Source organism: Homo sapiens, chromosome 14 (genome assembly GCF_000001405.40).
Source record: "Homo sapiens chromosome 14, GRCh38.p14 Primary Assembly".
Lineage (NCBI taxonomy): Eukaryota > Metazoa > Chordata > Mammalia > Primates > Hominidae > Homo > Homo sapiens.
Genome location: NC_000014.9, coordinates 65973854 through 66045942, shown reverse-complemented (window position 1 = coordinate 66045942; position 72089 = coordinate 65973854). Strand labels below are relative to the sequence as shown.

Genomic DNA, 72089 nt, shown 5'->3' with positions numbered 1-72089 from the left:
GCTGCACCCTTGGCTCCTCACACATGTCTGCAAACACACATCAGACTTCCTAAACAGGGCGGATGGGTCTGAATAACTTCAAGTACCCTGAACACCAGCCATCTGAATGTAGTCAAGTAATATTGGAGCTTGCATTCAGCACATGCCACTCATCCCTTCTTATCTGCCACAGTCAGCAGCATGTCAGCAGCTGGGAACGCTTAATCCACCTTCTTCAGGCTCTCCCATTTCCTCTTGGTGCCGGGAAGGATTAGACAAACTCCCAAATAGGTCCAGACAACTTGCGTGGGGCCAGGGCACCTGGCAGAGCACTGCTGGTGGCTGATTACATCCTCTGTTCTCTCAAGAGCAAGTTTCAGGACGAAGTCTGGGGAATAGACAAATCCCTTCCTGGGCCATTTGATCAGAAGGTTCATGAGCTCAGCTTTGGGGCAGTCCCAGGCCAGTCCACTCACAGCAATTATCATGGTTCCCCTGAGGTCTCCTCTTGCTCCCCTCCACCAGGGAGATGATGGCTCTGAATATTTGTCCTGGCTCCTAAATAGCCACAGCCTTTTGAATCCCCAGATGTTCACTTGGGCCTTTCAGGTCATGGTCTTTTCTATCAAGTAATTTAGCAGATAATTTACCCTAAATAATCTGCCTAAAAAGGCCACAGCATGTGCTGACTGTCTTTTACCTGAGGGTGAGTCCGCTGTCTGCTGCCTCATTTCTTTTTAGGGCTGCTTCTTTGTTCTGCATCCCCACCCCCCCAACCACCCCACCTCACCCCACCCCACTCCTCCCCACCCCACCCCACCCACACACAGCCACTTCTGAGATTGGAGCAGCCCTTTGTTTGAAAGGCTCAAGACACCATTCCAGCCCTGAGCTCTCCCTCATCATGTTTTTCATCAGCTCTTGATGCATTCATGCAAAGAGGCTCCTAAAAGCCCCTGCGAGTCTAATGAACTAAAACCATGCCTTCCCTAGGCTTCTCCTTCCATCACATTCAACAAAGATGCGATTGAAGCATTCACTGTAATATTGGCTTTCCCTACACTTGCACACTCTGCTATTCTCCTAGATGACTCTCAGACTACCAATGCCTCCTTCACTATTCTTGCTCTAGACAGATAATCTTGTTTCTAATTCTCTAGAAAAATGGAAACAGAGACTTTCCACAGATTCTCACAACCACATCTATCCCCCACCAGCATCTGCACCACAGATTCTGCCTCTGTGTACATTAGCTTAGATAAACATCCATTTTCTTTTGTCTTTTCAAGGACATTCTTCCAGCAATTTATCTTTCTCTCTGCTACATCATCAATTTTCTCTCTATACTGAATCATTCCTTACTTGGGAGATACAGGCATTCAGTTATTTTCCCCATCTAAACAAAAGTGAAAAAAAAAAAAAAGCCTTGTTCTTAACTCCACTTTCCCCCACCTACTACGTCCCATTTCTTTGCTCCTCTTTGCAACAAAACTCCTTGGAAGAGACGAAGGCACTAGTTTCCATCAGTTCCCCTCCTCCCATCTGTCCTAAACTCTTCTAACATCAAAGTCTTCTTGTCAAAATCACCAATAACTTCCATTTGGTTAAATCAAAAGGTAATCCACATTCCTCACTTTCCGTGCCCTATCTGCATCATTTGACACAATTCAGCCTTTTCTCCTCCTGGATACACTCTCTTTTCTAGGCTTCCAGGACCCCATACCCTCCTGGCCTTCCTCCTTTCTCAGTGAATGCTTCTTAGTCTCTTCTGAGTCATTCTCTTTTTCCCAACCTTTCAGTGTTGGACTACCCTGGGGCTCAGTCATTGAATCTCTTCTCTGTCTGATTTCATTTCCTTAATGATCTCATCATGTCCCTTGGCTTTAAATACCATCTATATTTCTCCAACACAGACCTTAGTCTGGAACTCTGGACTAGTATATGCCACTGCCTACTTGACATCTCCACTTGGATGTCTGCCTTAGTTCATTCCTGCTGTTATGACAAAATGCCTTAGACTGGGTAACTTATAAATAAAAGAAATTTACTTCTCATCATTCTAGAGGCTGGGAAGTCTAAGATTAAGGCACCAACTGATTCAGTATCTGGTGAAAGCTAACTCTCTGCTTCATAGAGGTGCCTCTTGCTGCCTTCTCCCATGGCAGAAGGGGAAAACAATCTCCCTTGGGCCTCTTTTATAGGGGCAATAATCCCATTCATAAGGGCAGAGCCCCCAAGATTTTTATTTTTTATATGGTGCCTCACTCTGTCACCCAGGCTGGAGTGCAGTGGCATGATCTCAGCTCATTGCAGCCTCCCAGGTTCAAGTGAGTCTCCTGCCTCAGCCTCCAAAGTAGCTAGGACTACAGGCGCGTGCCACCACACCCAGCTAATTTGTTGTTGTTGTTGTTGTTGTTGTATTTTTAGTAGAAATGGGGTTTCACCATGTTGGCCAGACTGATCTGGAACTCCTGACCTCAAGTGATCTGACTGCCTCAGCCTCCCAAAGTGCTGGGATTACAGGCGTGAGCCACCGTGCCTGGCCCAGAGCCCTCATGATTGAATCATGTTCTAAAAGGCCCCACTTCTTATACAACCTGCCTTCAAATCCTCTCCTCCCATCTCTCCTAACTCTTCTAACATCAAATTCTCCCTGTCAAAATCACCAGTAACCCCCATGCGGTTAAATCCAAAGATAGTCCACAATCCTCACTTTCCTTGACCTATCAGCATTCATTTGACACCAATATCACATTGGATACTTGTTTCCAATGTAATTTTGGGGAGATACCAACATTCAGACCATGACAATGTCAAACCAGCAGACTAGCACCTCAAATTTGTCCCAAACTATCTTCTCCTTTGAATCTGCTCCACCAGAAACGCTGTTTTTCTCTGTTGATGGCAACTCTATTTTTTTTTATTCAAATCCAAAACTTTGGAGTCAACCTTAACTCCTGTCTTTCTCTCATACTCCATATCTAATCTTTTAGTAGATGCTGTTTGTTCTATCTTCAAATATACTCAGAATCTGACATTTCTTACCATCTCCACTGCTATCACCCTGATCTGAGCTACTATCATGTCTCACCTGGATTATTATGAAAGCCTTCCTGCTATCATGTTCTTCCTGCTTCTATATTTTTCTCCACTACCTGAGGGTTCTTTGCATGCTTTTAAAAGGTATATTTGATCATGTTTGCTCAAAACCCTGTGGTGGTGTCTGTGGTGGATGGGAAAACAGTCCCTATAACATATCCATGTCCTCATCCTTGGAACCTGTGAGCGTTGCCTTATGTGGCAAAAAAAAAAAAAAAAAAAAAAAAAGGGAGGGGGGAGCTCTTTGTTAATTGCAATTAAATTAAGGATCTTGAGGTTGGGAGATGACCCTGGATTACCTAGATAGGCCCTAAATGCAATCACATGTCTCCTTATAAGGGAGAGGCTTATAAGGGAGAGGCAGGGGGAGAGTTAACAGATAGAAGAGGAGAAGCCAGCGTGATCATGGAGGCAGAGATTGAAGTGAAGCAGCTTCAGGTGCTGGGAGAGGCAGGGAACAAATTCTTCCTCAGAGCTCCTGAGGAGCACAGCCCTGCTGACACCTTGTTTTCAGTCCAGTGAACCTGACTATGGACTTCTGAGCCCTAGTCCTGTGAGAGAATACATTTTATTATTTTAAGCCACCAAGTTTTTGGTAATTCGTTATAGCAGCCACAGGAAACTAGTATATCCCTGATTTCATTCAGAGTAAAAGCCTATAAAACCCTGCATGATCCAGCTCCTATTAACTCCCTGACTCCACTCCTGCTGCTCTCCTCTCCCTCACTGGTTCTGGGCACATTGGCCTTTTTCCCTTTGTTCTTTTTTTTTTTTTTTTAAAACTGTAAGTTCTAGGGTACATGTACACAATGTGCAGGTTTGTTACATATGTATACATGTGCCATGTTGGTGTGCTGCACCCATTAACTCGTCATTTATATTAGGTATATCTCCTAATGCTATCCATCCCCCTCCCCCCTACCCCACGACAGGCCCTGGTGTGTGATGTTCCCCATCCTGTGTCCAAGTGTTCTCATTGTTCAGTTCCCACCTATGAGTGAGAACATGCGGTGTTTGGATGTTAACAGACACTTCTCCCTTTGTTCTTAAATAAACCAGGCCCCGCCTTACCCCATGAGGCTTTTGTTCGAGTTGTTTCCTCACCTGATGCTCAAGTAGTTCCGCCACTTCCTTCAATCATAGCTCGAATGAGGTCTCTCCTGAACACAGTAATACCCAAAGCTGCTCTGCCCTTTACCACCCATTCCTAGTCCTCTTTATCCTGATCTGCTTTTTTCTTTTTCTAAGCACTCCTCTCCTTTTAACCTGCAATGTAATTTTCTTGTTTATTGTCAACTTATTATGTATTGTTCTCTTCCCCTGCAAGATTGTAAGATTCTCAGGGCAGAATCAATCACCTCATTTGTTCTGTGCTGTATCCCAAGCACCTAGAATAGTGCCTGACACGTGTAAACATTTGATTAATATGTGTTGAGAGCATGAAAGGATGTTCTTAGAGTTCCTGTGGTAAAGATAAAAATTAGAGACACCCCCTTGTTTCTCCATCTCCCACCCCCTTCCTTCCAAGGCCCTCACTGTATTGTCAATGCGAACAAACATAGTAAGACAGAAAATTAAGTTCAAGATGATGGGGAATATCTGGGTAGGTTAACACAAGCAAAGGTTTCAACCTTCTCCTCCTCCCCTTACACTAGCCTTTTGTACACATTAATATGCAAGACCCATAATCTACCAAAATTTTGATGGTTAGTCTACAGAATTGTTTATGTAGCAGGCAAAATAATTGCAGGCCACAAAACTTAGGTGTTCAAACACAGAAGTTTAAATTTTTTCTTTGAGTCATTTCACATGGTTGCAGAAAACACAATCTCACCAATTGAGGGCAAACTCAGTCATTTCAGGCTTATTTCCTTCCCCCACTTTCCTTGGTGTAGGCTCTATGCCCAGGGGACTAGCATGGTGTTGTGGCATCAGGACCCTGGCTACAGAGATGCCTGCCAAGCTGTCATTTCCTAAAATGTTCACATTCCTTTTTGGTCCTCAGCAATTACAATTCATACGAGATCCATTAAGCTTCTTACCCCAGTTAGGAGACCAGATCCAACTATCACACCTGTGCTACTCTTAGCCTTAAGAGAGACAAGCAGGCTGCCTTGGCTTAGCTGCCTCAGCAACCAGGTGATCTGAAAATACCGAGCACCACTGATTCCTGGGCGCTGCAGACGGCAATGCACAAGTCTGCCATCAGAATATTATGTTCTAGAGAAGAGAGCCAGGTCATAGACACGAAAATGAATCAATGAAAAGAGGAGACAAGGAGTATTGTGAAGGGGACCAGAGGTGGTGAAGCTATTCTCAGTCATGACATTTAGGCTGAAACAGAATGATGAGAAGGAAGCAGCCATGCAAAAATCTGGAGGAATGGATTTCCAAGGGGGAAGAAAGAGAAGTGCAAAGGCTCTAAAACAGGAAGGAATTCGGCCTCTTTCATGGACTGAAAGATGATTGCATAGCTGGAGTGGAGAGAAGAAAGGGAGAGTGAAGAAAGAAAACCACAGAGGTGGGCACAGCCAGATCAGGAAGGGTCTTGCATGCTATAGTAAGGGGCTGGTATTTTATTCTACATGTAAAAAGATCCCCTGAAGCCATCTCTACAGCATTCTGACATCTGTCCTGCTATGGTCTATTGGAAAATATATGTGAGGATTTTCCCCTTCCATGGAAACTGAAGGGAAGCCTGGCACTTGAGCTGTCTACCTGCTCCTCCTCCCCCAGCCCCGTCGCCAAATCCTTGGGTGTCTATATAGCCATACCCTTGGCTTAGCTGGGAATAGGGCAGGACACAGAGTCCTCTCTTAGAGACACCCCTCATACCTAACCACCTTGTCAGCAAAAATTGTGAAAGACTTTGGAAATAGGCAAAATTGATTAGTGGGTGTCCTATCTAGAGCACCCTTTTGGGTCATCTTTTATTACCAACTATTGTACAACTCTGTCAAGATGTGGAATTCTGGTACTAATGCAAGTGATTCCAGTCCATGGGAATGCAAACTGTGTCCAGGGGGTGGAATTTGATTATTTCTCTGTAGAAACTGATCAATTTTATATCTATCTGTATTTATTTCAGCATTTCTGATGTTCTATGTGATGTTTTAAAAATTCTCCTTTGAACTAGTTATAACATCTTACCAGTTTCCTCATTAATAATGACATGTTTATTTTGTATTTGTGAGTCAAGATTTTGCCTTTTATAAAAAAGTACTATTTGGGAACCTTAACCTCCTCTCTATTCTTTCTCCCCTGCCTTCTTTTTTCTTATTCTTTTGTTCTGAACAATCACAAGACCCAAAGGTAAGTGAAAGGTAGATGGCATTCTTGTTTGTATACAGAGGAAACAACTGGAGCTTGGGGGAGTGAAGACGCCTTTGGTTTGCTGACTCCTGTTCTGGGGCTCCATGGTAAGTGGGAGAAAAGCACAGCCTCATAGGTTCTTTGGGAAATGCTCTGAAGTATTCTTGGGAATAAGGAGGGGTCTATTCCCGGGATGTAAATGTCCTGCAATGTACAATGCAACCCCACCCCGCCATCAAATGAAGATTATCCTGCTATAAATGCCAGGAGCACCCTCAGGGAGAAACACTGTACTTGGACAACATAGATCTACAGAACGTTGCTCTTGCATATGGGGGCTTTAATGGCTGCCCCCAAGAATCCAGCTGGGACCCAGACAAACATTTTATTCATTTCCCAAATCACTAACCCAGAGCCAGTTTTATGGTCATATCCCCCCCGCCTGACATGCAAAAAAAGGTTTATGGCCTTCAATAAAGACTTTTCTCTATTGAATATTGAGTTGAGTATATATTGTTTTAAACTCCAGCATCCTCCAGTAAGATTTATATTCTTGTTTTGCTTAAGAGTCACATTTTAATGTGGCAATAAAAACAAGTAAGATTTGTCTCACTGGAAGGCATCCTGTTTAGTTAATTGTCAGACCCCATGCTGCAAATCACTGCATTGGATTTCTTGTACCCAGAGAAAGCCGCTGTTTCTTCCTCTCCTCACATGAGTCACATGAGCCTGAGAGCCATGTTGAAGGAGAAGATCTGGAGCTAGAGGCAGTGGGGAGGGGAAAGTAAGAAGGAGGAAACTGCCCTATATTGTGCAACACCTTCCACAAAGCCTGCAGTGTATGCATCAGTTCCCTTGGAGGCAGTGTGGTGAATGGACAGTGTTCCCATTCTGAAGTCAGATCTGGAATCCCAGCCCTGCATTTACCAGCTCTGTGACCTTGGGTTGTTTAATGTCTCTGAATTTCCAGTCCCCTCCCTTCCCCCACATAGATTATAATGATGCTATATCAATCCTCCCGGCTTTGTTTTGAACATTATATTAGGTAATGGATTTAAAGAAGCTGGCACCAAAAAAAGCAAGCAGTACATGTTGGATCTTTCCCCAGTAGAGGCTGGCAACCTTGAGAGGCATCCAGCACAATGTGCCTGACACTTGCCAGGGGTCACCAGAACTATAGGCACGTAGCCAGATAAGTGGAAGCAGACAAGCAGGCATTGGGGGCTTAGGGATTCAGGCAAGAGTCTGAGCAGCAAGGAGCGAGGACCCAGGCAGGATTAGGGACAGAGGAGGTCAGGAGCAACACAGAGAAGGGGTGACAGGCACACAAGTGAAGAACAAGAGTGGGCTTGTTATTAGCCCAGTTAGCTTCTGGGGTATTTCTGGATCAAGACCAGGAAGGTCAGAGACAGCAGGTCGAAGACAATGGGCTGCTTCACTTGACAAGGAGAGTGGTGTGTGTTGGGCAGGGTGAAGCATCCAGGGCTGCTAGGCAGAGGCAAACCAAATAAGTCCCTCTGCAGCGCCCTTCCGTATACAGCACAATCTGCCCCTTAAGTAGACCTTGGTTTCCCAGCCTTCTCCACCCACAGTGCACATGAGCAGTGCTAAGGGCATCCCGACAATACAGGATGGCAGCTGTGATGCATCAATGATTCCAGCATCCATTTAGGAGGAGCCTCTATGCCCTAACAATAATTTGTATACCCTTGGGGCTTTCAAATAGGTTTTATCTCTAGTGTCAACTCTGAACAATTGGTAGTGGCTGCCTGAAATATATTTCTGTAGGGAAATATTTTGAAGGCCACATTTGAGAAGAATGCTGTGATTGATTATTTATGTCTGCCAAGGGCTTAGAAATGATGAGTGGAGGTATACTTGCTATCTTTTAGCTTGAAGTAATGCAGCCAATTCCTCCTAGCTGGTGTGCAGCTGGAGCATGCCTATAAGGTGCTGGTGGAGGAAGTTACTCATTCATGTATTCATTTATTCAGCATTCTCAGAATAGCCTCCATCAGCAGCACTGCCGCACTGGAGGAAGAGAGGAGGTCCTGTAGGAGGAAGTTCTGGGGACTCTCAGAGCTGTTTTCCAGACTCGAGTATGCTTTGGCACTTCATTTAGATTCAACATCAGTAAATAACCCTGGGAAGTAGAAATCATTATCAACCCAGTTTTTCAGGATAGAAAACTGAGGTTAATTTTGGTTTGGAAACAGCCAGTGGAATAATTCCTACCATAATAATTATCATGTCCTAAAATGCAGTCATTTGCATCTTTCACTGAGGGCCCTGAAGAGAACAAGATCATGCTTGTTAGAAGCCATTTGCCCCCTGTGTTATTTAAGGGCAGCCTTTCTGACATATCAGCCAGCCCTCAGCCAAGCTCTGAGCAATACCTAAACTCAGGGAATGCGTATTCAGTGAATTGGCCCATATTTTATCTCCCTACAAAATAGCTATTTAAATATCCCTCAAGTATGCACTTTCTGAATCATTAAGGCTTCAGGGTGCATCAATTACACTAATTTGGGAAAGTGATCAAATTCATGCAGGGCTGTTATTTTTAAAGAAAAGACATTTTAGTGTATTGATGGGATATTGGTGTCCAGAGTATATAGATTTCCAGTTATCTCCTGTCATGGCAAGAGTCCATCGGTTTCCTTTAAGAGACAGAGAACACATTATGCCTGGTATTAACAAAGATCAATTTCAGTAAAGGAAGACATTCAACACAAGGGAATTGAACTGAGCTGGGAATAAATGATGATGTAATGTTTGAAGCAATAAGGGATAAGTCATGCTGGGACTCCAAGTTCTTGTATAAATGATGATTAAATGGAATTTTTGTCCCTGCTTTTTGCTAGGGGTGATTTTTCTTTACTGTAAAGTATAATGTATCTATTTCAGCCTTGTCAGCAAAGTATGCAGCTCATAATTGGACTTCTTAAAGATTTCAGATTTCTTTGGTCCTAACGTGAAGGGAGGGTCTTATCTTTATTGCCAACTCATTTCTACTCTTCAAACCAAAGTGACAGTCTTTTATAAGAATTTGGCTTTGGGTGTTATCTTTCAAGAAAACTGTATTATTCCAAACTTCAATACAGTGAATAGAGTTACAAAGACACCATGAGGATAATATGGAAGATTTTGGAAATAGAGTACAGATAAGCTCTCTGTGAGATGTGAGATGCAGTGAAAAAAAATGTCAAGATGAATAGGAACAATAGTGGTGCAGGATTTCTATCAATGTCTCTATGGGAAAAAGTCAAACCAAACCAGACTTTTTCATTTTTCCTGTGAATACATTTTGTGGGGAGGGGGGAGGCAGTCCACAAAAGCTATTTAGCTATTTAAGCATACTCGTAACAATATGTAGAGCTGGGAATGACCTCAGATAGTTCAACAGATAAGAATACTAATACCCAGGGAGGGAACGTGACTTACCCAAGATCACAGTTTCTCTTCCTTCTGGCTTGAGGTATTTCTTCGTAGCTAATTTAGGAAATTTCATTTTTTAAAAGGAACATCATTCCAATTTTTTTCAATTTTGTTTTTGATGGTGATATTGATTTTTGAATATGCACCAAAAAACTAGCACTGTGATTGGATGCCAGAAGTTCTAACTTGGAACTAAATTGAATGCTGAGTTTCTGATTCCATGTTTCTTGGGGAAGATGTGGCAAGCATATAAAAAGCACATTTTCACAGAGCAACATTTGGAGGGCAGGCAAAAAAAGAGAAAAATTATATTTAAAAAATTAGTTTTGGTTTATCAAGTAATAGCTCTTTTCTTACCAGCACCCTCCCAAGACGGAGGACTGGGAAGCAAAAAGAGAGAAGGGTTGAACTACCTGAGGGTTGGCATTTGTGATGTCTCCAGCTCAGAGACACAGTCATGGAGGAGCCAAGGTCTAAACCAGAAGAAAAGAACCAAGCACCTCACCCTTATTTTTATTTTTGTCCATGCCAACATTTTCCCCCATCTAACCTTTAGATGGGTCCTTTTAAAGACTTAGTCCATAATGGAGAGGTTTGCTGGGAGCCACAGTTCTCAACCTCAGAGAAAGACACATCCAGGGTTTTCTTGAACAGAGACAGAGCTGCCGTCCTGACACCTAGAATAAGAACTCTGAGGTGGGGCTTCAGAAGTTTTATTCTTTGGGAGCTACTTATAGCAGAAAAGGTGTGCAGTGCTTATTAATGGAGAACACACACAAGATGGCAGCCCAGAGGTCTGGGCTCCAGTCAGAGCACTTCTGTCTACCAGCTCCATGTTCTCTGGAAAAATCTACTTCCTGCCATTAGACTAACTGACCTCTAGGTCCATGGGGACAGATCATCCAACAGCCCAGTCCATATTCTCACCCCTGTTATCCCCTCTGCCTTATCCACCAACTGCCACCATCACATCAGGAACCATGCCATCCTCCTCCCTCTCTTTGCACTGCCTTAGATTTGGAATCTCCACTCCTGGTGTATTAGTCAGAGTTCTCTAGAGGGACAGGACTAATAGGACAGATGAATATTTGAATGGGAGTTTATTAAGGAGTATTGACTCACACCATCACAGGGTGAAGTGTCACAATAGACCATCTGCAAGTTGAGGAGCAAGGAAGCCTGTCCGAGTCCCAAAACCTCAAAAGTAGGGAAGCCAACAGTGCAGCCTTCAGTCTGTGGCCAAAGGCTCAAGAGCCCCTGGCAAACCACTGGTATAGGTCCAAGAATCCAGAAGCTGAAGAACTTGGAGTCTGATGTTCAAGGGTAGGAAGCATCCAGCACGGGAGAAAGATGAAGGCCTAAAGACTCAGCCAGTCTAGTCCTACCACATTCCTCTGCCTGCTTATATTCTAGCCTTGCTGCAGCTGACTAGATAGTGCCCACCCAGATTAAGGGTGGGTCTTCCTTTCCCAGTTCACTGACTTGAAAGTTAACCTCCTTTGGCAACACCCTCATAGACACACCCAGGAACAACACCTTGCATCCTTCAATCCAATCAAGTTATCACTCAACCATCACACCTGGCCATCTCCCTATTCCTCCCACATATCTCTAGTCCCACCAGAGCTGCCATCTAGTCCCTCCATCCTTCAAGATCTCCAGTTCCCTGACTCTGCAGAGCCTCCCAGCATTTTCTGGCTTTCCTTCCTTTTCTACCTATGTTCTTCATGGGTAGTCACTTCAATAACACTCTTCCTAATACCCTTATCTGCCTCTGGAGCTGTCCTTCCTCTGATTGTCAGCACAACAATTCCAACTCTGGACAAATCCAACCATCTGCTTCCTCAGATCCTGCTGCTTAGTGGTGCCTGTGAAAACTTATCATGGTGCCTGCCTTACAAATTAAAGATGCCAACCCCTTGGCACCTGAAGTTTCCAATCTGGTCCCAAATGACTGTTTTAAACCTTTCGCACTCTCCTCAAGCCCTCCACTCCATTCCTAGTCCTAGTTTCCTTCCTGTCATTTGCAGCACATGACTTGGCTTTCTATTTCCTGAGAAAGAGGTCAGCAGGAGTGGGGCTAATACAGTTTCATGAAGTCTGAATGTCCTGTATTGGGAGACAAGAGGGCAGTTCAGACCAGGGTAGCATGAGCCAGAAGGAAGAACATTCTTTAGCCATCAGAGAGGATGAGAAACCAGATGGCTCTTCAAGGTGGGTCCCAGTGCAGGAGGTCCTGAGGCCGAGGCAGCAGGGTTCATTAGATACCTTTCAAGAGGACTAGTTCCATGCCTCATGGAATTTCTAGTTGGATTCAAATCTCAAGATTTTTTAGTTTCTCCTCTACCTGAAACTCTTAAATTGTCCAAATCACAAATAAATTTGCTTTGAAAGGCATTTCTGGATATAGAGTGAAAGAAAAGATGTCACATAATAAAGTTGTCTTCTTTATATTGAGTTGAGCTACAGGAGTCCTTCTCTGAAATTCTGTAACTCAAATAGAGTTCTGAGCCAATTATTTCCCCTTTTGTTTTCATCCTCTGGCTTCCCCACAGGTGTAGAATTTTAGCCTGAAGATTTTTGGCGAGGGATTCTGCTCAAGCCATGGAGTTGTGGAGGAGATTCTGACAGATCAGTAGAAGTACACTACGTGGAGGGGCCCTATTATGGTTGGCTTCTCTGCCTCACTTTGTTTTTACTCCACTTGTTTTTTGATGATTCACAGAATTCCTAAGCAGGATGGAAGAAAGTAATGACCAAGAGCAAAGAGCATGGCTTATTTTACTTCTTTTGGTCATAAGGTCTGGGTGTCTTTTGGCTCTTCCCCAACGCAGGAAGATAATCCATAGCAAGTTATTTTTTAGGTGCAGTTTTTGGGAATCAATTTCTCGTTATGGAAGTCAGTAGTTCTGTGCACATATAGGCCCTAGGGACAGCATGGCCAATGAGAAAGACTTTATCCTACGTAAAAGTTCCTAGACAAAGTACAGCTGTTGAGCCTTTCCCCAGGGAGTAGCAAGGGCAAGTGTCGTGACAGCGAGAGAAAGATTACAAAGCGGACAACATAAGGATTATGAAGTGGACAAAAGAAAGCACCTGCCCAACCTCTTAGCTGAGTCAGCAACCTTGCAACTCCAATGGAGTCAGTGGGCCTCCTTTCTTAAAAGCTGAATGAGAGCCAAGGTGGGGAATAGACACTGGGTAATGGTTAGCGGGAGATAGTCCCACCACTAAAAGCAGGAGCTATTGGTCAGTGGAATAGCTGTGGGCCAGGGCTTCTCTTCAGATATATTCATTAAACCAGGGACATGTTTAAGTTTCAAACAAAATTTATTTAAATGAGTTTATATCCTTTAATAAGCCATGATGTTTGTTATTTAAAGAAGCCTAGACAAATTATTCTGAAATAAAAGTTATTAAATTTTGTTATGTCAGTAAATATGGTTATCCATGAGGCTGTTTATGGTAGATACTCTCACCTATTTCTAAAAGAGGGTTTGGGGTGGAGCCAAGATGGCTCCGGAGCCAAACAGGAACAGCTCCGGTCTACAGCTCCCAGCATGAGCAACACAGAAGACGGGTGATTTCTGCATTTCCAACTGAGGTACCGGGTTCATCTCACTAGGGAGTGCCAGCAGTGGGTGCAGGACAGTGGGTGCAGCGCACCGTGCATGAGCCGAAGCAGGGTGAGGCATTGCCTCACTCGGGAAGCACAAGGGGTCAGGGCATTCCCTTTCCTAGTCAAAGGAAGGGGTGACAGATGGCACCTGGGAAATCGGGTCACTCCAACCCTAATACTGTGCTTTTCCAACGGGCTTAAAAAACAGCACACCAGGAGATTATATCCCGCACATGGCTCGGAGGATCCTACGCCCACGGAGTCTCGCTGATTGCTAGCACAGCAGTCTGAGATGAAACAGCAAGGTGGCAGCGAGGCTGGGGGAGGGGCGCCGGCCATTGCCCAGGCTTGATTAGGTAAACAAAGCAGCTGGGAAGCTCGAACTGGGTGGAGCCCACAACAGCGCAAGGAGGCCTGCCTGCCTCTGTAGGCTCCACCTCTGGGGGCAGGGCACAGACAAACAAAAAGACAGCAGTAACCTCTACAGACTTAAATGTCCCTGTCTGACAGCTTTGAAGAGAGTAGTGGTTCTCCCAGCACAAAGCTGGAGATCTGAGAACAGGCAGACTGCCTCCTCAAGTGGGTCCTTGACCCCCGAGCAGACTAACTGGGAGGCATCCCCCAGTAGGGGCAGACTGACACCTCACACGGTCGGGTACTCCTCTGAGACAAAACTTCCAGAAGAATGATCAGGCAGCAGCATTTGCGGTTCACCAAGATCCACTGTCCTACAGCCACCGCTGTTCTGCATCCACCACTGCTGATACCCAGGCAAACAGGGTCTGGAGTGGACCTCTAGCAAACTCCTGCAGCTAAGGGTCCTGTCTGTTAGAAGGAAAACTAACAAACAGAAAGGACATCCACACCAAAACCCCATCTGTACATCACCATCATCAAAGACCAAAGGTAGTTAAACCACAAAGATGGGGAAAAAACAGAGCAGAAAAACTGGAAACTCTAAAAAGCAGAGCACCTCTCCTCCTCCAAAGGAGAGCAGCTCCTCACCAGCAATGGAACAAAGCTGGATGGAGAATGACTTTGATGAGCTGAGAGAAGAAGGCTTCAGACAATCAAACTACTCCAAGCTACAGGAGGAAATTCAAACCAATGGCAAAGAAGTTAAAAACTGTGAAAAAAATTAGACAAATGGATAACTAGAAAAACCAACGCAGAGAAGTCCTTAAAGGAGCTGATGGAGCAGAAAGCCAAGGCTCGAGAACTACGTGAAGAATGCAGAAGCCTCAGGAGCCGATGCAATCAACTGAAAGAAAGGGTATCAGTGATGGAAGACGAAATGAATGAAATGAAGCGAGAAGGGAAGTTTAGAGAAAAAAGAATAAAAAGAAACGAACAAAGCCTCCAAGAAATGTGGGACTATGTGAAAAGACCAAATCTACGTCTGATTGGTGTACCTTAAAGTGACGGGGAGAATGGAACCAAGTTGGAAAACACTCTGCAGGATATTATCCAGGAGAACTTCCCCAATCTAGCAAGGCAGGCCAACATTCAGATTCAGGAAATACAGAGAACGCCACAAAGATACTCCTTGAGAAGAGCAACTCCAAGACACATAATTGCCAGATTCACCAAAGTTGAAATGGAGGAAAAAATGTTAAGGGCAGCCAGAGAGAAAGGTCGGGTTACCCACAAAGGGAAGCCCATCAGACTAACAGCAGATCTCTGGGCAGAAACTCTACAAGCCAGAAGACAGTGGGGGCCAATATTCAACATTCTTAAAGAAAAGAATTTTCAACCCAGAATTTCATACCCAGCCAAACTAAGCTTCATAAGTGAAGGAGAAATAAAATACTTTACAGACAAGCAAATGCTGAGAGATTTTGTCACCACCAGGCCTGCCCTAAAAGAGCTCCTGAAGGAAGCACTAAACATGGAAAGGAACAACCGGTACCAGCCACTGCAAAAACATGCCAAATTGTAAAGACCATCAAGGCTAGGAAGAAACTGCATGAACTAATGAGCAAAATAGCCAGCTAACATCATAATGACAGGATCAAATACACACATAACAATATTAACTTTAAATGTAAATGGGCTAAATGCTCCAATTAAAAGACACAGACTGGCAAATTGCATAAAGAGTCAAGACCCATCAGTGTGCTGTATTCAGGAGACCTGTCTCACATGCAGAGACACCCATAGGCTCAAATAAAGGGATGGAGGAGGATCTACCAAGCAAATGGAAAACAAAAAAAGGCAGGGGTTGCAATCCTAGTCTCTGATAAAACAGACTTTAAACCAACAAAGATCAAAAGAGACAAAGAAGGCCATTACATAATGGTAAAGGGATCAATTCAACAAGAAGAGCTAACTATCCTAAATATACATGCACCCAATACAGGAGCACCCAGATTCATAATGCAAGTCCTGAGTGACCTACAAAAAGACTTAGACTCCCACACAATAATAATGGGAGACTTTAACACCCATAATTATTAATGTTTAACTGTCAACATTAGACAGATCAACGAGACAGAAAGTTAAAAAGGATACACACGAATTGAACTCAGCTCTGCACCAAGCAGACCTAATAGACATCTACAGAACTCTCCACCCCACATCAACAGAATATACATTTTTTTTAGCACCACACCACACCTATTCCAAAATTGACCACATAGTTGGAAGTAAAGCACTTCTCAGTAAATGTGAAAGAACAGAAATTATAACAAACTGTCTCTCAGACCACAGTGCAATCAAACTAGAGCTCAGGACTAAGAAACTCACTCAAAACCACTCAACTACGTGGAAACTGAACAACCTGCTCCTGAATGACTACTGGATAAATAAAGAAATGAAGGCAGAAATAAAGATGTTCTTTGAAACCAACGAGAACAAAGACACAACATACCAGAATCTCTGGGACACATTCGAAGCAGTGTGTAGAGGGAAATTTATAGCACTAAATGCCCACAAGAGAAAGCAGGAAAGATCCAAAATTGACACCCTAACGTCACAATTAAAAGCACTAGAAAAGCAAGAGCAAACACATTCAAAAGCTAGCAGAAGGCAAGAAATAACTAAAATCAGAGCAGAACTGAAGGAAACAGAGACACAAAAAACCCTTCAAAAAATTAATGAATCCAGGAGCTGGTTTTTTGAAAAGATCAACAAAATTGATAGACCACTAGCAAGACTAATAAAGAAGAAAAGAGAGAAGAATCAAATAGACGCAATAAAAAATGACAAAGAGGATATCACCACTGTTCCCACAGAAATACAAACTACAATCAGAGAATACTACAAACACCTCTACACAAATAAACTAGAAAATCTAGAAGAAATGGATAAATTCCTGGACACATACACCCTCCCAAGACTAAACCAGGAAGAAGTTGAATCTCTGAATAGACCAATAACAGGCTCTGAAATTGTGGCAATAATCAATAGCTTACCAACCAAAAAAAGTCCAGGACCAGATGGATTCACAGCCGAATTCTACCAGAGGTACAAGGAGGAGCTGGTACCATTCCTTCTGAAACTATTCCAATCAATAGAAAAAGAGGGAATCCTCCCTAACTCAATTTATGAGGCCAGCATCATCCTGATACCAAAGCCTGGCAGAGACACAACCAAAAAAGAGAATTTTAGACCAATATCCTTGATGAATATTGATGCAAAAGTCCTCAATAAAATACTAGCAAACCAAATCCAGCAGCACATCAAAAAGCTTATCCACCATGATCAAGTGGGCTTCATCCCTGGGATGCAAGGCGGGTTCAACATACGCAAATCAATAAACGTAATCCAGCATATAAACAGAACCAGAGACAAAAACCACACGATTATCTCAATAGATGCAGAAAAGGCCCTTGACAAAATTCAACAACCCTTCATGCTAAAAACTCTCAATAAATTAGGTATTGATGGGACATATCTCAAAATAATAAGAACTGTCTATGACAAACCCACAGCCAATATCATACTGAATGGGCAAAAACTGGAAGCATTCCCTTTGAAAACTGGCACAAGACAGGGATGCCCTCTCTCACCACTCCTATTCAACATAGTGTTGGAAGTTCTGGCCAGGGCAATTAGGCAGGAGAAGGAAATAAAGGGTATTCACTTAGGAAAAGAGGAAGTCAAATTGTCCCTGTTTGCAGATGACATGATTGTATATCTAGAAAACCCCATTGTCTCAGCCCAAAATCTCCTTAAGCTGATAAGCAACTTTAGCAAAGTCTCAGGATACAAAATCAATGTACAAAAATCACAAGCATTCTTATACACCAATAACAGACAAACAGAGAGCCAAATCATGAGTGAACTCCCATTCACAATTGCTTCAAAGAGAATAAAATACCTAGGAATCCAACTTACAAGGGACATGAAGAACCTCTTCAAGGAGAACTACAAACCACTGCTCAATGAAATAAAAGAGGATACAAACAAATGGAAGAACATTCCATGCTCATGGGTAGGAAGAATCAATATCGTGAAAATGGCCATACTGCCCAAGGTAATTTATAGATTCAATGCCATCCTCATCAAGCTACCAATGACTTTCTTCTCAGAATTGGAAAAAACTACTTTAAAGTTCATAAGGAACCAAAAAAGAGCCTGCATCGCCAAGTCAATCGTAAGCCAAAAGAACAAAGCTGGAGGCATCACACTACCTGACTTCAAACTATACTACAAGGCTACAGTAACCAAAACAGCATGGTACTGGTACCAAAACGGAGATATAGATCAATGGAACAGAACAGAGCCCTCAGAAATAACACCACATATCTACAACTATCTGATCTTTGACAAACCTGAGAAAAAACAAGCAATGGGAAAAGGATTCCCTATTTAATAAATGGTGCTGGGAAAACTGGCTAGCCATATGTAGAAAGCTGAAACTGGATCCCTTCCTTACACCTTACACAAAAATTAATTCAAGATGGATTAAAGACTTACATGTTAGACCTAAAACCATAAAAACCCTAGAAGAAAACCTAGGCAATACCATTCAGGACATAGGCATGGGCAAGAACTTCGTGTCTAAAACACCAAAAGCAATGGCAACAAAAGCCAAAATTGACAAATGGGATCTAATTAAACTGAAGAGCTTCTGCACAGCAAAAGAAACTACCATCAGAGTGAACAGGCAACCTACAAAATGGGAGAAAATTTTCACAACCTACTCATCTGACAAAGGGCTAATATCCAGAATCTACAATGAATTCAAACAAATTTACAAGAAAAGAACAAACAACCCCATCAAAAAGTGGGCAAAGGATATGAACAGACACTTCTGAAAAGAAGACATTTATGCAGCCAAAAAACACATGAAAAAATGCTCATCATCACTGGCCATCAGAGAAATGCAAATCAAAACCACAATGAGATACCATCTCACACCAGTTAGAATGGCAATCATTAAAAAGTCAGGAAACAACAGGTGCTGGAGAGGATGTGGAGAAATAGGAACACTTTTACACTGTTGGTGGAACCATTGTGGTTCACCATTGTGGAAGTCAGTGTGGCGATTCCTCAGGGATCTAGAACTAGAAATACCATTTGACCCAGCCTTCCCATTACTGGGTATATACCCAAAGGATTATAAATCATGCTGCTATAAAGACACATGCACACGTATGTTTGTTGCGACACTATTCACAATAGCAAAGACTTGGAACCAACCCAAATGTCCAAGAACGATAGACTGGATTAAGAAAATGTGGCACATATACACCATGGAATACTATGCAGCCATAAAAAACGATGAGTTCATGTCCTTTGTAGGGACATGGATGAAACTGGAAACCATCATTCTCAGCAAACTATCGCAAGGAAAAAAAACCAAACACCGCATGTTCTCACTCATAGGTGGGAATTGAACAATGAGAACACATGGACACAGGAAGGGGAACACCACACACCGGGGACTGTTGTGGGTTGTGGGGAGGGGGGAGGAGATATACCTAATGCTAAATGAGGAGTTAATGGGTGCAGCACACCACATGGCACATGTATACATATGTAACTAACCTGCACATTGTGCACATGTACCCTAAAACTTCAAGTATAATAATAATTTTAAAAAACATAAATAAATAAAAATAAAAATAACTAAAAAAAAAAGCGGGGGGTGTTGGCTAGGCGTGGTGGCTCACGCCTGTAATCTCAGCACTTTGGGAGGCCGAGGCAGGCAGATCGCTTGAGGCCAGCAGTTTGAGACCAGCCTGGCCAACATGGTGAAACGCCACCTCTACTAAAAATACAAAAAAGTAGCCAGGCATAGTGGTGCAGGCCTGTAGTCCCAGTTACTGAGGAGGCTGAGGCAGGAGAATCACTTGAACCCTGGAGGTGGAGGTTGCAGTGAGCCGAGATCACTCCATTGCTCTCCAGCCTGGGTGACAAGAGCAAAACTCTGTCTCAAAGATAAATAGATAAATAAATAAATAAAACGAGTTTAAAGAAAAACAACAAAAGAGGATTTGTAGTTGCATTTTCCATCTCTCATCCCTTTGGGTTTTGTTGACATAGGCTAAGTTCCTTGTTCAGAGTGACCCCGAGTGACCCTTCCTCCGTGACCACAGCTCTCACAGGATCCTGGTAACAAGCACAGGGCTGGTAATGGCTTCCGCCCTTAGCAGGTTCTTGGTGCCTTAATATGTCTTATTGTTTCTCTTAACCCTGCCCACACCTTTGTAAGAAGGCTCTTATTAGAGTCTCCTCATTGAATTATGTTTCTTGATGGAACTCTCATTGCTGTAATCTCCAACATGTTGGAAAATCTATAAATTGTAACAGTTAAAAGAACCTCTGTTCTTGGACAAGATACCACACTTATAAAAAGATAGCCCTGGTGTAGTGCTTTGTAGTTGTTTCATGTGCTGTTTGTTAAATCTCAATTCCGTCTTACAGGAAAGGCAATTGGAGTCACTGGGAGTTTAGGAATTTCTACAGGGTCTGTGACTAATTAAGGTTAGGGTGGTCAAGAACTCAGCTGTCCAGCACTCTGCTCCAGCCCACATTGTTCTGACCCAGCAGCAGCCAAAGGAAGGTGAACCTTTGCTTTATTATTTATCCTTCATTAGTTTCTAAAGACTTGAGAGAGATGCTCCTGCATAAGTGCCAGCCTTAGCGTAACTTCCAAACTGAAAATAACAGGTCTCCCTTGAAGGCCATGTGGTCATCTCCTCTTAATTTCCACGCAAGATCCCTGCTGCTTTTTAAAACCATCAGCCTTGCATAGGAGGTTCTGTCTCAAAGATCTTTCAGAAATGTGACTAGAATGGGCAGCTAGGAGAGGTCTCATATCATGCCATCAGGTATGTTTCTCTCCTGCTCTGTCTTGCTCTCTGTTTCCCAGTTTCTCTCTGTACGTCCCTTTGTCTTTCCTATTTTCTTCATGTCTTCCTCTCCTGAGAAGTCTTGTGGGACAGGCTGACAGTCCTTTGCATGTTGAGATACCCAATAACTACTAACAGTGGAAAGCCATCGCCACCCCAGGCCATTACCAGAGCCCAATGAGAGCTGTAGCCGCTGAGGCAGGCTCACTCGGCCCCTGCTAGAGGGGTGACACTGATGCAAGGAGGGGACAACCAAGAAATGCCCTGGTCTCCTCCTCCCCTTCTATCTTCTGATCTCCTGCTGGTGCTTCCATTGTCCCAAACCAACTGTAGGCCAGAGTGCAAGGGGATCTGGGTGATGGGGTCTATAGGAGCAGCTTTTAGGGGAACAGTAGTATAGAAAAGGGCAGAGCACGGATGGAAGCAATGGCATGGGTGGAGGTGGGGAACAAATAGAGAATAACCAACACAGGGATGACCCCACCTATTGACAACAGTGAGTCTGGATAGTGGGATGAATGAAAGCTATTTTAGTTCATTACTTTATTACCTCCCCCTGCCCAAATGGCAGCTTTGATTCCTTTCTTGATGAATTCCAGAGTCACACTAAACATCTCTGTTTTCCTCATTCTCTCCTCTCCTCTGTCTTGTGCTCTGTTGGCCCAGGCAATCTACCAGTGCCTGGACCTGATTCTCTACAACAAAGTTGAATTGGGAGTTGCATCTCCTTTCTCCTGCATTCTTCTTTGCTGAATGCTAAAAAGGAAGGCAGTTTCCATGTAGTTAATATATGATAGACCTATCGACTGAGACTCCTCAGACATGTGGTCCAGTCCATGGGCCCAAACAAAGGAGCAATTGCAAGATGCCATCGCATCCTAATAAAGCTGTGGAAGTGAAACACAGTTGGTGACACAGGTGACAAAGGCAGGCTGTTGAGGTCTGGCTAGTCACAAAGCATTGGTGCTCTGCAGTTTAATAAAACCCACATGTGACACCATGGGGACAGTCACCTTGGCTGCCAGCTGGCCAACTTGTGCACCTGCTTTTCTGGGAGGTGTGGTGAGGAAAGATTTGGGCAGGCCCTTTCAGAACTAAAACTGGTCCAGGCCATGGGGATGCCAGCAGGAGCTCCGCACCTGGGTATATTTGGAAATGCCCACCCTAGAATAGAGTACCCTGGGTTGGGTCACAGAAATGGGGCTGTGGCTCATTAGTTCCAGCCCCAGCTGATACTGCCAAGCACCAGGTTATGTCCCAACCATCAGATATCTTTTTATCCATAGTCACAAAATACCTGCAAAGCTTCATGCTATTGGCTTTAGGGAGCGACAGGTTTAGGATACAGATGCCTCAGTGCTGATCCTTCTCTCTACAGAAAAACAAGTAAAAGACCCAATCTAGATTGACAGCCTACTATATGGCAGCACTGCACATTAAAAGAAACAATTTACATTTTTATATGTATTTAGAATTTCAGAACTTAGCAGGTCCTTATTTAGAGACAGAGGAGAAGGAAGATGGAGGAGAGAAGAAGGAAGGGAGAAAGAATACTATGCTTACCAAAGGGATTAAGAGCAAAGACTCTGGAGAGTTTGATCCCAGCCACTTTACCAGCTCTAGGTTTCGGGCAAGAAACATCACCTTTCAGGGCCTTAGCTTCCCAATTTATAGGATAGGAATAAAAATAGTACCTACTCCCTGGGGTTGCAGTGTGGATTAAATGAGTTAGCACGTAAAACCCTTAGAGCCATTCCTGGCACAGGGGTTGAGCTCAGTAAATAGTAACTGATGCTATTTTTTATATTGTTGGACAATATTGCAGGCCAGAAGCACCATGTTTGTTGGATGAAACTCTGTCTTTGCATAGAAAGGACTAAGGCTTTGAGCTTACTAGCCACAGGAACTTGGTCCCTTGACTTCCTCCCTCGGTGTCTCCCATCTATAAAGCAAGGATGCCAATAATCTCTGCCTCATCAGGTGTGTTCTAAGAAGAAAATGAGGCAGCCTTCATGCCTGACCTTCTATGCTCTGTGAAGGAAATTGGAATGGCTCTATTATTTGAAAGTCATAAAATTACTAAGTCACCTTGGGTTTGCCTTCCTTGTTTGCTGAAGCTAGAACCTCTGTCAGCTCCCCTCCTCCATCCTGAGGTTAAGTGTTTGCCTTCACAGATGCTCAAGACTCCTGAGAAAAGCCAGTCCAACCTCCACAGCCTCCAGAATGCTGCAGGGTTTCATCCTGGGCAGATTCACTTCAGAACCCCCACACCTGCTCAGGATGGGACACTGAGGACCAGCCGAGAGCTCAGGCTCCACAAAACGCTCAACAAACTGGGCACGCTGGGCCTGGGAGCTACCCAGGCAGCTGGGCCGTGAGGAGGGCAGGAGCTCCGGCTCCTCTCCAGCTGGCAGGTCTGCTTAATGAGCTGCACTCAGAGCACAGTGACAGGGGCCTTTTGATGGGCAGAGTCATTAGCACTCCATTTTAATTATGCCTCCTGGCGTTCCCCATCGCTTTTCTTTCACTTTACCTGACAGCGCTACTAGTGGCTCCCAAATGCCAAATGGTAACAAGTAAATTGAATTACTGTAAATGTGGATGACTATCAAACTGGTTGGAAAACAAAGGACATTAGTCTTCTCTTTCAGTGTCAGCTGAGCAAGTCTTGCCTTGCCTCCTTGGGGGCCCAGGAAGGGGGCTTATATCTGAGATTCACTTATGTCTCCGTGGGGTCTAATTTCTAACAACCGGTGCAGACAGCCCATTCAGGAAATGCAAAGAACAACCTGTCAGTAGCTCCTTAATGCCATTCCAGCAAGGAGATAAGAGAATGGAGAGAGAAGAAATACAGCTATCCCCTCCAGGTAGCTCTGAGAAGATGGGGACTAACATAGAAAGGAAGCATGAGGGGAGGAGCAGGGGAGGGACATGCTCCTCATTAGGAATTATTTCTAACGTTTCTATGACTATCATTGTGATTAAGAACTGTTCTTTGAGAAGAAAGAGGGATCTCTCAAGATAAAAAGGTTATTCAAGAAGGTTCTGTTGGTGGCAAACTCCACTGACGTTTCCCTGAACAATATTTTTTTCCTGTATTTCCAAAAGACATTTTTGCAGGGTATACGATTCTTGATGGGTGGTTATTTTCTCTCAGCCTTTGGAGATAGAATCCCTCCACCTGCTGGCTTCCATTACTGCTGTTGAGGAGGCTAAAGTCAGTCAATTGCTGTTGCTGGGATCTGAATTTCCTCTCTGGCTGTTTTTAAGATCGTCTCTTTGCCTTTGGTATTAAAGAGGTTTCACTACAATGTGGCAAAATGTTGTTGATGGAAAAAGCTAAACTCTGTAAAATACTTGAAGAGGTTTATTCTGAGCCACATATGTGAACCATGGTCCATGACACAGCCTCCGGAGGTTCTGAGAACATGCGCCCAAAGCAATTGGGTTATAGCTTGGTTTTATACAGTTTAGGGAGACAGAAGTTACTGGCAAAAACATAAATCGATACATGTAAAATAGACATTGGTTCGGCCCAGAAAGGTGGAACATCTTGAAGAGTGAGGGCTTCCTGATTGGCAATTGGTTGAGAGAGTTAAGCTTTGCCTGAAGAGTTGAAGTCAGTATCAATAAATGCTTGAGTTAAGATGGGGCAGGGGGTTATGGAAGCCAAGGTTCTTGTTATATAGATGACACCTCTAAGCAACAGACTTCAGAGAGAATAGATGGTAAATGTCTCTTACTGGACCTTAAAGTGTCAGACTCTTTGGAAAAGACCAAGAAAGTATAGGAGATTCTCTACAGTATGCAAATTTCCTCCACAAGAGATAACTTTGCAGGGCCATTTCAAAATATGTCAAAGAAATGTATTTTGGGGTAAAATATTTTGATTTCCTTCAGGGCCTGCTATGTGTCATATGATGCTACGCCAGAGTTAGGTTGGAGCTGGGTATCTTATTGCCACAAAGAATCTGTTTTTTCAGTCTTATGATCCCCCTTTTAATGTTAGTGCTGGTCAGTTGTGCCTAAACTCCTAAGGGAAGAGGGTATAATGAGGTATGTCTAGGCCCCCCTTCCCATCATGGCCTCTCTTGGCCAAGGAGATTCCATTCAGTCAGTGGGGAGACTTAGAATTTTATTTTTGGTTAACAGTATAAATTTATTTTTATTATCGTGCTTGGAATTTGTTGCAGTTCCAAATCTGGAAAATTCTTGGCCTTTATTCTTCAAACATTGCTTCTCCCCATTTTCTATATTCTCTCTCTGGAACTCCCCTTAGACGCATGTTTGACTTCTCTGCCCTTCATATCTTCTTGTTTCTCAGGTTTTTATCTGTGGGAATCCCAAGAGTCTGGTTGAAGGATTTTCCTCCAGAGAGGATTTGCATTTGCTTCTGCCACATGCTAGGGGTGCTTCCAACACTGGGTTGCTTTGAATTAATTTCTCATTAACTAATATCTCTGGGTTTTTCTGGTATACATAGGTAGTGTTTAAGCTCCAAACCTGTATGGGCACAGGCTTGTGGTTACAAATATTTAAAAGAGATTTTTCATCTTCCAAAGGCCAAAGCAAAAATAGCCACATTTTTTTGTTTGTGCCCTTGTGAAGCAGAATTTTTTCCTAGTGTTTTTTTTTTCCCAGTGGGTGTAGCATGTAGGGAATTCCTGCCCTTCCAATTCCCTACCTGGTGGTGAGCCATTGTCTGGACACCTGCCCCACCATGGCCATAAAAACCCACGGCTCTAGAAAAGATGATGGGGCCAAGGAACCCCTGGAGGGCAGCTGTTGGCTTCCACAGCCACTTTATTTTCATATTCTGAGCCTTTCTCTACTGTCTCAAAAGTTCTGAATTCTTAAAACATTTTGTTCCGCATTTTAAGTTGTTATTGTTTGCCTGTTTATTTTAGAATGGGAAAGTTTTCAGGATTTCTAGTCCACTGTATTTTTCACCTTCTGTATTTATAATCACCTCTTGGAAGAATTTATCAGCTTCTCACTCTCTTGATATTCCCTTTGTTCCCAGCACTCTCCTATCGTATGGGAAGAAAATACCTCCTTTTGTATGTTGTATCTCATACATTGCTTAGCCTCTATTTTTATATATATGCTTTATCATGTGCACCTTATGTTAGTATATTAGTATATTCTTATAATGTATTAATAAATAAAAATACAATTTTTAACTGATAGGGATATGGAATCATGAGAGTTTGGAGACTCCACTGCCTTTTTTTTGAGACAGAGTCTTGCTCTGTCACCCAAGCTGGAGTACAGTGGTGCGATCTCAGCTCACTGCAACCTCTGCTTCCCAGGTTCAAGCAATTCTTCTTCATCAGCTTCCCTAGTAGCTGGGGTTACAGGTGCCCGCCACCACACCCAGCTAATTTTTCTATTTTTAGTAGAGACAGGGTTTCACCATGTTGGCCAGGCTGGTCTGGAACTCCTGACCTCAAGTGATTCACCTGCCTCAGCCTCCCAAAGTGCTGGGATTACAGGCATGTGCCACCATACCCAGCCTCCACTGCCTTTTAAAGCCCATTGTCTATGTTTTTATGAGTTTTAGGGTTGGAAAGAAAATATTCAGAGCTTTGTGCACACTGAACTCTGCTTCTTCAGACTAAAAACAAAAGGTCTGGCAGGGTTACGCAGACAGATCCTGTACCTCAGGGCGGAGGTGGGTAGGCAGGTAATGTACTTGCTGGGCTGCAGGTTAGGAGACTTTGGTTGAGTCTAACTGACCCATGCTCTAAGACTCATTTTCGCTTCTCTTCTGTAGCCCATGATTTTTCATTTCGGCATTTCTCTCTGCTACCTAACAAGCTTTTCTACAGCTTTGATTCACCCTATTGATACCATAATAGTTTAGTTTCTCTGTTTAAAGAAAAAAAATAGAGAACTGGCACAAAAAAAAAAAAAAAACCTATCAAAACTTTCAAAAACAGTTGACAGCTTCTGGCCCCAAATCGCCAGTTGAAGCTCACCTGGGTTGTCCTCCAGATACCTTGCCTAGGGCTGTATTTGCTGTGAGCCCCCCACCACCCTTTCAGCAATCTGTGATGCCATGTTCCTCTGCCTATCTGTCTGCATTCCCTGTCTGGGTTATGTTTTCAGGCCTCAGAGAGTGCATTTCATCCTGACAGTGGACACAGTGAACGAGGTTCAAGGAAGCCGCCTGGCTGAATGACCACAGTTCAAGAAGTCTATTAACAAAAGCTAGAGAATCAGAGCTGTCTTCCCCATTTTGAAACTGAACTGCAGCCTTGGATTCTTTTTTGATTATGATCCCAGGTCTCTCATTTCCTAAAATGACCCCAAATGGGGGTGTAGAAAAATGCTCAGTCTAAGGCTATTTACTGTTTATAGCCTTAGAAGATAGTACACAGAAGACTCACATGATAAATATTATATAAGTATGTGTGTATCTGTCTGTGTCTGTGTAAATTGATACAATCCTTGTGATAGCAACAGCTTTTATGCAGTCATAAATAAGTCTTTAGATGTAGAATTGTGATACTCTGGTTTATTAGTATTAAGGAAACATGGCACAAATGAACAAAACATTTCATGCTACAGTGCTTGTGTGCACTGTTACCTCCATCACATAGACATATGAATGTGCCATGTCATAGGTGAGTCACTCACTCCCAAAGACATTCAAAGCTGAAGCTGGAACCATTTTTTTTTATCAGAATCTTCGAGAACTCTGAATCCATTAATGTGGACAAAAAAAGGTCCAGACTGCACTGTGCCAATGGGCACTATTACCTCCTGTTCAGTCAAGTGAAATAAACTGGGTCTCCAAATAGGCTTACATTTTCTGAGCTAACAGTCCTCCCCTGTTTATGTTTTCTACTTAAGGAGGATATTTTTTAAAAGCCTATTTCACATAATCAATTTTAGTGGGCCCTTTAAAATGGAAGGTGAGCTGGAGGTAGTTCAGTTTGTTTAACAAGAACTTCAGCTTATTGAAGTGAGCATTAGCGTATCATGTCCCCATATGGCAGTCATTAGAGACAGGGGAAACTTGAGAAGCTTATTACTCTGAGATAGCTAGTAAAAAGAATTGAAGACAGTTTTATAGGACCTAAAGATAGTGCCAATAAAGTAAGGACAAAATCCATTTGTAAGTGATAAGCAAGAGGAGGAAATCTTTGAGAAACTAAAAGGTCTTAGCTCTACAGTATACAAAGTAGAGAAGCTTTCAGGTGACAAGTCTATGGTTCATGTGCATATTCATTAATGTATTTACCTTTCTCAGTCACTCAGTTAACCAGTGTTTATTGAGCACCTACTATGTTCCCAAATGTGGTGACTCCTGAAAATGCAGTGATAACCAAGGCACAATCCCTGCCTGGAGGACCTCACACATAGATGATAGACTAGGAAAGAGGCCACTGAGTACAAAGGGATGGAATAAGTGGAAAGGGAGGCAGGGGGTATTGTGCCAGTGCACCAGGAACGCTTCCTACCTGACCTGCTAGGGCAAGGCTGGGGTGTGGGTTGTTCCAGGCAGATAGAGCTAGAGGTACAAAAATCTGCAAGGAGAGAGAAAATGGGGTGTCCTTCAGCAACTTCCTAGCAGCTATTTATGGCTTCCATTAGTTCAAGGAAGGGAATGTCAAGAGGTAAAAGCTGGAGAAGTAAGCAGGGATCCAGATCAGAAAGAACCTTGTATGATTCTTGAAAATGGAAAACCCTTAAAAGGTTCTAAGCAGGGGGATGATGTGATCAGATATCCATTTTAGAAAGATGGTGTATTTGTCTGTTCTCACACTGCAAATAAAAACATACCCGAGACTGGATAATTTATAAAAGAAAGCGGTTTAATTGGCTCACAGTTTAGCATGGCTGGGGAGGCCTCAGGAAACTTACAATCATGGTGGAAGGGAAAGCAAACAAGTCCTTCTTTACATGGCGGCAGCGAGGAGAAGTCCCAAGCCAAAGGGGGGAAAGGCCTTATAAAACCATCAGATCTTGTGAGAACTCACTATCATGAGAACAGCATGGAGGTAACTATCCCTATGATTCAATTACCTCCCACCAGGTCCCTCCCATGACACATGGGGGTGATGGGAACTACAACTCAGGATGAGATATGGGTGGAGACACAGTCAAACCATATCAGATGGTATAGGCTGCAGTGTGCAAAATGGATTGGAACAGGGAAAGGTGGACACGGGAGGCAAGTTGGGAGTCTGATAAAGCAATAAATAATCAAGCCAAAGGATATGAGTGGCCTGAACTAAGGTACCTGACATGGGATAGAAAGAAGTGAACAGACTGAAGATATGCTAGGAAGGTAAAATTAGGACACAGACATGGGTTGAATGTGGAAGAGGAGGAAAGAAAGAAGCTAAAGGGATTTGGGGTTATACCACTGGGTGGGAAATGGTACCACTTACTGAGATAGTGAACAAAAGGGGAAGAGGGAGTTTAAGGGAAACAATGGTGAACTAAATTTTAGATATTTCATGTTTGCCTTTGGGATATCCAATAAACTCTTAGATATATGTATCTGGAGCCCAGGACAGGGAACTGGCAGGACTTAGAGATTTGGGAGTTATCATCTTATTCTTGGTAATGTAGGCAATGAAGTATGGATGAAATTACCCTTGGTACGGGGAGAAGAGATCCTAGAACAGAGCCCTAGGGAACTAACCAATATCAAAGAGATAGGATGAGGGTGAGGAGCCCATGAGGCAGCCTGAGGATCAGTGGAGTAGAAGACCTAGGAGAGTGTGTTGTCAGAGGTGCCATGGGAAGAGAGGCTTTGGGAACAAATGGTTTGTCAACAGAGTCAAATGTTACAAAGAGGTCATACAAAATGAAAGAGGAATTTTAAAAGAATTACTGGAGGTGTCCACTATCATCAATGGCAAACAAATCATTGGTGGCCTGGGTAAAAGCAGTTTCAGTGGCACAATGGAAGAGGAAATACAGCTGCAGTGAGTTGCAGAGTGAATGGAAGGTGAAAACGTGAAATTTAGAGTACGAACAACTTTTTCAAGATTCCATATGTGAAGGACATGGGGAGAGGAGGCAATAAGTGCCAGAGGAGAATGACAGGATATAAGGCAATTATTTTGAAACTAAATTATTAGAAACTAAATGATAGAAGAGACTTGAAGTGATTCAAATGCTCATGAGAATTAGCCAATAGAGAGGCAAAGTTTCATGAGATGGGAGGAAGAAGGGGTGATGATTAGAGGGGCATATGTGAGAAGGTGAGATGGGGGGCTTGCCTGGGTCCTGGGTGCAGAGAGAGGTACTGACCCTGTCAGGAGGACAGACCTGGTGCCAGTTAAAAAACAACCGCAAAACCCCAGGAAGGTACACCAATACGTGTTGATGCTCTCACATCTGGAATCAACTGACAATCAGCTAACTGGCTCCACTGATCTTGGCTGTACTAAACTCTATAGGACTCCACAGCTGTCATCTGATCTGGATGAGCCTCATCTCCACAAGACCCTCAGCTTCATCCTGGGATGGGTAGACTTGCCTGGACTTGTTTTTTCTCATGGCAATGGCAGAGATGCAATAGAGCAAGCTACAATTTCCAAGCCCATCTGCCGCCTCTTCTTGTGTCATGCCTGCTAATCTCCCACTGGCCAAAGCAAATCATGTGGCTGAGCCCAGTGTCAGGTCAGTCCACCCACACATTGCAAAGTTAAATGGCAGAGAGCATGAGGTCACAGATATCTTAACACAGATAAAGAGAAATACAGCTTTGACATTTTGTCAAACACAAGAAGAAAAAGCAGTTTGTAAGAATCCAAGGGAAAAAGACAAAGGCCTAGCCATTCACTCCTCTTTCGTGCAGATCAAGGTGCTGCCGTATTATTTATGTCCAGAAAGGTTAACACTCAACTGTGGTTAATGAGCAAAGTCAGCCTAGATGAGAACACTTCATGATAGGGTCAGCATTACCTTATAAAACTTAACGACAGCAAAGTCAGCTTTATTGCTTTTGTTGAAAGGGGGAAAGCCCTTCACCACCTCCATGAAGTTGGTGGAATCTGCTCCTGGGCAAAAGAAAAAAAATGTTCTCTCCAAAGCTTGTTTATGAGAGAAGATTATTGGACTGTGAAAGAGTTTAATTTAAAGAGCAGGGTGGGGAGACAGGAGTGTCTGCAAAAGTGAGGAAAAGACAGCTCTGGCTTACATCCATATTACACTTGGAAGGGCAAGAAATGAGCTTGTGGAACAATGAAGCCAGGTTTCCAAGGGCTAAACCACAAAGGTAAGGAGCAGAATGGTGATTCTGTGATGGGGAGTGCTTTCCCCATACGCTTCAGACATTCCCCAAAGTTATCATCACCTGCCCTTCTCCCTCCTCTCTATTTTCAGGCAGAACCATTCTATAAACACCTCTCTCTGCTTCTGAAACACCAAAGCACGGCACTGCGAATTATAAACCTTCAGTGTACAAAGGTGTCCATGGTTATCACCTGTGGATCTTGAGCTTACATAAATCAGGGGTCTAGATGAGTTGCTCCCCCTTCTTTCAATTCAGTGTAGTGTGATGTATTCCCCCTCAGGGGCATTGATGGAATATAGTGTCTAATTTTAACTAAACTGTCAGAAAATTAACACATGGCTTTAAAAGTTTCCTGTAAAGAAACAGCAGTTGGGAGATTTGCTGGCCTAGGACAGGAGAACAGACCTAGTGCCAGTTAACAACCACAAAGACCCAGGCAAGTACACCGATACATGTTGTTGCTCCCACCACTGGAATCAACTGAGGGTTGGCTAAGGGGCTCCACTGATCTTGGCTGGACTCACCTGTCTGGGACTCCACAGCGGTCAGCTTACCTGGGACTCCAGCAGCTGTCAGCTCATCTGCTACACAGGACCCTCAGCCTCATCCTGGGATTGGTAGACTTGCCCAGGCTTGTTTTCCTCATGGTGATGGCATAGGTGCAAGAGGACAAGCTCCAATGCCCAAGCCCATCTGCAGCATCTTCTTGTGTCATGTCTGCTAATCTCCCACTGACCAAAAACAACAGGGAAATGGCTGGGCTGATGAGCAGCCCACCACAAGAACAAGCTCTTGGTCAGCCACACTGCAAAGTGACACAGTGGTGAGGTGATGTGATCCCTCCAGAGAAGTCAGCTAAAAGGGGAAAAAATTGAAATGATGAAGACGATTACTATTTAAAATACGTATTTATATCCACTATCATTAACTATCTTTAAACTGTCCCAAGTGCACGTTGTACCTGAAGTTGTCATAACCGGTAGGACATAAAAACTTTAAGCATTCAGTTCGATCGGTAGCGGGAGCGGAGAGCGGACCCCAGAGAGCCCTGAGCAGCCCCACCGCCGCCGCCGGCCTAGTTACCGTCACACCCCGGGAGGAGCCGCAGCTGCCGCAGCCGGCCGCAGTCACCATCACCGCAACCATGAGCAGCGAGGCCGAGACCCAGCAGCCGCCCGCCGCCCCCGCCCTCAGCGCCGCCGACACCAAGCCCGGCACTACCGGCAGCGGCGCAGGGAGCGGTGGCCCGGGCGGCCTCACATCGGCGGCGCCTGCCGGCGGGCACAAAAAGGTCATCGCAACGAAGGTTTTGGGAACGGTAAAATGGTTCAATGTAAGGAACGGATATGGTTTCATCCACAGGAACGACACCAAGGAAGATGTATTTGTACACCACACTGCCATGAAGAAGAATAACCCCAGGAAGTACCTTCGCAGTGTAGGAGATGGAGAGACTGTGGAGTTTGATGTTGTTGAAGGAGAAAAGGGTGCGAAGGCAGCAAATGTTACAGGTCCTGGTGGTGTTCCAGTTCAAGGCAGTAAATATGCAGCAGACCGTAACCATTATAGACGCTATCCACGTCCTAGGGGTCCTCCACGCAATTACCAGCAAAATTACCAGAATAGTGAGAGTGGGGAAAAGAACGAGGGATCGGAGAGTGCTCCCGAAGGCCAGGCCCAACAACGCCGGCCCTACCGCAGGCGAAGGTTCCCACCTTACTACATGCGGAGACCCTATGGGCGTCGACCACAGTATTCCAACCCTCCTGTGCAGGGAGAAGTGATGGAGGGTGCTGACAACCAGGGTGCAGGAGAACAAGGTAGACCAGTGAGGCAGAATATGTATCGGGGATATAGACCACGATTCCGCAGAGGCCCTCCTCTCCAAAGACAGCCTAGAGAGGACGGCAATGAAGAAGATAAAGAAAATCAAGGAGATGAGACCCAAGGTCAGCAGCCACCTCAACGTCGGTACCGCCGCAACTTCAATTACCGACGCCGACGCCCAGAAAACCCTAAACCACAAGATGGCAAAGAGACAAAAGCAGCCAATCCACCAGCTGAGAATTCGTCCGCTCCCGAGGCTGAGCAGGGCGGGGCTTGAGTAAATGCCGGCTTACCATCTCTACCATCATCCGGTTTAGTCATCCAACAAGAAGAAATAATGAAATTCCAGCAATAAGAAATGAACAAAAGATTGGAGCTGAAGACCTTAAATGCTTGCATTTTGCCCGTTGACCAGATAAATAGATCTGCATTATCTATGCAGCATGGGGTTTTTATTATTTTTACCTAAAGACGTCTCTTTTTGGTAATAACAAACGTGTTTTTTAAAAAAGCCTGGTTTTTCTGAATACGCCTTTAAAGGTTTTTAAATTGTTTCATATCTGGTCAAGTTGAGATTTTTAAGAACTTCCTTTTTAATTTGTAATAAAAGTTTACAACTTGATTTTTTCAAAAAAGTCAACAAACTGCAAGCACCTGTTAATAAAGGTCTTAAAAACAAAACAAAACAAAACAAAAAAAAAACTTTAAGCATTCAGAACCCAGATACAAACTTCTGCAATTGCCTCAGCAATAGTCTAGGTCATGTGGTACCCAATCCAGTGTTTTTAAAAATGCTACTAAACTACAATAAAGAAGCATCTTTAAAGCCTTCTTACTTGGAAGAAGCAAAAGGCCACACATCTTTTTTCTAGTTCTTCCTTCTATTGTGAAAATAACTGAAATCAGATGTGGAAAAGAATATGGCTGCACACAGAAATGAATTACTTTGTCAGCCAACGATATTAAAAGATGCATAGAAAACATTGTTGAAGGTTAGAAGAAATGCGTCTAGAACAAGAGTGGGAGGTTTGTAAGACTTGGGGATGAAAAGATGTTATCTAAATGAATGGTATTGCTAGGTTCTGTTTCCATAATGACTGTAGAAGAACTGACTTCGTGAGTCAATAAAAAAAAAAAAGAGGCATGAAAGAAGACATATTTTCCACAGAAAATGACATCTTGAAAACTGAATATTACCTCCAGTGGAGCAGGTGGTTTGATTGGAGAAAAAAAAGGATTCCAAAGTCAGGCTGCAGAGTTATCCCATGTGTGAAATTCATTTAGTTCATTTTTCCTTAACAAGCTACTGTGGCAAAGAAGTAGAAGGCAGAATTTCATAGGGCAGTACTCGCAAACCTGAAAGTGCATATGTTTCACCTGGGGATCTTGTTAAAATGCAGATTGTCATTCAGGAGGGCTGGCCTGTCCTGGGATTCTGCATTTCTAACAAGTTCCCAGGCGATGCCGACACCGCTGGTCCATGAACTGCACTTGGAATAGTGACAACATAAAGAAATACAAAATGTTAGGGTTGGTATTCACTTTATAAGAATAAGATCATTGACAATATAATAAAATCTTCAGGTTATTTGGTATGGATCATGCAAAGCATTTTCACAGAGAGCTTTGCTGGTCATCTTGTGTCCACGTCCTAAAGAGCTGTCATATAAGAAGATGTGCTGCTAATTTTGCTTTCACAAAAATACAATATTTTCCAATTTCTGACCTTTTAAATAATGACAAATAGTTGTTGGTAGAATTCTATCTAGCAGGAAATAAATAAATACATCTCATCTATTTCTTTATGTAAAAGAGGCAATTTAACAATGAATGGGAAAGTAACTGCTCTTCCAAAAGCTTTGTGCTATTGAGAGCATTGTGAAAACAGATGTTTTCATTATGATGAGTTTTTGTTGAAATGACAAAGCACCACCCACAAAAACTTTCATATTTTCACACTAAAAATCTTGGAGACTGAATTTCCTAATATTTAAGTCATTTACATAGTGAACTTTGAACACATTTGCTAAAAATGTAAAAACATCAACTTCTAATTTCTTTGCAAGAAAACTAATTTGGTATCAGAGAATACAGAAAATGTTAGCTGAATTTTCACAAATACTTTTGCATAATTGGTGAATAAGATTGAATAATTGTAAGGAACATGGCTGTGCTTTGGTCAAGGACAGGCCGAGGTAAACATCCAGAGTGACTCAGCGAGTTTAGAGCACAGGTGTATAACTCCACTTGTTATCACAGCCATGTAGCCATAACAGAGGAAAGCCATCTCTTGGCTCTAAGTCACTATTGTCTGTAAAAGGTATAATTGCCCTGCTGACACTGTACATGTGCACTGGCACCCAGAGAAAGAGAGAGACAATCAGAGCTGTCCATCTTTGCAGACAGACAGAGCAGAGGCCAGGACACAGCTCAGCTCGCTTGTGCCCAGAGAAAGAGTTAAGCTGCTGACCCTGAAGGCAAGGGAGAGCCAGCCATGCAGCTGTGTGTGTGGGAGCCACCGGACTAAGCAGCTGAAACAGGATGGACAGAGTGAGAAAGCTGTTGATGACAGCTGCTGCTGAATAAAATCATCTTTCACCCGCCTATGGCCACCTAAGTGTTCTTTCTGCTCATCTACGCACTCCCTCAAACTTCAGCATGGGCTGGAACCTGACCCTGAGCATGACAATAGTGAATACTATAATTTAGTAAGAGAGACCAATGGTGCATGCCTTCCATATGAATCTATGAAGGATCTTTTTTCCCTCTGATGGAAATTAAAATCAAGCAAGCGAACAAACCCAACTTAGAACTGGACCCTCCAATGAGTATACTACAAAGTCCTAAAGCAAGATTTGAAAACATAAAGTATTTACAAGTGCATTGTTCTCACGAATATTAATAATGTGTAAAAAGGGTTTAGTGAGAATAACGTTTTATCATTAATAACACAATTACTTAAAAAGCATTGTTTCTTTTTTATCTTATCCTTTATAATTTACATTTTTGTGTATATTTTCACATATATAAAACATTGATACATCTGAATAACCTATGCAAATACACATATATTTTAGGGGGTTGTTTACCTTTTTTAACATATGTGTCGTGTAACCCAAAAAGAGCAGAAGACACTGATGTAAATTAACACATTTATAGACTGTAAACTCTGTGTGGCTATTTTCTTCCTTTTTTTTTTTTTTGAGATGGAGCCTTGCTCTGTCACATATGCTGGAGTGCAGTGGTGTGATCTCGGCTCACTGCAAGCTCTGCCTCCCAGGTTCATGCGATTCTCCTGCCTCAGCCTCCCCAGCAGCTCAGACTATAGGCGCCCACCACCACGTCTGGCTAACTTTTTTCTATTTTTAGTACAGACCGGATTTCACCATGTTAGCCAGGATGATCTCGATCTCCTGACCTCGTGATCCGCCCACCTCGGCCTCCCAAAGTGCTGGGATTACATGTGTGGCAATTTTCATTCATTCAATGAATATTCACTACACAAAAACATTAGCTTAATACGTATTGATTGCATTTATATTCTAAAAGATATTTAAGGGTGATTGGATTTTATTAGCAATATGCAAAAAATATGAATGGGCTATTCTCACAGAAAGAAGAAAAAAGTTATCCTTTAGGTTGGATCAAGCAGCTGTGCCATGGAATGCCAAGAGTCTGGATCATCCCTGTAGCATTTATTGCATCCCTGACAAGCCTGGTGAAAAAGTGTGAGCCAAGGAAAGGATTTGTTCCTGGAGATCTTAAGATCTTAACATGATTCACAGCTGGATCCCTACTGCTGACTCATGAGGTCCACCCTCTGGAGCTGGCATTCTTCAGCAGAGCTGTGCAGAAAAGCTGAAATGCCCAATCAGAAGATATGTATAAATGTTGCTTCATTTTTCTGCTTAAGAGCTTATCTTTTCCTTTAGAAAAAGAGTTTCTGAGGAATTCTTAGCATGAAAACAGTTCGTATAAGCTGCCTCTTGTGAAACCATTGCTGTGGTTTCGCTAAGATAAGTCCTATTGTATACAATCAGTAGTTTAAAGAATTCCCAATGAGAAAACTGAATGAAGGGAGATATTTGGCTCTTATTTAAGGAGAAGTAGAAATTGCTTTCTTTGTATTAGAAAGAATCTGAGGCAGACCTATGCTTTCAGAATAAAGAAATAGGTGTTTTTTCTCTCTGTTTCTAATTTTGATTTAGGGAAGAGAAGTAAAAGAGCTACTGTTGAGGAAAAGGAGTTGAAACCCAGGAGGAACTAAGTCATCAGCAGGCTCTAAATGAGGCTAGAGCTAACAGCTGAGAGAAGCCACAAAGCTTTGCAATATAAATCTAGCCTGAAGGTCCAGCTCCCCACATCAGCCTCGAGGCCTTCACGTCAAATTAGAAAGAACATTTAAATCAGAATATGGCTATGTGGGAGGATTTAGATTTAATGATGATTAGTAACAAATATGTAAGGAGTTAACAAAATGTTTCTCTAAGTGTTTATTTTTAACGAATAAACAGCTTTATTGTTTATTGTTCTTTCAAGTCAGCAATTTTTAAAGTATGTTGTGTAATTAATAATTAATTATAAATTTGTTAGCATGGACTTGGGAAAATAACAAAATGTGAATCTCAGGAAAAAATCTTTCCTGATAGAATGCCCAACAGGGCACTTACTGCCATTTGGTGGCAATGCATACTGATTGCAGGAAAAGAGCCTACAGGTTTTTTTAATCCTAGTTTTGTATACAGAGATTCATATTTCCACCCACTCTTGTCCTATTTTCTAAGACGATATGGATTTTCAAAAGCTATAAAGATGAAGACTGCAATGTTAACTGATTCAACAAATCATTACAGAGCATCTACTTAGTGTCAGGCACTATTATAGGCACTGGGGATACAGAGATGGCCTAAAAAGTTGATGACCATGCTCTCATAGTATCCAAATTCTGGTAAGAAAATGGGCAATGAATGAGTGGATTAATAAAATAATTTCTGATGTTGTTAAGTGCTATATGAAAACAAAACAGGGTAAGCTGGTAAGGAGTGACTGGGAGAAGGGCTCAGGGAAGAAGATCTCTTTGAGGAGCTGACATTTGGACTAAATTACAAAATGGAATTGAACTTTGCAAAGATCTGAGAGAAGAGCATTCCAAGCAGAGGGAACAGAAAATAAGAAGGTCCCAAACGGAGTGCAACTGTTTATTTTTAGTGAGCCAATGAGAGATTGATAACAGGTCAATTCAGATAGAGAGGCAGGTGCTAGACTATGTAGGGCCATTTTGAACTTTATTTCAAAATTTTGATCATTAATTTTAAATTTATTATTAAACTTTATTCTAAGGACAATGGAAAGCTGTGAGAAATGGAAAAAAAATGGCACAATATTTTGCAGCTTTTCCCTTCAAGAGCTGGACTCTATTTTCCCAGCTCTGCCATCTGGACTAGGCTTGTGGCTAGCTTTGACCTCAGAATGTCAAAAGCAATATGTTAATTCCAAAGGCTCAGCCTCAAGAGTTCCTATAGCTTCTACCTTCACCTCTTGAAACACTTCTGCCATTATGTAAGAAATCCCCAACTGAACTACTAAATAGTAAGTGACCACATGGAAGAACTGCCCAGCTAAGCCCAATCTATATTGCTGATCCACAGAATTATGATAAATAATAATTGGCTGTTTCAAGCATCTAAGTTTGGGGATGGTTTGTAATACAGCAATAGATAACAAACAGGAACCATAAGAGAATTTTAATCCTAGGAATGACATGATCTGATTTATATTTTAAAAGTTTACTTGGGTATGTCACATTCAGAGAGAAACTTTGAGAATCTAAAATATTGAGAGAGAAACACCAGGATTCCAACCAAAATACTTGTCCAAATGGGATGGATACATTGTCTGGGGCTGGATAGAGTGTTCTCATTGAGAAATGATCACTCTGCGGTTTACTATAGCTAGGATACATGGCTCATAGCAACTGTTGTTGCAACATTGAAGTTGAACTAATAGAATCTAACCTTCTGTCTGAGTAGAGCAAGGTTTTCTAAGGCCCCTGAAAGCCTCACTTCTCTGAATGAAACTCCCTTTGCAAGCAGGTTGCATTTTTGTAGACACTGATGAAGCCATTATGAGAGGTAAATCCAAGAGTAGAGTTTAAAGTATAAGAATCAGCAATTTGTTTCTGGCTATGGTCATGATGGAGTAATGGGTATCGGTCTTACCCTCCTGCCTTAAACAGGTATAAAACTGAACAAACGTTGCTGAGAGAAACTAAAGAAGACCTAAACAGAGAGTTATACAATGTTCATATTTTCCCCAAATTGATCTCTACATTCAACACAATCTCAGTCAAAATTCTACCAGGCATTTGTTTTTTAGAAATTGATAAGCCCATTCTAAAATTTATATGGAATTACAAAAGTCTGGAAAAGGATAAATCTTGCTAAAAAAAAAAAAAAAACAAGAGTAGAGAATTTTATAAAACTTGATTTCAAAATGTAGTGTAAAGTTACAATAATCAAGTAGGTGTGGTATTCGCATAGGATAAATAAATAAATATATCAATAAAACACACTAAAGGGTCCAGAGATAAATTCACACTTATATAGGCAATTGATTTTTTAAAAATATGTCACAGCTATTCAGTGAGGAGAAACAAAGTTTTCTTTAACAAATGGAAATGCAACAACTAGATTTTCATGTGGAAAAATGAATGTCTTGGCCTCTATTTCACATTAAAGGAAACCAAAATATTTCTCCCCAAAATGGGGAGGATTGTTAAGTTAAAGACACTGTAAACACAGAGGGAACACTCTGCCTTAGCCTGTACTTGCCTGATGGCAGAAGGGAAATCCTTCCTTGCTGAAGGCTGCACTTGCTTATCAGCCCAGAGAAGATACCAGCAGGCACCAGATAAATCTGGGAACAGATTTTACTTCCCACATTTTCCTGCCTTTTAAAGACGGAAACTGTCCTCTCCTTTGTCTTGTCACTGCAGAATTTATGACTGTTTGTTAAAATACTGTTTAGGCAAGGCTCCTGAGATGCTGCCTTGGCAGGGATACTTTTGAACTGAGGCTTGTCCTGCATGACGAGCACAGCATGTGTCAATAGACTTCTGCAGGTTTTTCTCTTGTTAATCTGACTTTTGTTTTCAGAAGAATGTCTCAGCTAAGAACATATGAGGGTTAACAATACATATATTTTTTCTTTCCTACAACATCACATATAAAAACCATCCTAAATGGATCACTAACATAAACAGAAAAACTCAGATCATAAAGCTGCTAAGAAAAAACATGGGAGAACATCTTGACTTGGGATGAGCAAATCTTTTCTACATACAGAAAACAACGACCATATGAATTTCATCAGAATTAAAAACTTCAATATAAAGTTTATGTTCATGTAAAATACCATTATGATAACTTAAAAGCAAAGCATAGATTGGGATAAAATATTCACAATACGTATGTTTGATAATGAGCTTTTGCCCAAAATACATGAAGAACTCTTGCAACTCAACAATAAAGAGACAACCCAGTTTTTTATAAATGGACAAAAGATGCAAATAGACACTTCAGAAATGAAGATATTCAATAACAACATGAAAGTGTGTCCAACATCCTTCATTATCAAGGCAATATAAATTAAAACCCCAATGAGATACTACTTCACACTCACCAGAATGGCTAAAATTTAAAAGGCTAACACCACCAAATGATGGCAAAGATATGAAGCAACTAGAACTCTCAAACATTATTGGTGGGAATCTAAAATGGTTCAATCACTTTGGAAAACTGCTGACAGTTTCTAATTAAGCACCTATCAATTATATGACCCAGAAATTCTTCTTCTAGGTATTTACATAAGGGAAATTAAAACATATATCCACAAAAAGAACTATAAAGTGTTCATAGCAATTTATTCATAGCTCTAAATTAGTAACAACCTAAATCTCTATCAAAAGGAGAATGAATAAGCAAAATGCAATATAGTTGTACCTCAGTATCCATGAGGGATTTGTTCCAGGGCCTCCTGCAGATACCAAAATCCACAGATGCCCAAGTCCCTGATATAAAGTGGCATCATATTTGCATATAACCTATGCACATCCTCTCATATAATTTAAACCATCTCTAGATTACTTATAATAGCTAATGCTTACAGTACCTAATATAAATGCTACATAAATAGTGGTTATACTGTATCATTTAGGGAATCACGACCAAAAAAGTCTGTATATGTTCCATACAGATGTAATTTTTTTCAGATATTTTCTACCGTGGTTGGTTGAATCCGTGAATGTGGAACCCACAGATAAAAAGGGCCAACTGTATATTTATACAATAACATATTCTGAGATAAAAAGGGACAAACAACTGATCCATCAACAACATGAATGACTTTCAAAAGCACTTTGCTCAGCCAAAGAAGCCAGGCACAGAGAGGATGTAAACCAAAACAGGCAGTGATCTATGGTGTTCAGAAATCAGAACTGTGTAGCTGATCTGTGGAGGGACAGAGCAGAGATTCACTGCGAAGGGGCATGTGGGTTAACTGGATCATGGTTTTTGTGGTCTTTACAGGATGCTCGGTGCTGGCATCTGCTAGGCTTCTAGGGAGGCCTCAGGAAGCTCACAATCATGGCAGAAGGTAAAGAAGGAGCAGGCATGTCACATGGCAAAGCAGGAGAGAGAAAGGGAGTTGGGGAGAGAGAGGAAGAGGGAGAGAGAGAAAGGAGGGAGAGGAAGGGGGAGAGAGAGAGAGAGAGCATGAGAGTGAGAGAGCAAGAGAGGTGGGGGAGATACCACGCCCTTTTAAATGACCAGATCTTGCAAGAACTCATTATTGGGGAAAACAGCACCAAATCGTGGGGGATCTGCCCCCATGATCCAAACACCTCCCAGCAGGCCCTACTTCCACTGGGGATTACAATTCAACATGAGATTTGAGTGGGGACAAATATCCAAACTATATCAGAAGATACTTGTTAGGATTCCTTGAAAACAGAAAGGTTTTCTTGGGATTTAATGTTTTGATTTCTAAGAGGTTTTATCTGACCTTTACAGATGTGGGATGCAGGGATGCTAGCCCTCAGGCAACCTACCCTACCTCATATAAATAGATTATTTATCTACTCTGGCTGGACCCTGTGTTAAGCACTGGATTATCTCATTCCACCTTTACAACAACCCTCTTCTTACAGATAAGGAGACTGGGGTTTAGTGAGGTGAATTAACTTCCCAGTGTATCCCAGCTAGGAAGTGACAGGTGGTGACTTGAACCCATTCCACTATTCTACTTGTTCAACCAACCCCTGTCCCCCACCAGGAGTGACTGGGCCCAGACAGACAGGAGAAGCCACAGCACCAGCAGTAGAGAAACTGGAGCAGTTGTTAGCAGAGGCAGCATGTCAGGGAAGCAAAACCATACCGCAGAGAGAAAACGGGCTGCAGATGCTGGGATTTAAAAGAGCTGACAATGGAAACGCTGTCAGGAGCATCACAATTGCTGGCCAAAGCCGGCTCCATGAGGTGTGGTAACAGCAGGATCAGAGAGAGGTTTTTCTTGGCAGTTACCGGAAAATGAAGAGTTGGGGGCGGGGTGGAAGAGAGACTTGGAATTACAACAGAAAGGGGAAAATCACCTGCAGAAAATGCTTTTCTGCTCTGGAGAAAACTCTATAAGGAAGCTTGTGGCAACCATGGAAATCGAGCAGGGCCATGTTTCTGAACAGAGCTAGTGCTCAGTAAGAGCAATTTCCAGCAGGAGAACTGGATGTGGGAAAAGCCCTTGAAAACCACTGTGTCTGGTTTGTTTGTGAACCTGATGACACAGCGGAAGCCTGCCCCAGGGCACAGAATTGTGCTGAAACCTGACCGTGTCTTCGAGACTCCAGGGGAGCTGAGCACTGAGGTATATTGAGTTGGGATTTTAGGGTTCAGAATGGAATGAATTTTTACATCTATCCACTTGTAAAATGATGTAGGGTACATACACCTACAGCAGCCTTAGTAGGAACTGAGTAGAGAGGAGGGGATTCTGGCCTCCCCACCTAAGCTTTTGGAGTCTGAGAATTAGCAGTGTTTTTGCCCCTTGGTACCGTGAATTACCTTCTCTCTCAAATTACCTTATCTCTTAATTACCAGTGACAAGCTGCGCTCTGCTTATGGTAGAGCATTCGCCTTTTCCCTAGTTGACATTCAGAGTCTGTAGAATTCCAGGCACTAAGGAGCTGACTCAACACTCCTGGATATGGGAAAACCCACAACCAACATGTCTGGTAAAGCCCAGATTCCTCCATGCTCATTTGAAAATGGTAATGAGATGCCAAGAGCTCATCAGGGGACCTCCCTGGCAAACATCTCTGCTAGCAGAATGAGGGTCTCAGTGGTAACTGACTCACCCCATCTCTCCTGCTATGGTTCTCCCTTCCCTGTCATAGCAGAGATGGAGCAGTCGGCAGCTGCACTGCCTGTGAACATGAAGGTGGGGACTTTCTATCTTATTCTGTAAGCTTTGTTCACACAATGTCCTTTCTGAAGCTACAAGGGAAATTTCCATACTAGCTCCCTTGGTATGACAGGTGCCATTCCCTTCATAAATCCGCCCTAAGATTCCACAAGATGGTGCTTGGGTCTCGTTTTAATTTGCCTCAGCAACCCAAAGAATCACAACTGCTGAAAAGTGGGATCCTGGCATCATTAATAGTTACAACCAGATCCCCAGCCAGTCAACCCAGTCCATCCCAGAAGTATCTCTTGACTGCCTCCTGGACTACACAGCCTGTGCTTGGGCTAGAAAATGTCCAATGTATTGTTCCCCTGCCGCTCCTCCCATCCATCTCTCCACCCATGTCCAGTCTTGTCTTTCAGTGATACCATAATGACCTTCTCTTCTCCACCTATGTGAAAAAGGTGAGGAGAAACCTCTACGCCCAGGCCTGGCCTTGAGGCCTCTGGTTTTGACACTGATGTCTCTTTCTCCTTTCTCTAGGCATGTCTGTGTCTCTAGATCTGATTCCACTTGAGTGGATTCCAGCCTCCCCGTTGGCAGCATGGTTTGCATTTAGGTTTGGCTGCAAATAGACCATTGATGCAGGACCGCCCTCCCCTCTTGGGGTGTGCCCTGCTTTGTCTTCCTGACATTCCCTCTAGAAAGGAGACCATGGGGAGCTCTCCCAGAGAAGAGTGTTGTCTTAATGGCCAGGAAGCGAGAAAATCATGGCAAGAGGTGAGGGGAGTGATTAACAGCTAAAGGAAAGGGTAGAGAAATTAGAAAATAGGGAAAGTAAGAAAAGAAGCATTAGGAGCTGCCTAAGCACAAACTACCCATCTCAAAAGGAAAAAAAAAAAAAAAAAAGATATACATAGGGGAAAAAAATTCCCTGTGTCTTTGGAATTTGAATTGTGATATAGACTCAATCATTCAAACTTAACTGAATATCTACTATGAATCTGCACAGTCCCTGCTCTTGAGAGTTTATGCTCTCAAATACATTTAACTAAACATTATGACGCAAGAAAGAAGAAAGGCTTGTGTAAACTGCTCTGGGAGCCCAGAGCCAACCTGAACACGTTGAAGGAGAAGCACTCCAGGAACTCATATTAGAACTGGGTCTGCAAGGATTTTACCTAGTTGACAAGGAGTGAAAAAGGTTTTCAGGTGAGGAAACAGCATAAGAAAACCATGGGGGTACAATCAGGGAAAGGCAGGCATTTCTTGTGGCTGGAGCACATAAGATTTGGTGGAAAAGTGGAAAGAAGAAAGGAGTGGCAGGGGCATGAGGCCAGGAAGTCAACATCTGGGAACAGGAAAGCAGCATGCACCATATTAAGGGATTAGGACTTTATCTTGCAGAGAATGGGGATGTGGCAAAAGTTTGTAAGCAAAGGAGTGACAATGAATATATGTGTTTTGGAAAGATAAGTGTGACAATATGGCTTGGAAGCAAGAGAAGTTTTAAGGCAAGGAACTAATATACTAAACATATACTAGCATATATAATAATATAGATATACTAGAAGTTGTCAGGAGAAATTACCTCTTCAAAATTAAGACAGGGTCAGGGAGTCTGAACTGGAGGGAAATGATTCTTGAGGTTCAGCTGAGGAGCTAGTGTCAACATGATTTGTTGTCCAACCGGATGTGTGAGTAGTGAGGGAGAGAGAAGAAAGGAAACCTTGGGCACTTGTGTAGATCTCTGTGCCATGAATCAAAATCTGAAATACAGGAAGAGGAGTTGATGTTTGGGGATATTACAAGTTGACTTTTACACATAAGAAAATAGCTCTGGAGTTCCAGAGTTGAGAAGCATTCCATTTTTGGTGGACAAACATGCCATACCTCACTCCCATTTCTGTCCCTTTTTTCCATCAGCCCCCACCCAAAAGCAAACTGAAGAACAGGCAAATGTGAATGTTCTTTGTATGTAAATATTCCACTCCCCTAGTAGCTGAGAAGACATGTGTGTTTGAAGCCTCACCAGCTTTCCAAGGCATCATGCAGCCTTTGCTACATGAACACAATCCTTTCCTCTTTTCTCTTCCCTATGCCACCTCCTCACCCCTAGAAGTCAGGAGGAATTCCAAAAGGAAAAGAAAGAAAAGGAGGAGTATACTGCCACAGCCTCATGCAAGAGCAATTAGGAAATGCATCTACAAAATAGAAAGCATGGTCCTTTTCAAGTCTGTTTCTCTTGGAACAGTCAGCAAGGATGAGACAGATTCTCTTAAATTCAAGAAAGGCATCTCAGGAAGCTGTTCTTTCCAGGGCTTTGGGAACTATGCTGCAAAGAGGCAATCTCTCCAACTGTCCCCTGACACTGGGAAGGGTTACTTTCCCTCTTGGAGCCATTTCTCCTCACTCCCATGGAGTCATTGCCTTGAATAGGCTCCTTTAGGGCTTTGACCAATGCCTAGGAAATGAGAATCCAGGTGGAAAATTATACATTGCTAGTCTTTTCCTCAAGATCAAGGCCTCAGTATGGTTCATGCTGATTTTCGCTGATCTGCTGTTGTAGGAAACAGGAGGACCAGAGAGACCTTGGGGTGTATACAGGAGGATCTTTACTGAGTGCACTCAGACCCACATTCCTTTGTGTCCTAGCTTCTTAGATGGTGTTTATCAAGGCTTTTCCTGGGTCTGGGCTGTGCCTGTTGCTGCCTCTGGGATAAGTCAGCCTAATACAGGAAAGCTTATTTCTCTTTAATTTTTTTCTTTCTTTAATTTCCCACCTCACTGTAACAGAAGGGTCCTCACTTAGTTGACTTGTCTCTTTACCCACACTAACGTCACATATGTGGCATTTGATAGTACCTGGGATCAAGGAAAGAGTGAATTTAGTTTTTTCAAGTTGTATAGAAGTAACACTGTTTAAATATTAATGGATGATATTTTCCCCCATCTCTTACCACCCAGTTGACTCTATCCCACCCGACTTTCAGGCAGCCAGGCCATTCAACACTCATTTTCTTGGGAAAGAGAATTAATAGCAGAAAGCAGGAAGATGGGGGAAAAAACACCAGGACTCTTCTAAACTTTTGAACTTTAAATGTGTAGGCCTTAGGAAATAAGATAGGATTCATGTCACAGATGAAATAAATAATATTCCCCAGGCTAGAGAGGGGAGGTGTGTAAGAAAGGATAATGAAATGAGTAAATTATGGGTACATATTTATTGGTGGATGCCTAAGAAAGAGGGAGGAGAGGAAATAACCCAGCTGAGATCTGGTTGTTCAAAGAAATGGGAACTTTGCCCAGGATCCTGAAATTTAAGGGAGCAAAAGTATGAGATAGTGATGTTTAAATATTTTACCTGTTTCAAATCCCCCCTCCACTCTCAGCAAACGTGGCCCCTTTCCCTTCACCTGTCTATCCTGAGATCAGCTTAGTTCTGCCAGACTTTCCCCTTGCCACTCCCATCAGCCAGGCAGAAGAGATGGTTGAAATGGGAGACCCAAAGTAAGGAGGAGATAGAACTTGCTGTGCCTCAGACCTGTATCCTTTCCTTCCTTTTCTTTCCTCACAACCAGTTACCTCTGTTGATTGGAGGGCAGGTCCATGCTGCTTGCCCACGTCACTGTTTATAACTCTGTTCTCAGGTATTCTCATGGGTACCATGGCTGGAATTGACCCTGGGAGCTTCCTCTTGTTAGCCCAGGTGATGAGCTAACTATGCTGGGATAGGTGCCAACCCTCAGCTCAGCTTCCCATAGGATGATGGGCTTCCTTGCCCCAAAAGGGGTTCTGTGATATCCCAACAGTACCAGGTTTTCAGGTGCTAGGCATTTGGTTTCCTAGACAACTCCTGCAAAGAGCTATACCCCAAACCCAGGCTGTTTGTTTGTTCCCCAAGTTACAAGGCCATTTCTCACCCTTGATCTATGAAAAGGCTGAAATAGCAGAGGGCAGGGTGCCTTGGCACCAACACGTCTCTCATGGATTGATGGTTGATGGGGGCCTGTCATTTCTCTTCTTTTGTTGACCTGAAGCTCTTTTATTTCCTGCAAAAAGCTATTCCCTAACCCATGTCAAGCAATGCTGAGCAATTTTTCACAAGCCTGTTACATTGCTAATAATGACTGGGAGGTACTCAACTGGCAGGACTGTGCGCTTAAAAAATTAAGAAGTCATGAAATGTAGATGAAACAGCACAGGCTCTGAACCCTGTATTTCCATGCTAGCTCTGTTCTTTATTACCTGTCTAATCAAATGTGGGCAAATTTACTTCCCAGTCTCCATTTTCACATCTACAAAATAAGCAAAATTAACATTAATAGGATTGTAGTGAAGGTCACATGAGATAATGTCCCTTGTATGTTTGGCACTATAACTGATGTCCTCAAAATTATTAGGTTGATACTAGAGAAGCAGCTTCAATCGTGCACAATTTCTCCCTCTCCCAGGGTGTCATGTAGTTTCTCTGCACTAATTAATTTCTGCCATGTGATTTCTAGAACTATGTAACTGACCTCATCATGACCCACTTTACCCCTCTGTAAAGTTGCATACTTTAAGGAACTTTAGGAGTTATATATAATCACTTATCTGGGGACTTGATTCCTTACCTGGTAACCTTTCCCAGCCAGAACCCAACCCAGACTCTGGAAGAAAGTGACAAAGGCCTATGAGCAGTAGGTGTTAGAAGGTCCAATCATCACAGCTCACATAGATTGGGAACAAAAGTTCCCTGGGTTTGGAAGGAAGAAAAAGTTCATGGCTTTGAAACCAGACATAATTTCAAATTTTAGTTTTACCACTTTGGAGTTGTGTGACCTTTGAAAGGTCACTCACTTTCTTTGAGACTCAGTTTCCTAAATTCAAATTAGGGTAACAGGGTATGGTGAAGATTAGAGATAACATTCCTGGCCCACAGAAGCTCCTTCATAACCAGGGGTATTATTATTTCTGTATAGGCCAGGCTCCTCTGGCCCTTGTTGGGAGCCTATTTGACGCTAGCAGTCAGGAACACAGTTGCACAATTGTGAATAAGCTTGTTCTCTAAACACTGAACCAGCAAGTTCAAGCCAGTAAAAGAAAGTCACCAGACAGCAGTGGTTCTAAACCCTGTATGCACATTAGAATCACCTAGGGAATGCTTAAGCTCTAATGCCCTCACCACACCCCAGATTAATCATGTCAGGGCTATGAAGAAGGAGGGGTTGGGCCCAGGAATCAGTATTTTTAATGTTCCCTGGCCAATACCAACGTGCAGTCAAGGTTGAAAATCACTGGGCTGTGGCCAGGGGCAGTGGCTCACGCCTGTAATCCCAGCACTTTGGGAGGCCAAGGTGGGCAGATCACGAGGTCAGGAGATGGAGACCATCCTGGCTAACACCCTGAAACCCCGTCTCTACTAAAAATACAAAAAAAAAAAAAAAAAAAAAAAAAATTAGCTGGGCGCGGTGGCGGGCGCCTGTAGTCCCAGCTACTCGGGAGGCTGACTGAGGCAGGAGAATGGCGTGAACCCGGGAGGCGGAGCTTGCAGTGAGCCGAGATTGCGCCACTGCACTCCAGCCTGGGCGACAGAGTGAGACTCTGTCTCAAAAAAAAAAAAAAAGAAAGAAAATCACTGGGCTGCTTCTCCAACATTATTGTGCATATTTAACACCTAGGAAAGTAATTAAAATGCAGAATCTGATTGAGAAGGCCTGGGAGGGGGCCTCGATTCTCCGTCTCTAATGGGCTCCCGGGTGATGCGGACGCTACTGAATAACAAGGGCTAAAGGAAGACTTGCTCTCATCATCAAGATAGAACGGCTGAGAGCCTGTCATTTTGGGAAGAGACAGGAAAAACTATGAATTGTCCTCTTGCTCTCCAAAAGTAGAGTGGCCTGGGAGCCACTTAAAGAAGAGGCGTGTAGCCCTATACCTACAAGTAGTCTATAGGAGTATTAACTGTTACAACAAAGCCCAAGTTGATGGTCATAATTGTGACCCCGAGTCTCTAAAAAAAGTTACACTGGGTGTAGGAGCATTTGTTTAAGAGGACCAGGAAATGTGTTTATCTTAGTCAGTTCAGACTGCTGTAACACAGTATCATAGACTGGGTGGCTTATAAACACCAGCAATTTTATTTCTCTTAGTTCTGAAGGCTGGAAAGTCTAAGACCAGGGTGCCAGAATGGTGGGAATCTGGTGAGGGGTCTTTTCCATGTTACAGACTGCTGACTGCTCATTATATCCTCACATGGTGGAAAGAGGGTGAGAGAGTTCTTTGGAGTAACATTTATAGGGACATTTATCCCATTCATGAGGGCTCCACCTCATGACCTAAGTTTCTCCCCCAGATCCCACTTCCTGATACCATTACCTTGGCAGTTAGGATTTCAACATATGAATCTGTGGGGGACACAAACGTTCAGTCCAATGCAGTATTACACATTGTAGAGACTCTTAAACAAAAACTTATCTCCAATTCTAAGAAGTAAGCTATAGACAAATCTTCCTATGAGAAATAATTAATGTCTCATTGATGCCAATTACTGAGCTTACCAGTCAGGTGTCACTCAAAAGGCACCTGACTGTTCAACCCTAGTCAGGAACTGAGGTAGACAGCATTATCGTTCCCAATTATCCACTCTCCTCTCCCTATGAAAGGATTATAGTTTCTACCCCATATGACTTTTTTTGGCCAATAGAATATGAGCAGATGCAACATGCTACATGCCACTTCCAACCAGAAGTTCCAAGGGCCATCACCCGGTTTCCTTTGTTGCTCTTTTCTCTCTACCATAAGATTCCTTCTCCCTGGACTCCTGGGTCCAAGAATGAGGAAGACACAGCAGGGGCTACAGCTGACATGTATAGGAGTGAAAAATAAGCATTGGTTGTTATAAGCCACTGAGATGTTGGGGATATTTGTTACCACAGTGTAGCCTAGTGAAAACTGGCAAACATGTGAGACATGGAGACAGGGCTGCAGAACACAGAGCAGGTCCCACATGGGGGGTTATGGCACGAAACAGCCATGAATGTCATTAGTTGTGAAAATGTCTCAACATATATACATCCTGGAGGACTCTTCACATATAAATGGGGGGACAAGAAGGATACAGATACCTCTTGGTAGATTTGGGGAGGTTTCTTAGAGAAAATACTCTCTTTGAAATGAAGGGAGGACATAGCAGGACAATAAGAGGGAACATGAGGGTGGGTCTGGAAGCAATTAATATAGTGAATTATTCTAATTCACTGTATTTGGTGAATAAGAGGGCTTGAGTAGATGTTAGATTTGAAGCCCAACTTCAGAGTTAGATTGTGGGAGGGGACAGAGGGAGGACAAGAAGTGGCTGAGGGTGTTGATGAAGAGTGACAAGTTTGTTTCTTTAGTAACACCAGGTCTTCCAGATGTCTCTTTTCTGATCTCCACAGAGAATGCATCTGAGGCCACTTTCAACTTCTCTTTAGTTATAGTTTAGACTGGGGAGGAGTCCATGGGCCCGACTGGCCAGATTCCAGGGCATTGATTTGGCATTTCTTTGTTCTGTCTCTGATTCCATTTTCTCTGGTGCTGATGGAAGTGGTTCTGGAGAATAACAAGGACACTGAATTCTCTTGCCTAGAAAAGCAAGGTAGTCCAGGACCTACTCAAGTTCTGCCTGGGTCCTAGGTAGAAGCCCCAGCTGTCATGAAGTATCACTCTGCTTGGCCCACCATTGTCCTACGCATATATCTCCCTTGGAGACCTCCTCTGCAGGGAGAAGTCATTAACGCGGGCAGGCTTCAAGTATTCCTGGATTCTCTGGGCAAAACTCTTTCTTTAATACCATTTTAATTCCAAATCTCTCTCTGACCTCTAAGACTACTCATGCCTGTCATCCCTATAACTATCAACTGATATTCAGATGCATTTTCAGCCAGAGTCAAGTCTTAAAGAATTGGGTGTGTACACGTATTTTAAGAGCACCATGGCATGCTCTAATTATGCCAATGTAGGGATTATTCCCTAAACCCTCTCACCAGTTTATCAGAATCCAAATGGGAACATAAGATCTGAAAACAGGTGAATGCAGCTCAGCTATTCTGGACATAAAAATAGTGAAACTGAAGTGGACACGTAGGGAGGAGTAAATCCCACAGAAGTAGAAAAGGTGACAGAAAAAGATCAAGTACAAAGGAAAGGAAACTTTTAAAATGAGAAAATCAGCCAGGGACCTAATGACTTTAGCATCTCTGTCTATGTCTTTGACCTCATCACTCCTTCATTTGATGAAGCAGCCAATTTTAGCTTGCTAAGGCGCTCGGGCTGAGGATAATGTTTCTTTGTGTTGCAAGCTAACAGAAAAGAGTCTTGCAAACTCATTTTCTTTTCCTTCTCTGCATGTAAAATCCATTATAAAGCTGGAGGCCATCTCTCTACTCTAGAGAAAAGAAAGTATTTACAAAGAAGGCAGAAGAATGTCTTCACACGTATCACAAAAGAAAAGGCCAATTAACGCCCTGAATGAGAGAGAGTTCTGTGAGCTTGTTTCTGTCAGGAGCAAAACAGCCTGGCCATTGACCAGCTTTCTTTAGACAAGGAACCAAACTAGAGTCACAGAGATAAGAAAATAGAAGGGCGGGGTCAGAATTCAACATCCATCAGCTTGTCCTCTGCCATCTTCCTCCAGGCCTCTGCCATGAGGGTGCCAGATAGAATAGCCATGGGAAGCAGGCAGCAGAATTATCCAGGTACTGGCAAAGATGTTGGATGATCCAGGCAGTTAGAAAGACACAGCCCAATTCAGTCTCCATTTATACAGCCACTTACCTTCCCTTCTGTATTCCTCATTTGCTTTCTACTTTTTCGGTTTTTTATTTTTTTGAATCTTCAAAAATACATTTCTCTTACTTCCTCCTAATCACTACTAACTTAAGATTAACAGGGAGGGCTCTCCTCCAATTTAACCACAGTCTCCAAAGTTCAGCACGTTGGGTACCATGTTAGTGATGCATCAGGAGTGAAGGCAGCGGTGCTTCAGGCTGTGAGATGGGGAAGAGACTGGAGTTGAATGTGAGGAGAAGACCCTAAGGAGGCAAGATTTGCTGGGTGGCAGTGGGGCACTGGGTTGGGAAGGTAAAGGACATCTGAGTCACACGTCAAGGCAGAAAGCTGGCCTACCATCTCATACCAGTGGAGAGATCATTGTTATGGCAAAGGAATGTGTCTTGAGGTGTCTGACTCCATTTTTTGATGTTTGGCACCTGACAGCTTTTAAGCCACCCCTCCCTCTTCCCCATATGCCTACATAAGAAGGCCTGGGCGTGCCCTCCTTTGGTGAGGGTAAAAGATTCAGACCAAGCACTCTCATCCCTGCCTGGGAACTTTCAAGCCAGCCCCACCCACTAACCACAATAAAAACCCTTTCCTGGCTCCCTCAAGCTATTTCAGACCTGCGTGAGAGGACTGCCCTGCTCTCCTCAGAGACCTCAGTTATGTTGTCCAAACCTTTTCAAACCCCCTTGTTTTGTGTGGCATCATCAGTTTCAATATCCAAACCAAATTTTGGGCACGCATCCACCTACCTCTGCAGGTAATCATTACAGAATAGACCTAGGAAATACCTGGTACTCTCATGATTTACTGTGGTATCTGGCAGCACTTCAGAAAAACTGGGCCAAGTTAACGAGGAAAAGGCAAGGTTAGATGTTGATATCATTTACAGGGGACCGAGTGTAAGCAGGAGTGGATTAGAGTAGTCTTAATCCCAGTTTATTAGTCAGGGTCTATCGCCTAGGTCACTCTCATGAATCTGGGCTGTCTACAAAATCACATGCTATAAACATGTAAAATGTAAGCTTGGAATGTTGGCCATAGCTCTAGGATGACTCCTAGACAGCAACCACTGTTGTCTCACTTGTTCTGATCCACACTAGTTCTCCCTGCTTTTGAAGCCTCTATCTGGTTGTCTCTCTGCCTCCAATTTTTATTTTACATGCTCATGATTTGATGACTTGCTGTCGATATAGTAGCCTGACTTGAGCCACTATTCCCATTCATATTTCATCTAGAATTTGGTTTTTGCTACCACTCATCAAGACTCTAGGTAAGTAATACCTCTACACACACACACATACACACACACACACACCAGGGATTGGGTATGAATGGATTAGATGGATAAGTAGCTAGTGAGAATAAAAAGATATTGAGATATATTCAGAATCTAAACTTCCCAGACATCTTAAGTACCCTCACCCTAGGGTTCATATCAGTTTATACATTATGAGGAAATTACATGAGTATAGAATCTAGTAGTACCATCTTGTTTTCTCTGAAGTTAGAGCAGGACAGCTGATATGGTTTGAATTTGTGTCCCCACCCAAATCTCATATCAAATTGTAATCCCCAGTGTTGGAGGAGGGCCTGGTAGGAGGTGAGTGAATCACAGGGGCAGATCTCCCCCCTTGCTGTTCTCATGATAGTGAGTGAGTTCTCACAAGATCTGGTTGTTTAAAAGTGTGTAGCACTTCCCCTTTCCTCTCTTCCTCCTGCTCTGGCCATGTGAAGATGTGCCTCCTTCCTCTTTGCTTTCTGCCATGATGGTAAGTTTTCTAAGACTTCCCCAGCCATGCATCCTGTACAGCCTGTGGAAGTGTGAGTCAATTGCACCTCTTTTCTTTATAAATTACCCAGTCTCGGGTAGTTCTTTAGAGCAATGCAAGAATAGACTAATACAACAGCTAAGATCATTGATGAAAGAGTGGTTTTGTCAAAAAACAAGAGAAGAGCCCTTGGTCTAGTAGTGTCCACTTTTCAGTTAATCAAGAATTGTGGCTAACTGTGAAGTGAGGTTGAAAATATTAAATCCAGGTTATATATAAATCAGCACAAAATATACTCTGTGATGGTAGAGACAGCTAAATTGGAAGTTCCAGTTTGAGTGTTGCCTCTCTCTCTCTCTCTCTCTCTCTTTCTCTTTCTCTTTCTAGCACCTCATTTTTCTGTGCCTTCATTTCCTTATCTATGAATTGGTAAGTTTAGACCAATCTCTAAGGTTCTTCAAACTCTAAACCTTTAGTGGATCTGTTAGTTAGGATAGTCTAGGCTATGTGACAGTAACAAAAACTGAGAATTCTAGTGACTTAAAACGTAAAGTTTATTTCTCTTTCATATAAAATCCACTATTGTTCTTGGGACTGTCCAAGGAAGTTCACACACAAAGATCCAAGCTGACAAAAGCTTCATTGTTTTTGTCAGGCTTCCAAGGTCTTTGCAGCAAGCATAACAGATAAACTGAAGGTCAAGCACTAGTTTTTAAATGCCCTGGCTTAGGTATGACATATGTCACTTCCACTCACAGCCTAGTAACAGCTGGCTCTGCCCAAGGGTGTGGCAGCGTGGAAGAGCACATAGATATTCAATCTTTGCTGTAGTGGTTCTGGGACTCTCATCCAATATGGGCTCACATCACGTATGGCCCTGTTACCATGACACAGAGATATTCTAATGATCATAGGCAACACCTCCAAGAAGGAGCTGCCATCTTCCAGAAATGGCTCAGGACTTACAAACACACTAGCACATCAATGGCCCCAAACAGCTAATCACTAACAGGGCAAAACCAGCCTAAACACAAGGTCTTCTAACAGTGCGAGAGGAAATGCACAGATGATTTGTTTGAGACCAATAGGAGGTAGGAAGAGGATCCTGTGTGAAGCTAACAGACCACTGTGATTCTTGTATTCCACCTCACCTAGTATGTTGGGCCAGAAAAGTGGACCAAAAATAAGTTGTTTGTAGAGTTCTTTCTGATGCAGCAAAACAGATTCCAGATGCAAACTAAACAAGCTGGAGGCAAAGAAAGCATCTGCACCCAACAAACGTGTTTACTGGTTGGCTACCTGGCTGGCTTTCTCAAACTCAAAAGTAAAGATCTATTTCCTCCATACTCCCAGGTGAATTGAAGAATCTCAGTTGTCTTCCACAGAGCTTGTACAGCTTTGGTGAATTTCAGGGGATGAGGGGTTCTTTTCAGAATGAATCCAATTGTAGGGGAGGAAAAGGAGCATTGGAATAAATCCATCTGGGCCCTGGGGCTGCCATGATTGGGTCATAGATTATGCATACCCTGGAATAATTCTCACTGGTCACTGCCTTTATAATTAGAACAAATTTGGCTTCACAAGGCATTAAAGGGCCCAAGAGATATGGAGAGGAAAGGAAGAAAAATGGAGTGATTGTCCAGGTAGCAATTCCGTTTTTCTTTAGGCTGAGGGTTCAACCATCTCTTCATCTTCCAAAAGATCCACTGGGGAATGTTTTCAAAGGGTAACCTCCTCTTTGCTTTACCAAAGGGGCTATCTAGAAAAATAGCTGTCTCACTTAGTAACACCCAATTCATCTAGATGACTCCACATATAGCTTCTCTCAGGGAAGTCACCTTTGCAAGACAGGGGGAAGATTCTCAGATGCCAGGCCATTGAGTAGCATTTGCTGAGGCAGCAGATTCCTATACTCTCTAATTTCCTTACCTCCCCCTGCCTGTTCTGTACCCTGACTCTTCAGAAGATTCCTCATCCACTGGAAGCACAGCTGGGAAGGCCTGAGGTTAAGCCATGCCTAATTCATGTAGACTGCTTCTCAGAAGTCTGTTAAGAAGTGTCCTGGGAGATCATTCATTCTAGTGAATAAAAGAGCCAGCATTAACTAGCTTAATTCTCCAAGAAAACCTTGGTGGTCAGAAGAGTTGATCTTAGAACTCACCACTCGATTTTTGTTTTCCAGCCAGCCCTGTTGAACTCATGTCAGTCTGATAATGAGAATAAGAACCATTTGCTGAACAAGTTAGATTTCAGTCACTATACTACATGCTTTCAATACTTTATGTGACTTAATCCTTCTAACAACCGTATATAGTTGTTCTTTTTTTTTTTTTTGAGATGCAGTCTCGCTCTGTCTCCCAGGCTGGAGTGCAATGGCGCCATCTCGGCTCACTGCAACCAGGTAGGTCCTTCTTAAAGATAAGACACTGATACTAGTGGAGGTGTTTGGAGGTATAGTGACTGGCTTGGGTTGCAGGGCTGGCATTACAGAGGAGCCCTCCTTCCTACTAAGAAGTAGAGCTGGGATTTGAACTCACCTCTGCCTGGTTCCAAGATCAGTGCTCTTTCTACCATATTATTTGCCAAAAATAGTAAGACAGAGTGTAACGCAAGAGGGATGCAAGACTTTCTCAACTTTCCCACAGAGCCTCAGGCAGCCTTGAATTCACAAGTGCTCCAGGTGAGATAGGAGAAGAAAGAGGCTGAAAGCCAGGATGTTGCCCAGCAAATGGCTGGCCTGAGAAGATGGAGTGGCAGCAATGCCTTTCAGGAACAGACTGGTTAACAAGCCTATGAGAAGCACCCCAGCCCCCTAAAGGAATCTGGGGACCACTTACAGAGTGGAGGCCCTGCGTAAGCAGGTGAGGCAAGACCCGTGAAATCTAGGTTAGTGTCTTACTGCAATACCACTAATTCTTACGGGAGAGTAATTCCCAGGGAAATTGGGGCCATGAAAACAAACAAACATGCTTAGAACCACCTAACTGGAAGAAGCTTACGCATTCTTTATTTCAGGGGATTTTGGGATGCTGAGGCAGGTAGACTGCCTGAGGTCAGGAATTCGACACCAGCCTGGCCAACATAGTGAAACCCTGTCTCTACTAAAAATACAAAAAAGTAGCTGGGCATGGTGGCAGGTGCCTGTAATCCCAGCTACTTGGGAGGCTGAGGCAGGAGAATCACTTGAACCCAAGAGGCAGAGATTGCAGTGAGCCAAGATCACACCATTGCACTCCAGCCTGGGCAACAAGAACAAAACTCAGTCTCAAAAAAAAAAAAAAAAAGTAGCGCCTTTATTATTTTTCTAATAAGTTTTAAGTGGAACCTCAGTATATTAAAAAAATAAAAAATAAAAAACCTGAAGCCTGCTTCACCCCCCTTTATTCCTCCATGGGGGCCACTGAACTAATCTGATCCTCTCATTTTGCAGGTGAGGAACCAGGCCCTGGGAGAAGAAAAGCGAGGTGCTCCAGGTCATGGTGCCAGCCAGATCAGGTCTTTTTACTCCTGGGTGAGGAGTCTTTTCAATATACTGCACAGGCCACTGAGCCAATGGCTGTTTGCTGTGAGAGGCTGCCTAGTCCTGTGGGCCTGGGAGGAGTTTCCTAACTACACCTGGCCTGTCTTCTAGAGCCATGTTTCTCAAAGTATGGTTCATGGTCAAGGATGGTCCAGTCAAGTGGTGGACTATGAGGATGGCAAAGAGATGGGAAAATATGAGTGCTCTTGGCAATTCTGATGAGAAATGATGCACAGTTCTATAGGCTTTCATTTTTGTGTATGAATATTGGCTAGTTCTTAATAACATACCAAGCACGCAATTAGATTGTCAGAAAGCTAAAGGTATGTATTTATGAACTAAAATGAGCAGCTTCTTGAGTCTCCTGGGGACTCTGATTCAGTAGATCACCAGAGTCTGGTGTTCTCACACTAGTTGGCACATAGCTGAAGCTCCTATTATGTGTGTGGATACACAGAGAGCTGGGATTCCTGGAACTTTGAGGAATATCTGTGTTACCAACATGGCATCATTGTTGTCTGGAGTGGGTCATAATTTCAACTGCTGATCTTCGTGAATGAATGAAGATATTTGCAGACTCACACTTGTTTATCATTTTGTGTTTAACTCATCCAGTATTACATATTCATTGTTATTATGTTCTCCAATACCTTGTTAATACTAAGCATTTTTTCCACTTGAGACAGGACCAAGTCAGACAGATGGTCTTGTCTCCATTTTGGGAGCTGGGCTCCAGAGAGAAAAGAACTCCAACTTCAAATACCTGCATAAACAGCCAGTAGTCTGGTTTGAAAAAAAAAAAAAAAAAAAGAAGTCATTTGAACCAAAATGGAAACCCATTTCAGCCACTAAAATCCTGAGAAAACAAACTCTGATGTCAAGAGCCACAGTCCTACCAGGCCAGCAGCATATACTCCTGTGGAAGGATGATGGAGTCATGGAATGAATCTTGGTGGCTTCAAAGTATAACCTTCTGCAGAGTGCACAACCATGCCTGCACCTGCAGAAGAGAAAAAATCAATCACACGCGGGAAGAGCCCTCCTCCCACTCTTTGCAATGCTTTTTGTCCCCAACTCTATCCCCTGCCCATACTTCACTCTTTACCCCCAGGCCATCTGGTTTCCATTCCCATGTTTTGAGCCAAATGGCGTTCTTGCAAACCTTACCAGTCACCTCTTGACTGCTAAACACAACCATCTGTACTAGGTCCTTGTTATATGGGTTGAGTCGTGTGCTCCAAAAAGAAATGTTGAAGTTCTAACCCGTAGTACCTCAGAATGTGACCTTATTTGCAGATGTAGTTAGTTAAGATGAGGTCATACTTGAGTATGGTGGGCCCTTAATCCAGTATGACTGATGTCCTTATAAGAGAACATGTAAAGACGTGGAAACACATGGGGAGAAGACTCGTGTGAAGGGATTGGAGTTCTGCTGGCTGTTACAGCCAAGGAACACCTGGAATCACCAGAAGCCAGGAAGAGGCAATGGAATCTCCTTTCCTAGAGGTTTTGGAGGGAATGTGGTCCTGCCAACACCTTGATATTGGACTTCCAGCTTGCAGAACTCTGAGAGAATAAATTTCTGTTGCTTTAAGCCATCCAGTTTATGACACTTTTTGAAGGCAGCCCTGGGAAACTAATACAAGTCCTCATTTTGCATTTTCAACCTTTTCTACTTACTGCTCCTTTATCAAAACTCGCCTTCATCTTGACCTCCTTACCCCAGCATTATCTCTCTTTGCGATTACTCTGTTCTTTTCTCCTCTCTGACTCACATCTCTAGATGTCTCATCCCTAAATGCATACATATGCTCCCTATAGTTCTGCCCTCAAACTTTGCTCTTTTTGTGCAAAGCCTCTCCTAGGTTTCACCTGTCACACTCGTGGAGATGACTCTCCAATTGAGATCATTCATTGATTGCACACCTGCTGTATATGAAGCATAGAGTTAGATGCCACAGTGACACAGCTATAGGGCTAGTGGAATATTTAGTTTCAGTTTCCAGTCCTCCAGCTCCATATTACCTACAGCTCTATCTGGCACCTCAACCCTAATTCACCAGCCTCCCGGAACTGTCCCTCCACTTGCTTTACTGTTTTGCTTAATTGCTACATCAGTGTTCTGTCCCCTCAGGCTGGTGACCTTGGATTCATCTTTTATTGTTCCTTTTCCCATAACACTCAATCAATTATCATGTCCCCTAGATTATACCATTACCTTCTCTCTCCATAACCACTCTTGTTTAAACCCACATTAATCCTCATCTGAAATATTCTGGCAACTTACTCTTCAGTATCCCTCCCTCCCATCTTTCTCCCTTCTGAGTCATCTTATGAGAATAATTTCTCTTCCACAAGCACAGCTGTGATTAGACATTCCTTTACCAAACCCCCAATGGCTCCCCACTGACTGACAAATTAAGTGTAAATTGCTCACCCCGTACTTAAGGTCTTTTATGACAAAGCCCTGCTCAACCTTATCCCCTGATCCTTCCCTCCTGGACCTTATATATCAATCAGATCAAATGACTTCTGGCCCTTCTCCATCTTCATATTTCTGCTTATGCCACTTTACCTAAAAAGTGTAGAATTCTTTTCCCCACTTCTCTAGCCCAAATGGATGAAATTCTATCTATCATTCTTCATGGCTCCCTTGAACACCACCACGGCTCTTCCACCAGGTGAGATCTCTACCCTCTTTGACCTCCCGTCATTCATGGTTTGTACCTCTCTTGGGCTGATTGTACTCATATCACTTGTATTCTTGTCTTGTCCCCACAGCTGGACTGTGGGGTCCATCCACCATGATAGATGTGTGGAGAACATACTGGAAATGGACAGTGTGGGTTCTGTTCCAATTTTATTGAGTTGGTAACACTCTAGGAATGGCAACACCCTGGGATATAATAATATTCCTAAAGGTGTTATTGAACCAAACTGGGGTTCGCTTGCCCAGAATAAGGCCAAATGTTTATAATGAGGTTTGTAGTGGGAAAAAAGGAGGTCATTTGTTTGTGGGCCACCAAGCAAGGAGAATCCAGCAGCTCATGCTTAACACCTGACCTCCCTGATGGCTTGTAAGTAAGAGCTTTAAAAGACATGGGTAAATTTTAGGAAAGCAGAAGTTATAGGCAAAATTGTAAATCAATATATGGTGGTTACACATTAGTTCTGCTTAAAAAGGGCAGGATATCTTGAAGCAGGGTCTTACAGATCATCGGTAGATTGAAATATTTTCTGATTGTAGTTGGTTAAGGAAGAGAAGTTTTGTTTAAAATTTGGAGTCAGCAGAAAAGAATGTTAGCTGTGGCTCATAGGTGTGACTTTCTCTAGGCACCTCAGGAAAAAATTTAGAACAAAGAATGGAGTTCAGGGTTTAGTCCTCAGTTTCCTGCTAACACATAAACCTCCTTATCTGATGTCTATGTGTTAGCGGGTCCGTTTGGCAGGGGTCTGGGTTTTTGAAGAACAACTCAGGGACATATGTTAAGATGTTATGTTTAGTTTTTATAAGGAACCACCAGATAGCCCATGATTTTAATTTTTTTAGCTATTGTTTTAATCTATTTTTTTAATTGTTAAGTTGTTTATTTATTTTTTTAGGGCCAGTTACATGCCTGAAATTTCTGTCGAAGGAGTTTAAGATTTTTAAAAAGTTTTATGGGACCCTCAGGACCGTAAGTGGGCTCCCTGCTGTGTTTTAAAAGCTCTTTGTTAAAACACAGAAGACTTGACATGGACCCGAGATGCTACAGTGACCTCTCCTTTTGAGATTTAGTGGTATTTGGAAAGAAAGGAAAATCTAATTTAAAAAAAAAAGTTATCTTACAGGTAACTGACATCTTCACAGCATAATATCATAAAAACAACAGCCAATATGTATATACCACGTACTACATGCCAGACATTGTTCTAAATGTTCCACATATATCAATTCATTTACTCTTCACAAAACCCCTTTGCTGATGAGGAAACTGAGTGCAAAAGGGTTACACATCTTGCCTGAAATCACAGCTAATTAGTGAGTGAACCAGCCCCAGTAGACTGGCTTCACATGCTTGTTCCAAACCACTGCTTTATCACTGCTATGCTGTAGGGACAGGAGGGGAATCCTCTCCCCGGAGCTGTGCTGAGGTCCCAGGACACATCCCGCCTTTCACCTTGCATGGTTCCATCTAAGAAGCCACCTCACATGTAAAATAGTGTCCCCGACCAGAGGATGAACATGACAGGAGTGACCACTCAGGAAGTGTGTAAAGGGTATGGGGCTCAGATGCTCTGAAGAAACATCCCCACCATGTCTTGAGGTTGGGGTGGCAGCCTTAGCTGGGTCTATTCCTCTGCACATACCACCTGGCCCTTCCTTTTCCACCCCCTGCCAAGAGGCCACGGTGAGTACTAGGATGTAACTTTGTGCTGAAGCCACATATCTGGCCCTCTGGCCCCATCCCTTCTCCATTTCCCACTCATGATCTCCTCTACGTAAGAAATGCCATGTCAGAAGATGAAGCCTGGCGGGATGGAGTACACAGATACCAGGATGGGTGGGCAGGCTGGCATTGGGGAGTACCCTGCTCCACTCACCCATTAGACCACACCAGCTAGTGTGAATTGAGCTCCCATTTGGTGCCAGACACTAGTCTAAGTACTTTGTATGCATTAACTTATTAACCTTCACAGTAACCACTTACTGAGTTGGTGCTCTCTCTTTTTTTTTTTTTTTCTCATTTTACATATCAGAAACCCAGGGCACAGGAAAGTAGAGTGATTTTTACAAGATCACACAGCTAGTTAGTGGAAGAGTCAGGATTTGAACGTTTTCAGAGTCTTTGCTCTTAACCACTAACCTGACTGAATGCCCTCCCCAAAAAGGAAAAGGATATGGTTGGAGGTATGTGAAATCGCCCTGTAGAGCGGTGGTTCTCAGCCTGGCTGTACTTTAGAATCAGTTAAACCGCTTTCCAATATACCAGTGGCCAGGCACTGCCTCCAGAAATTCTGATCCCCTTGGTCCAGAATGGTATCTGAATGTCGATATTTTTTACAGCTACCCTGTGGATTCTAATGCATTGGACTGGGAGTTGTTTGGTCATCCATGTAAAGTGCATTCATTCTGTCTTTCATCCCTTTGGTCATCAAGTGTCATATGTGCCAACATACAAGAAAACTAAATCCACCGCTGAAAAGGGTGCCACAGAGTTTTAGCCAATGTAGACATATGAGCTTCTAGAAGTATAGACAATATAATCAAAACATCTACTTATATTTAACTTATTAATTTAGTTATACATATACATACATTTAAAATCATACATTACACAGAGTAGTGATTTATTTTAGAAGTGTTGCTTTTTCCATTCTCATATTCCACAAAATGATTTTTTTTTTTTTTTTTTTTGAGACAGAGTTTCACTCTTGTTGCCCAGGCCAGAGTGCAGTGGCGCAATCTCAGCTCACTGCAACCTCTGCCTCCTGGGTTCAAGTGATTCTCCTGCCTCAGCCTCCCGAGTAGCTGGGATTACAGGTGCCCGCCACCATGCCCGGCTAATTTTTTGTATTTTTAATAGAGATGGGGTTTCACCATGTTGGCTAGGCCAGTCTAGAACTCCTGACCTCAGGTAATTGCCTGCCTTGGCCTCCCAAAGTGCTAGGATCACAGGCGTGAACCAACGCGCCCAGCCCCACAAAACAGTTTTATTCAAACTTCTCACACGTGTCTACCACATTCGTTTCTTCACATCACTGAAGCCATATTTGGTGTCATCTCCAAAGTTTTCTGGTACACATCACCCACAGTGCTGTTTATTGATTGAAATCAGCAGTTCTTTAATACATGTGTGATGTGGTCACTGGAAATTTTATCCCCATGTCACAAAAATATGCATTTGTATAACATCAGGACAGTTGGTTGTTTGTGTGTGTTGTGGGCAGGGCGGGAGTCACCTGAGTGGCTAGGTTTACCCCAGCCCTCTTATGATGATCTACACTTTGTTCTGATCAGTTGTTAGATATTTCAAATATTACCACTGCTTTCTATCATATTCTTGATTTTTACAGTTTACCAACCCCTTGCCTTATTGCCCTTTAAAGTGAACCTCAAATGGCTTATTTACGACAACCACGCTTGCAAGTGTGACGTCACACACGCAGCAATGATTGCTAAGATTGTATTGAATGTTTTTTTTTTTTTTGAGATGGAGTTTCACTCTTGTTGACCAGGCCGGAGTGCAGTGGCGCAATCTCAGCTCACTGCAACCTCTGCCTCCTGGGTTCAAGCGATTCTCCTGCCTCAGCCTCCCGAGTAGCTGGGATTACAGGTGCCCGCCACCATGCCCGGCTAATTTTTTGTATTTTTAATAGAGATGGGGTTTCACCATGTTGGCTAGGCCAGTCTAGAACTCCTGACCTCAGGTAATTGCCCGCCTTGGCCTCCCAAAGTGCTAGGATTACTTACTTCTTTTTATTTTTTTAAATTATTCTATCAGAGGTGACCTCTAAGATGTTGTTTGTGGCAGTTTCTCCAGTGTTCTGGATTCAAAATAAGGTAACTGAGGATATGTTCCAGCATGTGAAATACTTTGTAAGGATTCCATTATAAGATGACTGATTTCTTCCAAAAGATCATTCCGAGAAAGAGGGATCTCACCTTTCATCCAAGCGTAGAGTTTTATTGAACACCAAATGATGAGGAAGTCATTGTTATTTACGTTTCTACACCCAAGGTGCTAAGAGGGATCACATTTAGGCCTCCACTTTGAGTTTCTTTCCCTTCTTTTGGGATCCTCAGACTCTGAAAAGTGACAGAGGCACAAGAGATGTCCTCCTCCTCACACCTCCGCCCCTGCCTCCTTTCTGCCAGGTGTCTGCATTCTGCCAGCTCCCTGTCTCAGCGGGACTGTGATGCAGCCAGGCAGCTTCTGGAAGGCACCGTGTTTGAACAGGGATGAGACAAACCTCCTTAAGCTGCTTATTCTAAGTTGGGGATTGTTCTTCCTAGTCAATTGATACTGGAAATAATTACTTCTTAGAATCTTTGAAAACTGAATGTGTAAAGAGAAATTAAAATCTAATTAAATGGATGTAGGCAGCTCTGTCTGAGCTGACGACTCTAAAGCCACTGCAGTTTGTTGAAGGTTACATTATCTCTCTGTCCCTGGGCACTTCGGGCTCTGCTTGGCTCTGAGCCCAGTGCTCCCTCTCCAACACCCTTTTGTCTGCCCTGTCCTGGGCCCAGGAGTCTCATTGTTCTTGGGCAGAAATTCTGGCTAAAATAGGCCATCTAGGTGGGGGTTGCTGAAGGGCTTCCTGCAGAGGATGGGGGTTCACTCTGATCTCGAAGCTTCAAATCAGTGCTTTGCAACAGGGGTGCTTCTGGCACTGCAGCAGGATAGTTCTGTTTCATGCATCTTTGGTAGGAGGAGGGGGCCATGCCTCCCCAGGTTGAGAGCCACTGCCTTGAGCCAGCTTTATTCAGCTACCAGCATGTAGCTGACAGCCAAGAACAATAAGCCGTAGACCCTCAGCTTCAGTGTGACAACCTCATAGACAGTGCTGCCCCAAGTGTGGTCTGTGGACACGTTACCAATCTTCCATGAGACCCGAGTAAGTGGCTAGAAGTTTTTATTGCCATTTGACATTGCCACATTTCCACTGCATCTTAAGGATTAGAAAATCGGTTTGCAATGGATTGGAGGAAAAAAACATGGGCCATCATCACAGATTGTTTGAGAACTTCTGTCCTAGAACCTTCTGGCCTATTCTGGACGCTGTTCTTTCCAACTCCAGCTTCTCCACACTCATGACCACAGGCTTGGTCTTGACGTTTGAACATGGTTTCTCTGGCTTTATTTGGTATGTGGTTCTTTCCTCTTATATTAGTCTGTTTTCACACTGCTGATAAAGACATACCCAAGACTGAGCAATTTACAAAAGAAAGAGGTTTATTGGACTTAACAGTTCCACGTGGCTGGGGAGGCCTCACAGTCATGGTGGAAGGCGAAAGTCATGTCTCCCATGGCGGCAAACAAGAAAAGAACAATTATGCAGGGAAACTCCCCTTTACAAAACAATCAGATCTTGTGAGACTTACTCACTAACACAAGAATGGCATGGGAAAGACCCGCCCCCATGATTCAATTATCTCCCACTAGGTCCCTCAAACAACACACGGGAATTATGGGAGCTACAAGATGAGATTTGGGTGGAGACATGAGCCAAACCATATCATTCCACACCTGGCCCCTCCCAAATCTCATATCTTCACATTTCAAAATCAATCATGCCTTCCCAACAGTCCCCCAAAGTCTTAACTCATTTCAGCATTAACTCTAAAGTCCACAGTCCGAAGTCTCATCTGAGACAAGGCAAGTCCCTTCTGCCTATGAGTGAGTAAAATCAAAAGCAAGTCAGTTACTTCCTAGGTACAATGGGGGTACAGGCATTGGGTAAATACAGCCATTCCAAATGGGAGAAATTGGCCAAAACAAAGGGGCTACAGTCCCCATGCAAGTCTGAAATTCAGTGGGGCAGTCAAATCTTAAAACTCCAAAATGATCTCCTTTGACTCCAGGTCTCACATCCAGGTCATGCTGATGCAAGAGGTGGGTTCCCAGTCTTGGGCAGCTCCACCCCTGTGGCTTTGCAGGGTACAGCCTCCCTCCCAGCTGCTTTCACAGGTTTGCGTTGAGTGTCTGTGGCTTTTCCAGGCGAAAGGTACAAGCTATTGATAGATCTACCATTTTGGGGTCTGGAGGATGGTGGCCCTCTTCTCACAGCTCCACTAGGTAGTGCCTCAGTAGGGACTCTGTGTGGGGACTCTGACCCCACATTTCCCTTCCACACTGCCCTAGCAGAGGTTCTCCATGAGGGCCCTGCCCCTGCAGCAAACTTCTGCCTGGGCATCCAGGCATTTCCATACATCCTCTGAAATCTAGGCGGAGGTTCCCAAACCCCAGTTCTTGAATTCTGTGCACTTGCAGGCTCAAGACCACATGGAAGCTGCCAAGGCTTGGGGCTTGCAACCTCTGAAGTCATGGCCTGAGCTCTATGTTGGCCCCTTTCAGCCAAGGCTGGAGCAGCTGGGATGCAGGGCACCAAGTCCCTAGGTAGCACACAGCATGGGAACCCTGGGCCTGGCCCATGAAACCACTTTTTCCTCCTAGGCCTGTGATGGGAAGGGCTGCTGTGAAGACCTCTGACATACACTGGAGAGAGACATTTTCCCCATTGTGTTGGTGATTAACATTTGGCTCCTCATTACTTATGCAAATTTCTGCAGCTGGCTTGAATTTGTCTTTAGAAAATGGGATTTTCTTTCTTATTGCATTGTCAGTCTGCAAATATTCTAAAGTTTATGCTCTGCTTCCCTTATAAAGCTGAATGAATGCCTTTAACAGCACCCAGGTCACCTCTCGAATGATTTGCTACTAAGAAATTTCTTCCACCAGATACTCTAAATCATCTCTGTCAAGTTCAAAGTTCCACAAATCTCTAGGGCAGGAGCAAAATGCTGCCAGTCTCTTTGCTACAACATAACAGGAGTCACCTTTGCTCCAGTTCCCAACAACTTCCTCATCTCCATCTGAGACCACCTCAGCCTGGACTTTATTGTCCATATCACTATCAGCATTTTGGGTAAAACCATTCAACAAGTCTCTAGGAAGTTCCAAACTTTCCCACATTTTCCTGTCTTCTTCTGAGCCCTCCAAACTATTCCATCCCCTGTCTGCTACCCAGTTCCAAAGTGGCTTCCACATTTTCAGGTATCTTTTCAGCAGCACCCCACTCTACCAGTACAAATTTACTGTATTAGTCTATTTTCACACTGCTAATAAAGACATACCCAAGACCGGGCAATTTACAAAAGAAAGAGGTTTTTTGGACTTACAGTTCCACATGGCTGGGGAGGAATCACAGCGGAAGCTGAAAGGCACATCTCATATGGCAGCAGATAAGAGAATAACACTTGTGCAGGGAAATTTACCCTTTGTAAAACCATCAGATCTCATGAGACTTATTCACTATCATGAGAACAGCACAGGAAAGACCCGCCCTCATGATTCAGTTATCTCCCACCAGGTCCCTCCCACAACAAGTGGGAATTATGGGAGCTACAAGATGAGATTTGGGTGGGGACAGAGAGCCAAACCACATCATCTCCCCTGGCCACATTCTTCCACTGAGGCATTTTTGGTGGCAGGAAAGAGACTCATTCGCATCACCTGGAGAAAAGGTGGGGTGGGATGGGGACTGCCGTGACTCGTGGGGAGAAGCTGAGTGTATGTATTAGTTCTCTAGAGGGACAGAACTAATGGAAAAAAATATATATATATATATATATATGTATATGTATATATATGCATACATACATATATATACACATGTGTGTATATATATACACATATATATATACACACACATATATACATATATACATGTATATATATATCTTATTAGCTCACATGATCTCAAGGTCCCACAATAGGTCATCTGCAGGCTGAGGAGTAAGGAGAGCCAGTCCGAATTCCAAAACTGAAAAACTTAGAGTCTGATGTTCGAGGGCAGGAAGCATTCAGTACAGGAGAAAGATGTAGCCTGGAATGCCAGGCCAGTCTCTCTTTTCACATTTTTCTGCCTGTTTATATTCTAGCCATGCTGGCAGCTGATTAGATGGTGCCCACCCAGATTAAGGGTGGGTCTGCCTTTCCCAGTCCACTGAGTCAAATGTTAATCTCCTTTGGCAACACCCTCACAGACACACCCAGGATCAATACTTTGTATCCTTCAATCCAATCAAGTTAACACTCAGTATTAACCATCACAGTGTGTTTCTATGAGTGCTGAGCAGGGAGGTGAGAACAGGGAGTAGCTGCTGGCCTCAGCTCTCGCCTCTAAGCATCCCTGTGCTTTGTCCTCTCCTGCTCCATGCCCCAGCTGCCTCCTTGTATGCTCTGTGCATGGTTTCTACTCTTCCCCACTCTGCCCTGCCTTGACCCTTCTTTGCCTTTTCCAACCTCATGACCTCAGCTCTACCTGCCAATAGCCCCAGCTCTGACATCCTCTAGGTGAAGGTAACAGGAGAGGGAATCTGATAGGCTCTGGTCACTTTCCCTGCCAGGCCTCAGTCTGAACAGGTTCATGGATTGGCTGTGCTCGAGCCAGGTGCCCTCATCTGGGCCCATTGGTTTTCTCAGAAGAGGGAGGGGAACAGAGCCATTTGGTCAAATGCAGACCCCTAAGCAGCAGGGGCTGCAGAGGGGCAGTTTCCCTTGAAAACATCCTGGGCCCAGTCTGTTGAAAACACGTGCTTCATCTCCTAGTACCCAAGCTAGATGATGTCAGACAGTCTGGCTGACTCTTGGCCCACCCCAGTCCTTGTGAGAGGAGGACTGGACTGGTAGGTACTGGACTCCTGCAGGGGCATCACCTATCAGATTTTGTAACTCCATGAAAGGCACACTTGTGGACATTTCTCTCGTTGGAACCATCCCAGCTCTAAGGCTTAGCTGGTGAAAGGGGTGTAGGAGATGCTGGCGGCATTCCCCAGTACCCAGCCACAGTGTGGTAGATGACTCCACAGGGGTTAATTGGTTTCCGGCTGATGAAATCACAGCAGAGTTATCCATTGTTGAAGCTCTTCAACAGCATAACAGTTATTACTCCCTGGGCACTTTCCCATTCCCTTCTGAGCCATTTCATTTTCTCGGTCTTGTCGGAAATGAGCATTTGCATCAACATGTTTGTGCCCCCCTTGTAATAATGCAATAATATTATTATTTTCACATGACTGTTAGGAGCAGTGCTGCAGAGGCTGCCACACAGGCATACCCGCTCACTGGCCAAGCCCTGTCTGGGGCCCAGGGCCTCACTTAGTGGTACGCCTGGGTGGAGAGGCCATCCTACCACCACGGACCTCTCCAGTGGCCGGTGGGTGACCTCCCCACCAGCATGGGTGCTTCCGTCCCCACGACCAGGCACTAAGAATCGAGATCTCAACCCATGCCCTTCTGTTGAGCCCAGACAAAGCACACAGTGGGTAGAAGACTGGAAACAAGGCAGTGTTTTCCACACTGTTCAGGCACATTCTGGCCCTTAGTGGGAGTTCAAGGGCTCTTGCAGTCCATTTCTGGAGAAGGGCACTGCAGCTTCTAGCCCCTGGAGATGACTGAAGATCCAGGTCCGACTTAGAGCCTAGGGACAAAAATAAAAGAAGGACTCCTGTACTGTGTCTGGGTTGCAGGGACCTGCAGAAAGCTCTGGCTACCAGCCAGGTGTGCTCGGGTGTGGCCTTCTCGCTGGCCTTGTCCCCTGTGCATAGACAGACATCTCAGAGGGGGGCCTTCTGCTGTAGGAGCCGCATTGCCACAGATAAAGAAGTCCAAGATCCTGGCTCCTGCATCCCATTCCTTTCTCTCCTCCTCCTTCTCCCTCTCCTCCCCCTCTTCTCCCTTCCTCCTTCTCCTCCTCTTCTTCCCCCTCCTCCTCCTCCTTCCCCCTTCTCCTCTTCCCCTCCTTCTTCTCCTCCTCCTCCTCCCTCCCTCCTTCTCCTGCTTCCCTTCTCCTCCTCCCCGTTCTCCTCTTCCTCCCCCTCCTTCTCCTCCCTCTCCTCTCTTTCTCTGTATCTTTCCACATTACGGATAGTTAGCAAACACTTCTTGCCCCACCTCCCTTCTCCTGGCTTGGACACAGTTAAAAACTAGATTGCTGTTGCCATTTCTTGGACCAGTATCTTCCATTCTCATTTCTTCCCACTGGAAGGACATTGGTCCTGGGACAATCTCTTAGAAACTACCGTATCCTCAAATCATGCCCTTATGAAATTCAATGCCTGACCTTCAAATAATAACCTACACTTTCCCTGATTTTCCTCATACAGAAGTGAAATGGGTACTAAGAGATGGCTGGAGAGAACGCTGTTGCTATGAATTGCCAACATGAAATGAGGCCATCTAGGTAGCTTCTCTAAAACTGTGAGGCAGAGAGGAGTGAAGGGGCCTGAGCACCCAGGGGCACTATCCCCAGACATGCAGCCTTACTGTCAAGCAGTCGCTCTGTCTTGCCACATGGGAGGCATATTGGAGGGTTCATGCAACTCTGCTGAGTACTTAATAAAGCAGCCAGTGTCATGGGCTAGTGGCTGGAAGTACACCGGGGCTCTGTAGTGTTATTTTTTAGCCCAGACATCTGCTCTTTCACATCAGGCTAATAGAGACAGGAAGGTCACAGTGCTCTGCAGGGGAGCCGTCTCCAAGCACAGGAGCTAGTCAAGGACACTTGGGCCAGGTAATCTGTTACCTCTGAGCAGCACATAACAGTGACTAATCACCTCTATGGTTATGGACACATTTATAAATTCGATATTAACACCCAATACATTATTAATGACCCCAAATATGAATAATTCAGTGTGTCCACATTTAGCAGGTTTCTGCTTAAAAACCAGCTTTGCTTTGGTCTTGGCTCATTACATTGATCCAGAAAAAAAGGACTAGGAAAGAAACAGCCTAGCTCATGTTCGGTGTGCAGGGAGGCTGGGGCTCATCATGGGGAGTGTTTTCAGCCCAGACTCATGCTGATATAGGGAATTCACTTAGCACCCTCCACTACCTGCCTTCAGCTTATTCATCCACATAATGAAGACAGTTGGGCTAGATGATCTCTAAGACTCATTTCAGCCTTAAGATTCTGAGAAGGGGGAGAAAATAAAGCTAATGAAACTAGCAGAAAAAAAATGTAACATCCATGCTCCAGAAATGGTTGTACTTCACTGCCTCAATCTTGCCAGTTGTCCGAGGGATGAGGCTGGGACTGCTTGATGGCCTGGTTTCCTGGGTGTCTACATGCTTGCATCACCTAGCAATAGGTCCCACCTGCCTGTAAGCTGCTTGGGGTAGGGACTTATGTATCTTTGGGTTTACTGCAGCACCGAGCACAGTGACCAGCACTTAGTAGTTCTTTCTACATGAACGTCAAGTGAAATAATTAATGAGGCAGGTGTGAGGTGGACGTAATTCCTACCCCTTTGCCAGTTTAGTCCATCTCTGTAATGGGGAAGAAGAAAATTGCCCGGTGTGGCTTTCCCAGAATTTTGGAACTCTGTTTTTCACTCCAATAGGGCCATTCCATTCCTTTTTAGCCCAGCAGACTTATGGAAAAACATATGAACCCTGAAGCTCTCCAAAACTCATTCATCTTTTGCCTTTGGTTGAAGTTGAGCTGATCTCCACTCTTCCTAAGAGTTAATCTTCTGTTCTTTGGCTATTGAAACAGTGGCCTGGGTAGCAGCAGGAACCTACCAGTGTGTGGCCTCAGGCAGGTCAGTTCCCTAAGCCTCAGTTTGCTTATCTGCAAAACGAAAGTGTCGGACTCAGAGATTTATAGGGGCATTTCCAATCCAAAATTCATTATAAAAAGTGGGTGGGGAGAGAGGCAATGGGACCTGCCTTGCATAACCCAGGGTTTAGTGGCACTCAGATAGTAAAAAGTGGAATTGTCCATAATGGTTTAAATGATGGAAGAACCATGATATGACCCCCAGACTCAGTGAGCCAATTGCTGTGTTCCAGGGCCAGACCCCAGCAGCCAGCAGCCTCAGATTTGGGCTGATCATCTGTGAACCCAGCAAGTAGCTGCTAAATCACACCTGCTCCTATAAAAATAACTCCAGGTGCACTCCTGTGGGAGAAGAGGAAGGAGGCTGAAAGTCTCC

General features: G+C 43.5%; 1 pseudogene, besides 1 other annotated feature; it reads left to right on the top strand.

The window, feature by feature from the left end:
- Positions 30363–31562: an enhancer, noted in NCBI's record as "MED14-independent group 3 enhancer chr14:66481099-66482298 (GRCh37/hg19 assembly coordinates)". NCBI's record gives its function as "activates an origin of replication core promoter dependent on BRD2, BRD4, P300/CBP and CDK7 cofactors, and independent of MED14, by STARR-seq in HCT116 cells {active_cell/tissue: HCT116}" and the evidence as "EXISTENCE:reporter gene assay evidence [ECO:0000049][PMID:35650434]".
- On the top strand, positions 32015–33510 carry YBX1P1 (Y-box binding protein 1 pseudogene 1; annotated as a pseudogene).